General features: G+C 37.7%; 1 pseudogene across 1 annotated transcript; it reads left to right on the forward strand.

The window, feature by feature from the left end:
* The first annotated feature begins 25092 nt into the window (after positions 1-25092).
* Positions 25093-26846, forward strand: LOC128578324 (elongation factor 1-alpha 1-like; annotated as a pseudogene). The gene has a single exon (XR_008377709.1). The product of XR_008377709.1 is annotated as an elongation factor 1-alpha 1-like (transcript).
* Positions 26847-72089: the final 45243 nt, after the last annotated feature.

A 72089-nucleotide genomic window follows, 5' to 3' on the forward strand; every position in this document is an offset into this window, starting at 1 on the left:
TTACATTTGACTCAGAGGGCCCCCAGGACAAACAAAATAAAACAAGACAAAATAAAGAACCTAAATAACAAATAACCTTCCCCCCCAAAAAAAGACAAACAAACAAAAAAACAGAATAAAGGAATGGAAGAATTAATATAAAAAGAAAACAAAGAGCCTGGGAAAACTAGAGAAATGGCTATACTATATGATGCATTCCTTCAAAAGCATTTTTTTATATATTGGACTTTTCAAGTCAACTTTTGATAACTATTTCATTACATTTGCTTGTGGCTTCTCTGAAGAGAACTTAAAGAGCTAAACTTGTGAGTTTCTAATTAATGTAACACTACCCAAAGTACAGGAAGCAAATTTGTAATAGGGTGTGAAAATTTAGATTTATATTTTTCTCTTGAGGTAAGTCTTCTCATTTTCCCACAGAATGGAGTCAGTCCTTACAGTAAATGAGGTAACTATGTATTGAAAGAATTCTTTTTTTTTTAAAGAATTCTAATCAAATACCTATACAATATTTGGTTTTATGACATAAAACATAGAATAAATAATAACAGTATTTTTATTATAGGACTTGTGATACTGATTGGCTTTCTAATCATAAAAGTACTTCAGTAAAATGTTTAAGTTCTATTATTGAGTAGAACTACAACTGAATGATTTCATTGGTACAGAATAGACTCCAAACAGCTAAATGATTTTAACCATCACTTGGGATTATTTTGAATTTTCCTTGTAAGCAATTATATAATTTTAGTTTAATCACTAATAAATATTTATTGAATAAGTAAAGTAAAAGTAAAATAGTATGATTAGGGGCCACATTTAAAATATACTTTTAAGGGCGGCACTTGTGACTCAAAGGAGTAGGGCGCTGGCTCCATATTGAAGAGGTGGTGGGTTCAAACCCAACCTCAGCCAAAAAAACTGCAAAAAAAAAAAAAAAAAATATATATATATATATACTTTTAAAATTCTATAATTAACACATCTATTATAAACATTCAAATAATTCAAAGGTATATAAAGAAAATGTTATTAGTTTTCCCTTATACTTCTGACACCATCTCCCTGAAATAACAAATATTAACATTTGGTGCATATTCTTCCATGTTTTCCTAACATGAGTATGTGTGCATGGATATATACATGAATAACAAATACATATATATGTGAATCTAAAGACAACATGGAGGATTTTTTTCTTTCTATATATCATCATAATATTATGCACATTGCCCTATAACTTGTACTTTTTCCACTTAATAATATATTGTCTCAGATTTTCAGGTAAGTACAAAACTCTTAACTCCTTTTTAATAATCGTAGAATTGTCTGTTGTGTGGATAAACTTTACTATATATAACATTGCTTTATTGATAGCCACGTGAGTTGTCTCTAGTTGCTTTGGTATCACAAACAAAGCTATCACTGTTCTATGCTATCACTCTAGGTGTATGATTTTGTTTCCACAGGATAAATTTCTAGCAGTAGAATTGCTGACTCAAAGGTTATGCACATTTAATATTTTAACAGAAACCATCAGATATTTTCCAAAAGGAAGCAATTCAAACTTCCATCATCAGTATATGAGACTGCCTGGGTTCATATCACCTAGTCTTTTTAAATACTTGTAACAATAATGGGTTAAAAATGCTCTCTGCTTGTTTCACTTTGCATTTTTTCTTATTACTGTGAGGATGAGCATTTGTGTCTTGGTGGATTGCATTTCTTCTTCTCTAAATTGCCTTTTTTTTTTTTTTTGTAGGGACAGAGTCTCACTTTATGGCCCTCGGTAGAGTGCTGTGGCATCACAGCTCACAGCAACCTCCAACTCCTGGGCTTAGGCGATTCTCCTGCCTCAGCCTCCCGAGTAGCTGGGACTACAGGCGCCCGCCACAACGCCCGGCTATTTTTTGGTTGCAGTTTGGCCGGGGCCGGGTTTGAACCCGCCACCCTCGGTATATGGGGCTGGTGCCCTACTCACTGAGCCACAGGCGCCGCCCCTTTTTATTTTCTTTGACCACGTTTCTATGGCAGAATTTCCCAGTTTGCCTGTTAATCAACAGAAGCATTTTGTACCTTAAGAATATAACTATTTTTGTCGGTTATGAGTTTTGTGCAAACCTTCTTTCAAATTATAGTTTGATTCTTGACTTTATGGGTTTTATGCCAGGCAGAATTCTTTTTTTTTTTTTTGTAGAGACAGAGTCTCACTTTATGGCCCTTGGTAGAGTGCCGTGGCCTCACACAGTTCACAGCAACCTCCAACTCCTGGGCTTAAGCGATTCTCTTGCCTCAGCCTCCCGAGTAGCTGGGACTACAGGCGCCCGCCACAACACCTGGCTATTTTTTGGTTGCAGTTTGGCCGCGGCCGGGTTTGAACCCGCCACCCCTGGTATATGGGGCCGGCGCCTTACCGACTGAGCCACAGGCGCTGCCCAGAATTCTTTTTATTATTTAAAAAATTTTATTTATCTTCTTGTGATTTCTGTATTCCCTTTATAGCTTAAGAACTTGCCCATTTTGAGGTTTTATAGACAATCTCCTATTTTAAAAATATTTTATATAGTTTCATTTATAGTTTGTTATCATATATACCTGTGAATTTATTCTGGATTTTCTAATCTATTTTGTTTATCCACTGTCTATTCTTATGCCAATATTATGCTGATTTGATCAGTGTTATTGTATGTACAATTTTATTATACTCCCTTCCCCCCAACAATCTTTGCAGTGATCACATGTTGATTCTTCCATATAAAATATGATTTTCCCGATCTTCTGGAAGCTTATTTATGCCTTATCAGAAATGATTGCCATTTTTATGGTATAGTTCTGCCCCGTTTTTTCTTTCCTCAATCTTAGGAGCATAATTTGAAAAAAACTGAAAAATCCCTCAGGGATGGGTTCTTCTAATCTAAAATATAATATCCACAGAAGTTTTTGGCACTTCAACATTTAAGTGACAGAGCATGCTCAATTTTATGCAATTTAACTGTTAAGGCAAAGTAGCAAAAATGATAACAAAGACAAGGTGTAAAAACAATGCAAAAGACACACAATACCACCACTACTGTAAAACTAGCAAATCCTGAGTGCTTGGAGAGAAGAACAGGAGGATGGTCGGCCACTCCTTGCTGAGAAGGTGGCAGCCCTTTGGTGTTCATCAACAGGCACTTGGCTGCTGCCGAGGACAGAGTCCAAGGGAGTTTGCATCATTTCAAAAAGGTGTTTCATCAGCTGAACAGGTTGTTAGATAAAACAACACATTAAGTCACATCCTCGTAACTTGAATAAGCTTCCTGAGAACATAGGAAACCTCTGGAAGCTTTTTCACCTTTTGAGGTGCATCCTCATCCAGCATCCAGTGCAAACATTGTAGGTTGGTAAAGAAATGCTTACTAACATTGTAAATTGAGTCACCAGGAGAACAAATTAAATGAATTAATTCCAGAAATGTTTTTGCTTCCACAGTTTCCCTTGTACCAGCCATAGTATAGGGGAGAATGTTTTAGAACCCACTTTGACGTTTGGCACTGCCAGCTATCCTCCAAACTTCCCATTAAGATATGTTATAATTCCTATTTTGAAAGGTGATCTACTTTAGAGTGCAGATTTTTTTTTTTTTAGTGCATATTCATGGCTGTTCTTGAGTTCTATTTTTCACCATGATTTTCTGGTTTTAAAGCATGTTTTTTGCATAGCAACAACTTTAGGACTTGGGTAGCCGAGTGTGAAGTGCCCACCTAAGGGATGAACACATTTGGGAAGTGATGGGACTCAAGGTAGGTGTTCATTATGCACGTACTTTTAATGGCTTTCAGAGATACCATCCAAGTAGGCAGGGTTTTGATTGGAGGTCAGAATTAAAGATATAGAGAAATGTTCTCTTGTCAAAAATCTAGCAGTGAGGAAATAACAAATTCAGAGACAATTTTAATTCAAAGTCACTGAAAAGTAGGCACATAAAAATGTCATCCAACTAATTATTTTGTGAATTAAGACAGGATCGGGAGAATCAGCTAAATGTTGTGATCAGAGATGAGAGTGGTTTAAATAAGTCAAAAGAAACAGTTGGGAAATGGATTTCCAGAGAGTTTAAAGAGAAAATATATTCTAAAAGACTGTGACTACCCAGACTTTCAAAGATTACTTAGACTGCTTGCTCCTGCCTCTTTTTCTGCTTTGTTGGTACCAACTTTCCTTATGAAAGTCCAGCTGACCCCTCCTATCTGCTTAGCAGAGAAGCAGCAAACTGCTTCACTGGCTATGGGGAAGGGGGGCCAGTGAGGAGTGTAGGTATGGTAGGAATTGGTTAAAATTTGTCAACCTCACTGTTCATCTGGCCAGAGATGCTATCCATGATGCCACCTGCTAGAGTCCCATTCTTACCTGAATCACAGGTAACCCTGTGAACACATGGTGCCCCATTCTGATAAAGCATTTGCTTAAATCTGTTCTATGGAGAAGTAGTTTAGTGTCATGTTCTTGCTGCTACAACCAGCCCATCTTGAGAAATGACACCTTCACTCCATTCTGAACTTATTTATCTGTACAATAGTATAATACTGTAGTTCAGAATATGATTACTTTTTTTATTGTTGGGGATTCATTGAGGGTACAAAGAACCAGGTTACATTGATCGCATTTGTTAGGTAAAGTCCCTCTTATAATTGTGTCTCACCCCCAATAGGTGTGTCACACCATGATCCCCCACTCCTCTCCCTCTTTCCCCTTCTCTGCTCTTCCCTTCCCCCACCCTTCTCCCTCCTTCCCTCTCTCTTCTCTTCTCTTCCCCTTCTCTGCTCTTCCCTTCCCCCACCCTTCTCCCTCCTTCCCTCTCTCTGCTCTCCCCTTCTCCTGCCCCCCACTGTGTACTAGGTCATTAATTGTCCTTTTATCAGAATTGAGTACATGGAATTCTTGCTTCTCCATTCTTGTGATGCTTTATTAAGAATTCACATAATTCTTCCACCCAGGTTAATACAAAAGATGTAAAGTCTCCATCTCTTTTAATGGCTGAATAGTATTCCATGGCGTACATTTACCACAGCTTGTTAATCCATTCCTGGGTTGGTGGGCATTTAGGGTGTTTCCACATTGTGGCAATTATAAATTAAGCTGCAATAAACAGTCTAGTGCAAGTGTCCTTATGACAAAAGGATTTTTTTCCTTCTGGGTAGATGCCCATTAAGGGGATTGCAGGATCAAACGGGAGGTCGAGCTTGAGTTCTTGAGGATTCTCCATACTTCCTTCCAAAAAGGTTGTATTAGTTGGCAGTCCCACCAGCAGTGTAAAAGTGTTCCCTTCTCTCCACAACTAAGTCTATGATTACATTGACTGCAACATTCTTGAAAATCTGAGAACTCTGTAATTTATATTCAAACCAATAAAAATAAAAATTAACATCGTACAGCACTTTTACATTATATACATGCTATCATATTTAGTACTTTTAAGAAGTCCATGAAATTATTAATTTTTTAAAAAGTAGAATTGGGCATGGTGGCTCACGCCTGTAATCCTAGCACTCTGGGAGGCTGAGGTGGGTAGATTGCTTGAGATCACGAGTTTGAGACCAGCCTGAGCAAAAGCAAGACCCCTGTATTTGCTAAAAATAGAAACACTGAGGCAAGAAGAACACTCGAGCCCAAGCGTTGGAGGTTACTGTCAGCTATGATGCTATGGCACTCTAGCCAGGGCAACAGCTTGAGACGGTCTCAAAAAAAAAAAAAAAAGTACAGTGATATTATACAGAAGGGAAAAATAGCAAGAAAGGAGTTTAATTGATTATAATTTTTTTTTCTACACTGAATTTCACTTTCATGCTATTAATTTTTGAGAAGGGTAGTTTTGGGATCTTGTGGAAGTATTTTTTTTTTTTTTGTGTGTGTGTGTGTGTTTTTTGACCAGGGATGGGTTTGAACCTGCCACCTCCGGCATATGGGACCGGAGCCCTACTCCTTGAGCCACAGGCGCCGCCCCTTGTGGAAGTATTTATGTTGGGAATCCTGAAAATTTTTAGACACTCAGTCAAGCTTTGGGGCATGCTAGTGTGTGTGTGTATATATATATATATATATATATATATATATATATATATATATATATATATATGTATATATATATTATATATATTTGTTTGTTTTTTGCCAGTGTGTATTTTTTAGAAACAAATTTCACTGGTTAGCTGTGCATATGCATGACAAACTGGTTCTGTTGTGTAATCAACGTGCTAAAAGGTGTGTTTTTCTTATATCTCAGCGTGAAGATATCAGTTTTCTTGCTGTAATAAATGGAACAGCAGGCATGTTTGGACTGTGAGGCTCTTCCTATTCTTGTGCCTTGTGCTGGATGTGAGGGGGAGGCTAATGATCAGGCCAAGACAGGGATTGTTTCCTTTCTTCACCTGTTCAACATGGTTCCATTCAGGGAAGCCAGTGCGGCTGGCAGAGCTGTGGGAAGAACTGGTCTCTGGGTGGACGGCAGCCAAGAGTTTTATTATACTATTTTAGACGAATTGATAGTGAAGAGAACTACCTTATCCACAGCTTTGTTCTATGTTAAAGACAATGGACAGAAAAAATAGTATGGACTTAAAAAGAGCTCGTTTCCCCAGTCTTTGTGCTGAGACTACTTCGTTTCAAAGGTCATTTGACTTTAATGTTTAGGGCAAATCAAGTTTTTATAGTTTCAAATTTATAAGCCATCAATTTTTTTATTTCCTCAGAAAAGTTCTGAAGTCTTTTGGGAAAGTCTAGTTGGTCTCCCTTTCAAGTATTCTCTAATTTGTAGATTGCTATTATATATTGTATTTGCTGTAAAGGTGTCTTTTACCTAATTCTACCTGGTTTATTTTCTTAGCCAAGGCCTCTATTCTATACAGGGGTCTTTAGTTGACTAACTCATTTTCTCTGGTGATTTTTTTTTTTATAGTGTATTGTTTCTTTTTTAAAATAGCTTATTATTTTTACTTAAATTGGGTCAATTATTAGATGTTTTTCAGTATTTTTTAATGATAGAATTAGGAAAACTGTGAGCATTAACTTGTATCACTCTTATTGGAGGGTGTGGTGACTAAAGAATATATATATTTTTTCACATTGACAGTGGCTTAATTTCCATAGAGAAGTCTGCTTGTGAGCTGTCTTTTTTCCATGTAGCACTTTGCATTAATCTGATGACAAATGTTATAAGGACCTTAAAATGTTGCTTTAGAAGATGTATAAACTAAATAAATAACCCTTAGTGACATATTCACTGTATTCCGTCTGATGCAATAAAGATCTAAAGTTTGTCTTTTGTGCTGCACATTTTGCTAGATGTTAGGGTTATAAATAAATAAGATACTGTCTCTGGTATAAAGATGTTACAGTTCAGTAGGGGGAAAAGATGATACAAATTTTGATTTTGAGCATGCATTGCCTAGACTTCACATGTTAAGAATTCCCTGGAAATATAAAAACAGAGACATTCTTTTCTATTGGAAAAGGACACACCTTTTGTGTAATGTAGACTATTTTGATTTCTTTTAAGGTCTTTTATTCAAAGTTGAAATGTCTGTTCATATCTCTATGAATTTATTGAGTATTGATATATATTGTTTCTATATTGAATATTATTCTAAAGAATAAGGAGCTGTACAATTATTATGTTTTACATATATATTTTTATTTATTTTTTATTATTAAATCATAGCTGTGTACATTAATGCAATCATGGGGCACCATACACTGGTTTTATAGACCGTTTGACACATTTTCATCACACTGGTTAACATAGCCTTCCTGGCATTTTCTTAGTTATTGTGTTAAGACATTTAGGGGGGTGGGGCCTTGGTGTGTGTCACATTTTATGGGGGCAAGACATGATTGCAAGAGGGACTTTACCTAACAATTGCAATCAGTGTAACCTGGCTTATTGTACCCTCAATGAATCCCCAACAATAAAAAAAAAAAAAAGAGAAAAAAAAAGACATTTATATTCTACATTTACTAAGTTTCACATGTACCCTTGTAAGATGCACTGCAGGTATAATCTCACCAATCACCCTCCCTCCGCCCATCCTTCCCCCTCCCTCCCCTCCCTCTATTCTTAGGTTGTAACTGGGTTATAGCTTTCATGTGAAAGCCATAAATTAGTTTCATAGTAGGGCTGAGTACATTGGATTCTTTTTCTTCCATTCTGAGATACTTTACTAAGAAGAATATGTTCCAGCTCCATCCATGTAAACATGCTCTACTAGGTATATACCCAGTAACATTCTTAGCATTCACTATGCTTTGACATTGTAAACAGTCTAGGTGTTATTATCATAACGCTCAACGCTCAACTGGTGCACTTGCTTGTTCATGGCTGAGAAATACCTTGAGCTTTCCCTGAGGGCTATAAGAACAGTTTTACTTTTAGTTACACAACAGTCAAAGAGGGCTGGTTCCAGCAGTAACCACCTTTCAGACAGAAGCTAGTAAGTTTAAAAGCTTCCGAATTCCCCCAAACCCCCATTTCGAATGTTTTCTAGTGAAAATGCATTCCTGCCTGACTTCAGCTTTCTTATTATCCTCTATCATGCTCATTTACAAATGGAATTTCATTGTGTCCTGTCTGCTTTAAAGGACTTCTTCACAGAAAAAGATTTAAATTTATAGTAATTCAATATTCAATGCAGACCAATTCACCATTAATTCTTTGGATTGTTACACCAGTAATGACATTGATGATAAACTACTTTTCTATTTTCTTTAATAGTAGAAAAATGAGAAGGGCTATTTTCATGAGATTTCCTCTGAATTTGGCATTTTGCTAATGAAATTCTCATTTTAGTGTGACTTTTATTTCCAAATAAATTGCCAATAGATCTTTTATCTGTGATCTAATAACCACTGATAGTTATGAATAGTTTGATTTCACGCATATTTTTTTCTAATACGAGCACCTTTGGAAATCCCAGGACTTTTTCTAGGGCCTCTCTAGGGCGATAGTAACTATTTAGGTTTGGCTTTTCTTGTCATCGCAGTTTCCTGGAGGTGGCAGCAAAGTACGCAGAAGCAAGGGTACCAGCTGTAACGCATAAACAAGTGGCAGATTGATGGCACTGTGCAGCTCTGGGGATGCCTCTGACGAAATGCATCACCCTCTCCTCAAATGACAGGGCAGGTAAATAGAGAGTTGATATATGTATTAATTTTATTTTTAATTATGTTGGGTGGCTTCCAAAGACTCCTACACAAACTGCTGCTTTCGTTTTATTCCTCACCTGTAGTCAAGTCCAAGGCGTTCCCACTTCCCTGTTTATTTGTTGCTTTTGTTTCTTTTCTGGTGGAAGTATTGAGAGATCTCCAGAACAAAAATCTTTTGAAACCTTTATTTTATGGACCAATATACAACATTTGTTATCTTTACTTCATTTTCATATAGCTATTTCTGATCTTGTAGCACAGTGCATTTCAATCCCTCTGGGTTGTCAGATTTTTTGAATCTATAATGGGATGATTAACTGGCAAGGCAACGCACAGGCTAATAACAGATTGCAAAGGACATCATATTAGACATTGTAAAAGCCCTCTTTATTCCAAAGTATACATCTAATAATGCCCCAGCAGACATGAGTAATGAGCATTATACCCAGAATAACAGGGACCCTATCGCTTTGGAATTTGTGCAGAAATGTTATTAAAATGAAAAAGAGAGAACTTCTTTCTACTGAATTGCAACTGTTGGTTTCAATGCTAAACTTGTTTGTCAAAATGCTGTTGCCTGGGATCAGTGAAAGCTTATATAAGACCAAAATATTTCTCAAGTTTTTTGAGTACTATAAGAAATTTTGCTTTGGAAGAAGCCAAATGAAGGATTTTTTATGTAAAGATCTAGTGTTTTTCAGCTAAAATATCTAATGATCTTTTAAAAGTATTTTTGAAGTATACTTTTAAGATGAGAGAAAGAACATTCTTGATGATGGGTAAAGCTTTCTAACACCAGGTCTTGAAAATAAAGTAAAAACAAAAAAGGATGTTTACTTTTTTAGACAATAAATAAAATGCGTGGGTCACTACGAAAGTTTTGAGACAGACTGTTAAGATCCATTATTTTACTTCTGACAAACACTGTCCGCAGGGTTCTCTCTGATTCACCTGTGCAAGTTTCAACTTGCTCTGCTCATTGGTGCTGTGGGGAGAGTTTCACTTGTTTCCAGCTGCACGGATTTTACGTGTTTTGATTTTTGTGTATCTCAAACCTTTCCTATGACCCATGTTAAGAAGAATTGATCAAATTGGTGGTTTTGTTTGGATCATTTAGTTAGTGTAATACATTTTGTTGCAAATGCAAGCTCTCATTGTTGCATATGAGAGCTTGTTTTTTAGCTGGAAATATATGAGAAGCATTGTTCTGTACTTACAGGCTATAGAAAGTTCTAAAACACTGATTTGCATTTAAGCAATTGCTGGGTTAAATACAAATCGTTTCCACCTGTTCCTTCAGGAGAACACTTGGGATAAGGGAAAAGAGTACTGAGAGGAAGGCCTGGAGGCTTGGCTTCAAATTTGAGTGCCATGTTTCTTTGTGCAAAGATTAAACCGAAAGATACTTTGTTGTTGGGTTGGGGCTTGTCTACATACCATCTGAACCTCCTTGAACTTTGTTTATTCATCATGATATAATCAAGTAAAAGGACAGACTTGAATGGATCTATAGACCTGAACATAGAATGGCGAAGTAGAAGGAGCTATTGAAAGGTGTACATAGTTATTCTATAAAACATGGAATATTTCAAAGACATCAACTGGCATTAGTGTCTTTTTTGCTCATTCTTACCTTATAGGAAAGCATCTCGTGAAAGAACTTTTGAAGGGCACAAACTTCCCTTCTGCTCTAGAGATTTTTTTTTTTTTTGGCTTTAGAATCTCTGAGGAAGAGACAGGTAGTAGAGGATTTATAATGGAGAGTCTGAAGTGGCCAGTTTGGGGGATGACAGAGGTAGAAAATGTTAAACTCCTGAGAGATTTAGAGCAGGGTTGGGAGTTTGTGTCTCTCCTTGTACACCACATCCCGAGTGGGCACTCCTGCAGATTCTCTGTGACAGTAGTTATGAGAATGATGGCAATTACTAAGTACCAGGCACTCTTTGGGGTGCCTTATAAATATGGACAAATTTAATGCTCACAATAATTCTCTGTGGTAGATTCTGGTGCTGGTGTATTGTTACAATTGCAGAGATAAGAAGCACAGACAAGTTAAATAACTTACTGAAGTAAAATAGTAAGTGAACTTGAATATGGTAGTTTGAGCCTTTGCCCTTAAAGATTAAAAACTGCATTGTGTCCTGAATGCCACATGTGACTCTCTGTGGACATGTCTGAGACCTCTAAGGGCTGGACGACCAGTTCTTGATAGCAGCAGGAAGGAGAAGAAAAAGTAACATTTAGAATCAGCATGAATTAAGAACCTGGCCCTTTCCTACTTTTCTGTAATAATGTTATGCTAGTACTCTGTGGAGGGGAAAGTAACCCTCATAATGACTAAGCCTGGATTCCTGGCCAGCCAGGCAGGTGAGAGTCTGCAGCTGGATGTGTCTGAGCCATATTTCCAACTGTCTTCTGAACATCTTTAATAGGCCAACAGGCATTTCAAAGTAAACATGTCTCAAATGCCTGTTAGCCAATTAAATATGTCCAGTTTTTGAGTTCTTGAGTTTCCCCTCAAATCGGTTCTTTCTATAATCTTTACCACCTCAGTATTGGCCAGTTTTCCACTTATTCAGCCCCAAACCTCAGATTAATCCTTGACTCCTTCCTCTCTTTCTCTCTCTATAAGTAGATCTACAGCAAATCTTCTCAACTCTCCTGTATCAGAATTTGACCATTCCTCCCTGTCCCCTTTGACATCACCCCCGTCTGAGTCACCATCATTTGCGAATCATTACAGTAGCTTTCAGACTGGCTCCCCGCTTCTGCCTTTACTTTTCTTTAATCTATTCTCAGCACAGGTCAGACTATGTCACATTTTTGTCCAGAATGCTTCTGTGACTCCTCATCTCACTCAGAGATAAAGCCAGTGTCTTAACCATGATTTACAAACCCTGTGGCTTCTAGCTCCACTTTCCCCCTCATGTTACTACTACCACTCCCATCCTTTTCTTTCAGCCTTCAACAAATCAGTCTTTTTGCTTCTGCTTGCAGTCCCAGGCTTTTGAACTTGCTGTCTCTCAGACTGAAATGCTCCCCTTCCATTATTTGCATGGCTAATTAACCAAACTTCTTCCTTCCTTCCTTCCTTCCTTCCTTCCTTCCTTCCTTCCTTCCTTCCTTCCTTCCTTCCTTCCTTCCTTCCTTCCTTCCTTCCCTCCCTCCCTCCCTCCCTCCCTCCCTCCCTCCCTCCTTCTTTCCTCTCCCTCCCTCCCTTTCTTTCTTTCTTGCAGTTTATGACCGGGGCCAGGCTTGAACCTACCACCTCTGGCATATGGGGCCGGCACTCTCTCCTTTGAGCCACATGTGCTGCCCCCAAACTTCTTTCTTATCTAAAAGTCACCTTTTCATTTGAGGCCTTCCCTGGCCATGCTGTCCAAAATTTAATCTCCTCACATCTTTAACAGGGCACATCCTCTTTCCTTACTTTGTTTTTCTTCTTAGACTATACTACTATATAATATATATTTTATTCATTTATCATATGTATTATCCATTTTTCTCAGCAGAATATTAGCCTGTGATAAGGGCAAGAGTTATTATCTTTTTAATCACTGCTTTATCTCTAGCACAGTGCCTGCTACATAGCAGTTACTCAATAAATGCTTTCTGAATGACTGAATTTAGATAACTAAAAAATGCTATGAGATTTGCACCTTAGGGATGTGCACAAAATTTATTCTCACTATAGAAGTGTTTGGATTTTAATGCATGTTAGTTAAATTAACTTTATGCACAGAGTAATAAATGAATAAATAAGCAATATAGCCTAACAATTAAATTTCCAAGATATTTAAAATATGTAGTGTGAAAATAAAGATGATTTACTACTTGATCTTGCCTGATTGACTTAGGACACAGAGGGCACATAGGACATGTTCTGTGTATTATTATTTCCTTTTAATTGATTAATTAAAATTCACCTGGTTGGTGTCCAGTTAGTTGATAACCCCTTTGATTACTCATTTGTTAGTTACTTTGTCACTAAAACTATGTACTTAGTTTCCATATGGTCAATGGGTAGATGGAACCATGGCTAAGAGCCTGGATACATTGGTGAGGATCTAGCGAAGAATATTATTTAATATTTATCTCCCTGCTCAGGAACTCTTTCCCTATTGTGAAACTCTATATTCTTATTTCATTTCTGACACATACCAGGTCTGACAATCAAGTTCACAAACTCCCCTTGTCCATCTGGTGCCTGTAGTGATATTCAGCAATAAGGTATATTGCACTTTTTCTAGGATGAGTTTGCAAGCTTAATTGTCTGACCTTGTTCATGCATGCTTTTTAGGGTTAAGATATCCAGGCTACCCTGAGGTATCAAAAATAGATAAGATGTAATAATAGTGATTGCCCCCCAGAGGTCTGTATTTCTGGCTTAACTTTGCTTAGCTTATTATTAACTCTGTATCAATGAGAAAGAGAAAGACTTGGGATTGCAATGGACTTAAACCTTTCCTAGAAAGAAGGGAAGGATGGTATGTAAACAAATGAAAGGTACCCCCAAAGAAAGAGGTCTCAGTAAGAGATTACAAAAGGTACATTCCTGAAAGTAAAGGAGTCAAATGCTTAGACGGTCAGAAAATGTGGCCTAATGGTTATATCAGTGCATGGAGGCAGATGGGAGATACTAATTTAAATTGAATAATAGATTTTAGTTTGTTTAATTTAGAAACACACACCTGGGTATGTATTCTCTTGGTACTGATATTCATGATAGAAACATCTGTCCATTAACTAGGTAGAAATAGAAATTACAAGAGACACAGCTAGCTCTGTAACAGAACCTTAAACAAGCAATTACTAATGTTTTTAGCTCTATAAAAATTGTTACTGACGTTTTAATAAATGTAAGTTTATTTATTTATTTATTTATTTTTATTTTTTTGGCCGGGGCTGGGTTTGAACCCGCCACCTCTGGCATATGGGGCTGGCGCCCTACTCCTTGAGCCACAGGCGCCGCCCAATAAATGTAAGTTAAAATAATTGGAGATAAGCAACTACTTTCTTCTAAAATAGTTAAAAAGATGTACTATGATCCCTTAAATATGTCCACATTTTAATGTCTATAACCCATGAATGTGTACTTTGGAAATGGGGACTTTATAGATATGATGAAGTTAAGGTCATTGAGGGGGAAATTGTCCTGCATCATCTGCATGGGCCCGATATAAATACAATGGTCTTTAATAGTAGGAAGCCAGAAGGTCAGAGTAGACAGGATGATAGAAGCAGAGGTTAGAGTGAAGTCAAGAAAACAAGTTATCCCTAGAGCTCGTAGGACTAAACACAGCCCTCCTGACTTGTTCGAAGCTTCTGACCTCCAGAACCATAACATAACAAATTTCTAATTTTTTTTTTTTTTTTTAAGAGACAGAGTCTCACTTTGTCACCCTTGGTAGAGTGCTGTAGTGTCACAGCTCACAGCAACCTCCAACTCCTGGGCTTAGGTGATTCTCTTGCCTCAGCCACCCGAGTAGCTGCACCTGCCACAATGCCCAGCTATTTTTTTGTTGCAGTTTGGCCAGGGCCGGGTTCAAACTCGCTACTCTCAGTATATGGGGCCAGTGCCCTACTCACTGAGCCACAGGCATTGCCCATAAATTTCTAATGTTTTAAGCCAATAAGCTTATGATAATTTGTTAACAATAGCAACAGTAAATTATGGAACATAGTTCCTAAGATTTGTTGTGATTAAATGAAAATTTCCCCTATTTTATTTATCTTTATTTATTTTATATGATTTTTATAGACTAATAATGTAAATACTATATTTCTTTATTAGTGATGCCAAATGACCATGGTACCAGTAATTATCTGTATTTAAATGTACTTTTTACTCCCAGAAAAATATTAGATACATGTTTTGAATGACTTTATAGTCTTTGTTCAATGTTATCTATTTAACTCCATCCAGCGGGCTGATGAGTGAGTAAATAAATAGGATAGCCAGCCAATTAAGTTTTCAAAGCATTTAAATTATACGAAGTGGGGGGGTGAGGGGAGAGGAGGAGAGGGGAGAGAAAGGAAAAGAAAAGAAAAGACTACACGCAGACAACCTTTCAGAACTCTTTTAATTTTTAGTAATTTTAAAACACCAGTTTTAAAAACTTCACTCCTGTGATAAAAAGTGTAACAAAACTAGGAAAAATGGTATGCTGTATTTATTCATTTCTGAGCCAGAGACTAGAAGAAGAATGGACAAACAGTATGAAACCTTTGTACTATTTTTACAAGTCATTCTCATTAAAGTCTAAAGACTGTAAAGCTATTGGGTTCCTTCTAGGGTAATGTCCCCCCTACTGTTATGTTCCTTCCAATGAAACCCATCTGTGAGCTTTTGTAGGATGTTCATGACATGCATTTAAATTGCCTGTTGTGTTCCAGAAACCTCTTCTTCCTGCAAACAAGTGGTGACCTCTCTGCCCTGTGTTCATTCAAGGGGCAGAAACTGTACATCATCCCAGGCAGGCAGCCAAGTAATGGCCACATCCTGTTCAATGCAAAAATACACATTTTCGTAAACCAAGATAATTATAAAAAGTAGCATAGAGGAATATGAGTAATTCCATCAGTAATTACAGTAATTATGCCCTTAATTGCCATGCCACCTCCAGTGTCACATAATATGTATGCACTGGCATTTTATAGAGAAAACAGTCATATGTTTTATATTAAAGAAGTACTTGGTTATATCAGCTATCTGTAGTGGTTAAAAGATAACTGAAATAGTATTATTTCATTCTTGCAATAAGCAAAGCAAAATGCACTGTATTGTTTTAAACATTGTCATTATTGAGTGCTTTTTCAAGACAAGAATGTCTATGTATTCAAGAAATACAGAAATAAAAACCAGTATACTAGAAACCACCATGTTACACATTTTCTTTCTCAAATTGGTAACAAACAGTTTCTTTAATTTCCCAGTAAAAATGAAAAATACCTATCTCAATTCTGTTCCTGGAGTATATACTTTAGTTATCCTTATTGAACATTTAAGTATTTACCTCTGGATTTGACTTTCCAGCTTTCCATTTCTCTGCTGGTGTATATAAAAAAACCTTTACGTTCACTCAGCGTTCTTGGAGTAGGAAAGCTAAGAAAGGCTGTGTTTCTTTCATCTGCCTGAGCTGATACTTCTTCTTCAGTCTGCTGCCTAGTGTGAGTCGTAGACCTGAAATTCATCTGTCTTCTTGCTCAGCTAGTAGGAGTCATTTTGGGCTTGGGTCTTTTGTTGTTAAGCTTCCTGGTAAATATCAGCCCTCAGAAATGTGACAGAATTCATCCCAACAAAGCCTGAGGTGGTGGAGGAGCTGAGCTGGACAGGTGAAGATGACCTGTTTTGCATCCCCACGCAGGACAGATTTTCATAGCATTTACTTTCTTAATTCAAGATGTTGTTTTTTTATGTTAAAATTATATTTTTAACTTCTTTTAAAAAAATTTCAGAATATTAGGGGGTACATGTTTTGTTTACATACTTTGTTTTTGTACAGATTGAGTCAAAGTTATACACCTAGGGATGCCCTTCACCCAGATAGTGTGCACTGTACCCAGTAGGTGTGAATTTAGCCATCCCCTCCTCTTCCTTCCCTCCCAGCTTGATTTTCGTTGAGAATTACTTCCCTATAGGCACTTAAATGTTGATTGATTAGTTCCAATTTGGTATTGAGTGTGTGTGTTTGTTTCTCTATTCTTGTAACATTTCACTTAGAAGAATGGTTTCCAGTTCCCTCCCTACTAAAAAGATACTAGATTATCATTTTTTTTTCTTTTTTGGCTGAGTAGTACTCCATAGTATGCATAAATCACATTTTATTAATCCATTCATGTATGGTGGGCCTTTGGGTTGTTACCATGTCTTTGTGATTGTGAATTGTGCTGCTATAAACATTCACATATAGGTATCCTTTTTACAAAATGACCTTTTGTTTTGTTCTTTGGGTATATATCCAGCAGTGAGATTGCTGGATCAAATGGTAGGTCTACTTTAAATTCTTTGTGTTATCTCTATACAATTTTCCATAGAAGTTGTACTAATTTTCAGCCCCACCTGTGCATTAGAGCTCCTTTCTCTGTGCATCCATGCCAGCATCTGTTGTTTGGGGACTTTTTCACATGAGCCATTCTTATTGACTGGGATTATTTTGTAATTTCATGTTACAACACATTCTCATATTCTTATATGTTCCTTGTCTGTCTATCCTTACTCCACTGTGTGATCTCAAGATGCCCTGATGGCTGGCTATAAGGCTAGGTAGAGTGTCCCGGCACCAGTATGCCAAAATTGCCAGCCACCACATGGGGAAAATGTGCTTCTTACTGTTCTCTTATTACAGGGTTTCCCTTTATGCAGCAGTAGCCATTGATAGAACAAATGAAGTTATGTGAATTCACAAATATCTAGTTTATTTACATTAAAGCCTCAGACTATGTCAGTCTGAGCTACAATGGGTCCATGGGTTTATAGCACCCAAGAAGTTCTCTCAGAGAGAAGCAATCACAGTGTATGACTTGAGACCAGCTTCCTGTGAGAGCATTCCTCATCTGAAGCATGTGTCCCTCCCAGTGCCACCTGAGCCATCCAAGTTGGAAAAGAAAATGTCAAATTGTCCCTGTTTATAGATGACATGATCTTATATACAACCCCCCCCCCAACGGCATAAAAAACTGTTAGAACTATTAAGTTCAGTAAAGTAGCAGGATACAAAATCATCAACATACAAGAATAGTGCATTTCTATACACTAATAGTGAATTATCTGAGAAAAAATTAAAGAAAATTTCCATTTATAAAAGGTACAAAAAAAGAGATACCTAGCAATAAACTTAGCCAAGGAGAAGAAAGATCTCTACACTGAAGACTATAGAATTTATATAAAAGAAATTGAAGAGGACAAAAATAAATGGAAAGATATCTTGTATTCATGGATTAAAAGAATTAATGTTGTTAAAATCTATAGATTTTATCTATCAAAATGCCAAAGATAATCTTCACAGAAGTAGAAAAAAAATTCTAAAATTCATATGGAACTACAAAGATTCTAAGTAGGCCAAGCAATCCTTAGCAAAAAGAACAAAGCTGGAAGCATTACTCTACCTGACTTCAAAAACTATAGTAATCAAAACAGCATGGTACTAGCATAAAATCAGGTGCACAGATCAATGGAATGGAATAGAGATCTTAGAAGTAAATTCAAACAGCTACAGCCAACTAATTTTTGACAAAAGTGCCCAAGAACATACATTAGGTAAAAGACAATCTCTTCAGTAAATGTTGCCAGGAAATCGAATATCCAGATGCATAAGTGTGAGACAGACCCCTCTCACTGTATGCAAACAAATCAACTCAAATGGATTAAAACTTAAACGTAAACCCCCAAATTATAAAACCACTAGAAGAAAACCACCTAGTTCCAGGTGAAATGCTTTATATTATTTGACTAGGCACGGATTTTTAAAATAAGACCTCCAAAAGATCTGGAAGCAAAAGCAGAAAAAGACAAATGCTATTACATCAAACTAAAAAGCTTTTACACAGCACAGGAAAGTGTCAGTAAGGAGACAGTCTACAGAATGAGAGACAATACACATATTTGCAAACTATATCTCTGAGAAGGGGTTAGTATCCAGAATATGTAAGAACTTAGCTCAACAGCAAAAATACCCCCAAATAACCCAATTAAAAAAAGGGCAGAATACCTTATAGACATTTCTCAAAAGAAGTCATATAAATAGCCAACATATATATAAAACAATGCTCAACATCTTTAATCATCAAGGAAATGCAAATCAAAACCACAATGAGCTGTCACCTCTCTCTAGTTAGAATGGCTATTACCAAAAAGACAAAACAAATGTCAGTGAGGATGTGGCTCAAAGGAAATACTTACAAGATTCCCTGGGTGATTGTAAACTAGTATAGCCATTATGAAAAAAAGAGTGTGGAGGATACTCAAAAGATTAAAAACAGAACTACCAAAACAATCCAGCAATCCTACCATTGTGTATATATATTCAATGTAAACATTTATTGCAGCACTATTTACTATACAATAACGCACAGAATCATCCAAGTGTTCACAAATGGATGAATAAGGAAAATGTTGTATATATGCAATGAAATACTATTCAGCCATAAAAAGAAAGAAATCCTATCATTTGGGACAACATAGATGAACTTGAAGACATCTTGTTAAATGAAATAGGCCAGATGTGGAAAGACAAACACCATACAATCTCATTCGTTTGTGAAATCTAAAAAATGTTGATGTCATAGAAGCTGAGAGTCCCGATCACCAGAGTCTGAAGGGGATTGTGGAGAAGGTAGACTGGGGAGAGTTTGGATAATGGGTACATTACAATTAGAAGGAAAATTTGAGTGTTTTGTGGAATAGTAGAGTGACAATATTTAACAAAAAAGTATTTTATATTATAAAATAGCTACAAGAGAGGCTATTGAATGTTCTTACCACAAAGAAATTATAAATGTGTGAGGTGATGGATACACTATCTTGATTAGATCATTATACAACATAGATATGGATGGAAACACCAAATTGTAATTATAATTACAATGTTTCAATCAAAAATAAATGAATACCTTTTCTTCCATTCTTGAGATACTTTACTAAGAAGAATATGTTCCAGCTCCATCCATGTAAACATGAAAGAGGTAAAGTCTCCATCTTTCTTTAAGGCTGCATAATATTCCATGGTGTACATATACCACAATTTATTAATCCATTTGTGGATCGATGGGCACTTGGGCTTTTTCCATGAATTAGCAATTATGAATTGGGCTGCAATAAACATTTTGGTACAAATATCTTTGTTATAATGCAATTTTTGGTCTTCTTGGTATATACCTAGTAGGGGAATTATAGGATTGAATGGCAGGTCTATTTTTAGATCTCTAAGTGTTCTCCAAACATATGAAAGCTATAACCCAGTTATAACCTAAGAATATGGGGAAGGAGGAGAGGGAGGGGAGGGAGGGGGGAGGATAGGTGGAAGGAGGGTGATTGGTGGGATTACACCCGTGGTGCATCTTACAAGGGTACATGTGAAACTTAGTAAATGTAGAATATAAATGTCTTAACACAATAACTAAGAAAATGCCAGAAAGGCTACCTTAACCAGTGTGATGAAAGTATGTCAAAAGGTCTATAAAACCAGTGTATGGTGCCCCGTGATTGCATTAATGTACACAGCTATGATTTAATAATAAAAAGAAAGAAAAAAATAAATGAAAAGCTTTAAATGTTTTAATTGCCGATTTGTATAAAAAGCTAAACTTGCTTAAGAAAAAGAAATGATGACCATGTGATAATTTCTATTGCTTATCAATCTAAAAAGGATTTAAGGGGACATGCCAATTAGAATGTACTACAAAAATTATTTTCAGAAATGTTTTAATGAAAAATTCTTAAGGATGTGAGAATATGGAAAGAGGAGTTTCACTGATGCTGCTCTGGATTAGTAACCCAGGCTAAACATTTGTCCTGTGGATAGTTGGGGATAGAGATACACTGATTTCCAAGGTTAGGATTGTACATTACTACAAAACTTTGTTGAACTTCACAGCTTTTTATATCATTAGGCCTCATTGTCTTTCTACAGGTGTTATTAGCCTCATTTAATACTGAAGAAAATTTGGTAGAACATACTGAGATAAATGAGTAGCCCCGCAAAGAAAAAGATTTATAAGAGTTTCTATCCTAGACTGCTCTCGCTTTTACCAGACATTGTGAATTATCTAAATTAATCCAAATGATGACTCTCCCCCAACCCAGAAAAAGGAAATTAAAACTTTAAATCAACCCCTCATGTTTTCCGCATGTGTGCTTCAGCTCCAGTGGAGAAGCTTCCTCAGAAGCTCTTTCATTATCTTAGGCAAATAAGCAGCAGGGGCTTCTGTGTAAATATGCAAATGCATATGCCGAATTAAGGCGTATTGTTTGCTCAGTTAATATGTGCTTTGGAGGAGGCATTATTTGCTTATAAAGCTCTGAAATCCCTTTGTAGATACACCATCTTGGGCTGACAGCTCTGGGAGGTGGAAGTTTGATGGAGTATTTACTCCAGGAACCCTGCTTGAAGCGCTGTTGGCACCCTTGGTGGGAAGGGGGTTGCTGATGGGTGATGCTTCTTTCTGTCACCCCAGCAATGGCACAACCAGAAATAGCAGACAGCATGTGAAGAGACGATGATAGAGTATGAAGGATACACAGAATGAAAATTACCCAGAATATGGCAGTCCTTCTCCCTCAATAATTGAGAACTGGCTGAACAGTCATTTACAGAGGGGCACAAGGAGGACCTTTCTGAGTTGTGCTTGCAGGAGTTACTCCTCATATTCAGTGGGGAGGGAGTGGGGAAGGGATGATCTATGTTTATCTTCCCTCCCTGTCCAGCTCACAGATTCCAAAGGAATGATGGGGAAGGGAGAGCTGTTGGTTTTTGCTGAATTATGGCCATCTGGCTGTTACAAGTACAGGCAATTAGAGATAATCACAACTCCCTTTCTCTTCTCTTCCAAAAGTTGGCATGCTGAAATTTGGGCTCGTAGCCTTGAATCTGGAAGCCTAGCAGGTGTATTCAGAATCCTTCCACGTAAAGAAGTCTGACCTCAGAATAGCAATGCATATATTTGATCCAGATAAAATGATCTCTAAGTAATCAGAAACTTGGCCCAATCCTGTTAAATGTCATTTTGACCCAAGTTAGGAGCACTAGATTTTCAATTGATGACAGACGGGAGACTGTAAATCAAGAAGTGCTTGGAGAAAAGCTCCATTAGAGTTTGTCTCTTGTGGAAGTGTATCTCATGGCTGAAGGCCCCATTAAGTGAGCTGTGCAAACATATCTTTTGGTTTCAAGCGTCTTTTTACTTCTGGCTCTGATGAATGCAGAGGTTATCAGAACAATAGAGAGATGTTCGCATAAAAGTTGAGGGGAGGGGAATGGGATGAGATTGGGAAAGAGTGAGCTTATTCACTTAGATAAATTTTCTAAGAAAAATAGGTCTGACCTCTGCACATTTTTTTCCCTGGCCAATTTGTTTGAGAAGAAGTTACAGAATCAAAAGTTTTGAAAAATGTGACACATCAAGTGAATTCATAAGCCAACTTTCCTTACAAAACAAAGCTCAAAGGCACAAAAGCACAAAGCAAGGTTTCTGTGCCTGCCACAAACCCACTCCCTTGAAGTTATCCTATTGGTGTTAGAAGCTAAATTGCAGCATAGCCAATGGGCAGAGAGAGCAGGTGGGGTCCCGTGTGGACATATCCCCTCTGTAGACCATTAGGAGTTGGATCCAGCAGCCCTGTGTTGTTCTCATTAAACACTAATCAAAAGGCGGAGGCTCATCCTTTCGTAGTGCTCCTTATTTCTTTTCATGCATCTGCAAATAAAGTGAAATGGGCTTAATGGACTGAGGCTTTGACTGATTCTCATAGCTCTGCTGCCTGGTCACTAGTTGCTTCTCCTGGTAATTTACAAGGTTTCCTGCTGTATGATAAAACACAGGTGCTCAGGCTGCCATCCAGAGCAATGATTTATTAGCTTTAGTGGTACCACAGACCTCAGGCAGCAGGCACTAAATCAAGAGAATATATACTGAAATAATATGTTTTCCAATGATGACCCATGGAGACTCTTTAGCTGTTCATGCCCTTTACCCACAGCTGTTGGTTTTGCCGTTTCTCCTCATTATTCTAAAGCCCACGGGATTTATTTCCTGTCTTAATTTCTCACCTGCCAGGACAGCCTCGGCACCAGCTTTATTGCTATAGATTTCTAGTTGATCCCTCACACCACCAAAGAGTTCCAGCTAATGAGCAGGAGAAAGGGAACCTCAGGGGCCTTTTTAGGCCTCAGGGATGCTCAGAATCTGTATTCTGGGCTTCACTTTGATATGGTTGGCAGACAATAAAAGCTTGCATTGGCCTTTCAAATAATCCTGCTTTGAGGTTAAATATGTCTGGACATTCATTTGGAACATTTCATCTACTGAATTCTCCTTCAAGGAACTTTGTTAAGAGGTCCTGCCTTCCTATTTTTGTGACAGTGGTTATCAATCAAAGTGACTTCTTGTTGATTATAGGAGAACCCTATGAACACATTAGAGAAATCTTTAATTACTATTAAATACCTGCCAAACACGGGCACACACTAAAAATCACTCAGTCAGTCAAGGTAGGAGCCTGGTGTGGACTCTGAATTTTAATGAGAGGATACAGCAGAAATGTAAAGAGAGTCTTAATAGGGAAGACAGTGAATATAGGGAGAAAAACATCTAAAATCATAATGAAAACTGAAAAAAGCTGGACTAGAAAGGAAAAGTCAATGATGTAAAAAAATTAAAATAGCAAAAAGGAACATTAATTCTGCCCAGCGGATAAAGAAGTCTAGAACTTTGCTTTTCTCTTGTAATCGGTACACATGTCACAGGCAAGACCCACATCTTCCTTCATTTGCACACCTTCCCCACCCTGTACAGTCCATCTAAATTTTCCCCCTTGGTGCTAACACAGGTAGATTTGAAGCTTCGGCCAAAGCCACGGGGAGTCAGAGATCACTGTCTTGCGCATGTAACTGCAGAGTGACAAGGTGCGGAGCAGGCACAACACGCAGTGGAAGAGGGGAGGTGGGATGATATTCCTGTGATTTGCTAGCCCTAAAGTGAGGAAGCCAGTGGCAAAGGTGAGTTTCTGAGCCTCCTCAAAGTCAATGGCTGTCCAATAAGTTTCTTCCTTTTAGAAGAAACAAAAGTGTCCATGATTACCCAAGGTGATATTGAAAACATTCAGCAGGTGAGGCACAGCACTGACCCTTCAGAGTGATACCAGCCAGAGTCCTCAGCCCTTGCCTCCCTGGGCTGGGACAGGTATTCGGCCCTTGGTGGCTGCACCGGGGAGAGGTCTGGGAACCCTGGGAGAGGACTGGACAGCCAGAACCGTGAGGAGCACATGGGCGTGTCCTGGAAGTAACTTCCTGCCACCCGTGGAGAAAAAATTTCATTATGTTGACAACCTCTTTTAGGCTGAACGTCTTTCAGATGAACCAGTGCACACTAGGTGATCTTCAGTCTTGCCAAATTCCTCTTCTGAATGTTAATTCACAATGTGGTAAAAGATTTCTTTTTAATTTTTTCCTTTAAGTTATGTAATAAGAGAAAAAACTGCGTTTTAAAGAGCAACAAACGTTGTAAGGCAATACTTTTCTTCTTCTAACTCCCTGTATTCTTAGCAAGAAAACAAAATAAAAAACAATGCCCCCAAACCAATGTGAGTCTTGTAGTAACAGTAGTGCATTTCCTAACAACTCCATGATTAATCTTTCACAAGCAACTTGCAGCTGCCTTCCCTGTGTTGCTCCTTTCTGTTGGTTTTTAGACTAAAGATTAATTTTGCTGTTGTGTTAGATATGTCAACTTGTCAAGATTTCCTAAATACTAAAAAAATACCATCTTTGGTATTTGGGGAGGAAACTGATGAAAAGAGCTAGAAGGGAATTTGAAAAGCTATTTATACGATTTTCTGCTAATAGAGCCTTATACAGACTAGGTATTCAAAAATACTTGCTAAATAAATAAATGAGTAAATGAATGTACTGGAATTATACTTAAATTATATAATCAGAGAAATATATCTCTCATATATTTATCTATTATTTATCTATCAATCATCTACATCTTGTTAGTATTTTAAAATTAATACGAATTATAAAAAGTATAAACAATACAGAAATGTCTTTTTTCCTTTTTCTTTTTTTTAAATTTTTTTTATTACGTCATAGACACATAGATCGTATACATTAATGCATTTATGGGGTATAATGTGCTGATTTTATATACAATTTGGAATGCTTAGATCAAATTAATTAATGTAGGGTTTCAGGCTTTTTCGCAACGGGTTTGCTGCCAGAACACAGGTGTTGTGAAAACCGCCCATATGATCCAAAATGGGGAAGGAAAAGACTCATATCAACATCATTGTCATTGGACACGTAGATTCGGGCAAGTGCACCAATACTGGCAATCTGATCTACAAATGTGGTGGCATTGACAAGAGAACCATTGAAAAATTTGAGAAGGAGGCTGCTGAGATGGGAAAGGGCTCCTTTAAGTATGCGTGGGTCTTGGATAAACTGAAGGCTGAACGTGAGCATGGTATCACCATTGATATCTCCCTATGGAAATTTGAGACCAGCAAATACTATGTTACTATCATTGATGCCCCAGGACACAGAGACTTTATCAAAAACATGATTGCAGGCACATCTCAGGCTGACTGTGCTGTCCTGATTGTTGCTGCTGGTGTTGGTAAATTTGAAGCTGGTATCTCAAAGAATGGGCAGACCCGTGAGCATGCTCTTCAGGCTTACACACTAGGTGTGAAACAACTAATTGTTGGTGTTAACAAGATGGATTCCACTGAGCCGCCCTACAGCCAGAAGAGATATGAGGAAATCGTTAAAAAAGTCAGCACTTACATTTACAAAATTGGCTACAACCCTGACACAGTAGCATTTGTGCCAATTTCTGGTTGGAATGGTGTTAACATGTTGGAGCCAAGTGCAAACATGCCTTGGTTCAAGGGATGGAAAGTCACCCAGAAGGATGGCAATGCCAGTGGAACCATGCTGCTTGAAGCTCTGGATTGCATTCTGCCACCAACTCATCCAACTGACAAGCCCTTGCATCTGCCTCTGCAGGATATGTACAAAATTGGTGGTATTGGTACTGTCCCTGTGGGCCGAGTGGAGACTGGTGTTCTCAAACCTGGCCTGGTGGTCACCTTTGCTCCAGTTAATGTTACAACTGAAGTAAAGTCTGTTGAACCATGAAGCTTTGAGTGAAGCTCTTCCAGGAGACAACGTGGGCTTCAACATCAAGAATGTGTCTGTCAAAGATGTTCGTTGTGGCTGGTGATAGCAAAGATGTTGCAAAGATGTTGCTGGTGATAGCAAAAATGACCCACTGATGGAAGCAGCTGGCTTCACTGCTCAGGTGATTATCCTGAACCATCCAGGCCAAATTTGTGCTGGCTATGCTCCTGTACTGGATTGTCACACAGCTCACATTGCCTGCAAGTTTGCTGAGCTGAAGGAAAAGATTGACCACTGCTCTGGTAAGAAGCTGGAAGATGGCCCTAGATTCCTGAAATCTGGTGATGCCGCCATTGTCGATATGGTTCCTGGCAAACCCATGTGTGTTGAGAGCTTCTCAGATTCTGGGTCGTTTGGCTGTTCGTGACATGAGACAGATAGTTGCTGTTGGTGTCATCAAAGCAGTGGACAAGAAGGCTGCTGGAGCTGGCAAGGTCACCAAGTCGGCCCAGAAAGCTCAGAAGGCTAAATGAATATTATCTCTAATACCTGCCACCCCAGTCTTAATCAGTGGTGGAAGAACGGTCTCAGAACTGTTTGTTTCAATTGGCCATTTAAGTTTAATAGTAAAAGACTGGTTAATGATAACAGGGCATCGTAAAACCTTCAGAAGGAAAGGAAAATGTTTTGTGAACCATTTGTTTCTTTTTGTGTGGCAGTTTTAAGTTATTAGATTTTAAAATCAGTACTTTTTAGTGGAAACAACATGACCAAAAATCTGTCACAGAATTTTGAGACCCCTTAAAACAAAGTTTAATGAGAAAAAAATATATAGGGTTTCACCTCATTTACTTAATTTTTATGTTAAGACATTTATATTCTATACTTAGTAGATATGACATGTACCCTTGCAATATTCTCCACAGGTGTGGTCCCACCGTTTACCCTCCCTCCATCAAACCTTTTTTCCTTTTTCTTAACTGCATGATTTCCCAGTGAACAGAAGAAATATAATTTATATAACCTACTTCTTACTGGTAGATGGTTATTTATCTTCAATCTTCTTAACAAAGCTATAATGTTCACCTTTTTAAACTAGTTCAAGTATTTCTATACGGTAAATTCTAAGAGGAAAATCGAGGTATACACATTCAAAATAATAATTCATATCATCAGATCACTCTCAAGAAAGTTGTACCAATTCATACTATAATCAGAAGTGTAGGCATATATTTGTTTCTCCACAACAAATACTGCTGATACAGTTTTCAAGAATTGTCAGCCTGAGAAGTGAAGAGTTATACCTCATTATTGTTTCACTTAAGTATTTCTAACTGTTGCTGAAATTGAATATCTTTTCATGTTTAGTGATATTCACATTTCTTTCAAACATTTCTAGCTATGTCTCTGGACATTTTGCACATGTGATGCTTGCACATTTTTATTACTGATCCATAATCCCTTCATACATTAGGGGAATCAATCCTTTGTGATCTGTGTTGCATTTTTGCTTGTTTGTTTTTAATTTTGTTTATGCCATTTCATGTCATATTTTGTTGAACAGAAGTTTTTAATTTCCATGTTCTTACATTTGTCATTTTTTCATGGTTTTAATGTCATGTTTAGAAAAGCTTCCTCTCTCTAAATTAGGGTAAAGTAAGACTATGGACTTCTTCTAGTTCTTCTATGTTTTTATGATTATACATTTAATTCTTTGTTCCATCAGGAGTTTTCTAATTTATATTAAAGACTTCTAAAGAAAGAGATTTCAAGACCTTTCTGGTTAACACATTTTAATCATGAGCCCCTAGAATGATTAGAAGAGTCTAATCTAATCTGATTAATTTCTAAATTCTGATTGGGAACAGAATTTTAAAGACAAAGAAGTAATCTTTGTTATTTTCAAAATAAGGGAGCTGTGATCTTGAGAGGTTTAATAAACAGAGTGATTTACTAGCATAGCAGAAAGTAGTCCTAGGTCTCTGATTTCTGTTAAGAAACTTTCCCTGTCTCATGCTGACGTTTAAAATATTTAAATAATCTTCCAGATTAAAGTAGGAAAGTATTTTAGTTTTTGTACGTCCATGAAAAACATGACTATATTCATTTCTTTTTAACCATTCCTTCTTCACATTACATGAACAGGTACAGATAGTCTACATTTGACAACTGTGTATAAGTGTGAGGAAGGAGAGGGTGGTGGAAAAAATTTAGAATCTCAGATCACAATCAGTCATGTCTAAATTTGATCATTTGGTTTTGGGAAATATTGGTAAATCACTGGCCATTTGGGAAAGAAGAAAACAGACAATAAAGTATAATGTTTGCATGTACTACATGGCATATTCAATTATATGATAACAGAAAATGTTAAAATTTAGCATTAAATGGATTTTGTTGTCAGATCAGTATTCATTTTCTGCTACTTTTGTGCACATGCAGGTGCAAATAAATTTAAACATGTCTATAAATCTGTTTTCATGTGCACTTTTTCATTTCCCTTCACTCTTTGTGGAACTCCTGGACCTGCCCTGCCTGCCCAGGGTGTTGGCTGTCTGCTTCCCTTTGCTCTGTGATAGTCATACCTTCCTGCTTTTGGCCTGCCTGCTTGATTCCTGTCCTGTGTTTGCCTGACTCTCCTGCAGCTGTGAGGCTCTGCTTTCCATATGGCTGTCTGGTTTTTAACTCAACGCTGTAGCCTGCCTTTTTTACCTGCTGGCCTTTTAGACTCTTGCCTGCCTGCCTATGGCTGGCCCGCTGTTGACCTTTAGCATTTCAGCTTTGGTGAATTCCTGGCTCTCCCAGTTTCTGATTCTCACCACCCTAAGTCTTTGCATTTCTATTTTAGTCGACAATGTCTAGAATTCATGACCACTTCCTTTTTGCTTTTATTGATTATAGACAACTTATGTGTAACATAAATTCAATTTCACCAATCTCATTAAGGCAAGAGGACTTTTTTGGGGGAAGGAGAGGACAAGTTATATACAAGGTAGATAGTTCACAGAAACACTTTCCAGTTGTTTCTTCAAGTAGGCACAGACTTTAGAAGCATCAGTATGATTCTTCTGGGTTTCTTTTTTGTTTAATATTTCCCCTAATTCTTGTCTTTTAAAAAAATGTTCATCCTGATTTCTCTTGGTATTCCAGGAGATTTCTTTAGATCATTTTCCAAGTTCCTAGAGAAGTCACCTGGATATCAGGTCAGGACAATTCTTTTTGAATTCATTTGAGTAATGCCCACACAAAAATTGCTGAGAACTCTGTGGTTTCTCTACACGTAAGTGCAACCCAAAATGCTAGTCACACATCCTGGCCTTTCCTATTCTTTGCCCTCAGTTCTCATTTCACCTGTTTTTGAACTCACATGTTTCTAAGGGCCCTAGTTTTCTTTATAACTTTGTTCATATCATTATAAACTTCCTAATCAGTTGGAGTTTCAAGATCTCCAACTGATCTCCAACATTTTGATAAGGTAGAATGTTCTTTTGCTTCCACATGCCACATACTCTTTGTTACTTAATCTCTCTGAACCTTATTTTCTTCATTTAAAACGTGACAACAAAAGCAACAATAAGAACAGGAATCTCAAACGTGTACCAAGTGTTCACTAACAATAGTTTTTATTATTATGGTTGCTGTCTTAGTGATTGTTTATTTTTTAAGTAGATCTTGACTGGGCCAATTTGTTTTCATATAGCATGCTTACCATGCGTCTCTTCTTCTACTTAAAGAATTCATTCAAATGAATTCTATACACGACATAAAAAACTGCAGGGGAAAGGAAACTTAAAAATCATTACCATGGAATGAATTCAATAGTATTTAAAAATAAACATTGTAAATAGACAGTAATTGTATATTGCCCATTATTGTTAATTTTAGATGTGTAAAATACCATTGCCTATTTGTTTTATGTTGGTCTTTTTTGCTCTTAATGAATGGAAGATTTGTTTGTGGGTTCCCTCATAATGTCAGTTTTCATCCTAATTTCCTTTGAAGTTTAAGTTTTCAGTCCACAAAAAGGTCGGTACTTTTCACTCTTCCCTCTGGCCTTTGGTATCATTATTTTAGGATTCTGGCATCCTCCAAAAGCGAATTTTTTAGCTACCAGAGTTTTCAGAGCCATTCAGTTTAGTCCAGAAACCAGTCTTTGACTGAGGTGATATGAGAAGCAGAGACCAGTCTTGGGGTGCCGGGGAGTCAGGCCTGGTTGGGACTCAGGGGTATAGCTGCTGAGTTACTCATTCCATGGTCAATCTCACAGGAGTTAGAAGCCAAGGCAGAAGTCACGTCAGGCATATGTATCTAAACTCCCCACATAGTGAGACTGTGTGGAGGACTGCCGCCCAGCAGGTTTGATCCATTCCAGGCTGACTTATTCCTAGGAATGGGGCAACGGCCTGTCTCTAGACACTCACTAAGTGGGGCTGATGCTCTTAGACTGGAGCTTTCCAGTTACAAGTTTGTACAGAATGGGTTCTGCAAGAAGAAGAGCAGGAACAAAGTTCTTCAGAGCTGGATTTCACTCTTGCTTTATTTAGTATCTTTTTTTTTTTTCTAATTTTTTATTAAATCATAACTGTATACAATGATATGATTATGGGGCATCATACACTCACTTCATAAACCATTTGACACATTTTTATCACAGTGGTTAACATAGCCTTTCCGGTGTTATCTCAGTTACTGTGCCAAAACATTTACATTCTACATTTACCAAGTTTCGCAAATACCCCTGTAATATGCACCACAGGTGTGATCCCACCGATTCCCCTCCCTCTACCCACCCCCCCCTTTCCCACTTCCCCCTATTGTTAAGTTGTAGCTGGGTTATAGCTTTCATGTGAGAGTCCCAAATTAGTTTCATAGTAGGGCTGTGTACATTGGGTATTTTTTCTTCCATTCTTGGGATACTTTACTAAGAAGAATATGTTCCAGCTCCATCCATGTAAACATGAAAGAGGTAAAGTCTCCATCTTTCTTTAAGGCTGCATAGTATTCCATGGTATACATATACCACAATTTATTAATCCATTCATGGATCGATGGGCACTTGGGCTTTTTCCATGACTTAGCTATTATGAATTGGGCTGCAATAAACATTCTGGTACAAATATCTTTGTTATGTTGTGATTTTTGGTCTTCTGGGTATATGCCCAGCAGAGGAATTACAGGATTGAATGGCAGATCTATTTTTAGATCTCTGAGTGTTCTCCATATATCTTTCCAAAAGGAATGTATTAATTTGCATTCCCACCAGCAGTGCAGAAGTGTTCCCTTTTCTCCACATCCACGCCAACATCTCTGGTCTTGAGATTTTGTGATATAGGCTAGTCTCATTGGAGTTAGATGATATCTCAAAGTAGTTTTGATTTGCATTTCTCTGATGATTAAAGATGATGAGCATTTTTTCATATGTCTGAAGGCCGTGTGCCTGTCTTCTTCAGAGAAGTTTCTCTTCAAATCCCTTGCCCAGCCTGCGATGGGATCCCTTGTTTTTTTCTTGCTGATGCGTTTGAGTTCTCTGTGGATTCTGGTTATTAAACCTTTGTCAGAGTTATACCCTGCAAATATCTTCTCCCATTCTGAGGGCTGTCTGCTTGCTCTGCTTACTGTGTTCTTAGCTGTGCAGAAGCTTTTTAGTTTGATCAAGTCCCAGTAGTGTATTTTTGAAGCTGCTTCAATTGCCCGGGGGGTTCTCCTCATGAAATACTCACCCAGACCAATTTCTTCAAGGGTTTTCCCTGCATTCTCCTCTAGTATTTTTATAGTTTCATGTCTTAAGTTTAAATCTTTAATCCAATGAGAGTCTATCTTAGTTAATGGTGAAAGGTGTGGGTCCAATTTCAGTCTTCTGCAGGTTGCCAGCCAGTTCACCCAGCACCATTTGTTAAATAGGGAATCTTTTCCCCACTGAATGTTTTTAATTGGCTTGTCAAAAATCAAATAGCGGTAAGTAGCTGGATTCATCTCTTGGTTCTCTATTCTATTCCAGATATCTACTTCTCTGTTTTTGTGCCAATACCATGCTGTTTTGATCACTATCGATTTGTAGTAAAGTCTGAGGTCTGGTAGTGTGATTCCTCCTGTTTTGTTTTTATTTCTGAGTAATGTCTTGGCTATTCGAGGTTTTTTCTGATTCCATATAAAACGAAGTAATGTTTTTTCAAGATCTTTAAAATATGACAGTGGAGCTTTAATAGGGAGTGCGTTGAAATTATATATTGCTTTGGGTAGTATGGACATTTTGATAATGTTGATTCTTCCTAGCCATGAGCATGGTATGTTTTTCCATTTGTTAACATTTTCAGCTATTTCTTTTCTTAGAGTTTCATAGTTCTCTTTATAGGGATCTTTCACGTCTTTTGTTAGGTAAATTCCCAAATATTTCATCTTCTTTGGCACTACTGTGAATGGGATAGAGTCCTTAACTGCTTTTTCAATTTGACTGTTGTTGGTGTATATAAAGGCTACCGATTTATGAATGTTGATTTTGTAACCTGAGACGCTGCTGTATTCCTTGATCACTTCTAGGAGTTTTGTAGTAGAGTCCCTAGTGTTTTCCAGATACACAATCATATCATCTGCGAAGAGCGAGAGTTTGATCTCTTCTGACCCTATATGGATACCCTTGATCGCCTTTTCTTCCCTAATTGCGGTGGCTAAAACTTCCATTACAATGTTGAAAAGCAATGGAGACAATGGGCAGCCTTGTCTGGTTCCTGATCTGAGTGGAAATGATTCCAATTTAACTCCATTCAATATGATATTGGCTGTGGGTTTGCTGTAGATAGCCTCTATCAGTTTAAGAAAAGTCCCTTCTAGACCAATTTTCTTGAGTGTTCTGATCATGAAGGGATGCTGGATATTATCAAAAGCTTTTTCTGCATCAATTGAGAGAATCATATGGTCTTTGTTTTTTAATTTGTTTATGTGCTGAATTACATTTATAGATTTACGTATATTGAACCAGCCTTGAGACCCTGGGATAAAACCAACTTGGTCATGATGTATAATTTGTTTGATGTGTTGTTGGATTCTGTTTGTTAGGATCTTGTTGAATATTTTTGCATCTATATTCATTAGTGATATTGGTCTATAATTTTCTTTTCTTGTTGGGTCTTTTCCTGGTTTGGGGATCAGGGTGATGTTTGCTTCATAGAACGTGTTGGGTAGTCTTCCTTCTTTTTCTACATTTTGGAACAGGTTGAGTAATATAGGTACTAATTCCTCTTTAAAGGTTTGGTAGAATTCTGACGTGAAACCATCTGGTCCCGGGCTTTTCTTTTTAGGGAGGTTTTGTATAGTTGATGCTATTTCTGAACTTGATATGGGTCTGTTCAACATTTCCACTTGATTCTGGTTAAGTCTTGGAAGGTGGCGTGCTTCCAAGTATCGGTCTATTTCCTTCAGATTTTCATATTTCTGAGAATAAAGTTTCTTGTAATATTCATTAAGGATTTTTTGGATTTCTGATGAGTCTGTGGTTATTTCGTCTTTGTTGTTTCTGATTGATGATATTAGAGATTTTACTCTTTTTTTCCTGATTAGGTTGGCCAGAGGTTTATCTATTTCATTGACCTTTTCAAAAAACCAGCTTTTTGATTTATTGATCTGTTGTATTATTCTTTTGTTTTCAATTTCATTTAATTCTGCTCTAATTTTGGTTATTTCTTTTCTTCTACTGGGTTTGGGGTTGGAATGTTCTTCCTTTTCCAGTTGCGTGAGATGTCCCATTAAGTTGTTAACTTCCTCTCTTTCCGTTCTCTTGAGGAAGGCTTGCAGTGCTATAAATTTCCCTCTTAGAACTGCCTTTGCAGTGTCCCAGAGGTTCTGATAGCTTGTGTCTTCATTGTCATTTTGTTCCAAAAAATTGGTGATTTCTTTCTTAATCTCATCTCTGACCCAGCTATCATTCAGCATAAGGTTATTTAACTTCCATGTTTTTGTATGGGTATGCAGATTCCTGTTGTTACTCAATTCAAGTTTTATTCCATGATGGTCCGAGAAGATGCATGGAATAATTTCTATTCCTTTAAATTTACTGAGGTTAGACTTGTGACCTAAAATGTGATCAATTTTGGAGTAAGTTCCGTGGGCTGATGAGAAGTATGTGTATTCAGTTTTGTTGGGATGAAATGTTCTGTAGATGTCTGCTAAATCTAAATATTGGATGGTTAGGTTTAAATCTAAGATTTCTTTGCTCAGCTTCTTTCTGGAGGATCGATCCAACACTGCCAAGGGAGTGTTGAAATCTCCAACGATTATGGAGCTGGAGGAAATCAAGTTACTCATGTCTGTTAGAGTTTCTCTTATAAATTGAGGTGCATTCTGGTTGGGTGCATAGATATTAATAATTGAGATCTCGTCATATTGAGTATTACCCTTAACAAATATGAAGTGACCATTCTTGTCCTTCCTTACTTTTGATGGTTTAAAGCCTATTGTATCTGCAAATAAAATTGCAACACCTGCTTTTTTCTGATTACCATTTGCCTGAAATATGGATGACCATCCTTTCACCCTGAGTCTGTATTTGTCTTTTAAGTTGAGATGTGACTCTTGTATGCAACAAATATCTGGCTTGAGTTTTTGTATCCAGTCAGTTAACCTATGCCTCTTTAGAGGACAGTTTAAGCCATTCACATTGATGGAGAGTATTGATAAGTCTGGTGGAATTTTGGGTATCGAGTTTTTCAAAGGTCCAGTGGACATTTTTAATCCTTTCGCCAGTGTGGAAGTTGGAGTTTGATCTGAAGTTTCTGAGTGAGTTTACTTTTGTGGTATAGGATTGGGTTGGTCATTGTGGAGGATAGGTCTGAGAACATCCTGAAGAGCTGGTTTACTTATGGCAAATTTTTTCAACATATGAATGTCATTGAAGTATTTAATTTCTCCATCATAGGTGAAACTCAGTTTAGCTGGATACAAGATCCTGGGTTGAAAGTTTTTTTGCTTTAGGAGATTAAAAGTTGATGACCAGCCTCTTCTTGCTTGAAAAGTTTCAGCAGAGAGATCTGCAGTTATTCTAATATTCTTACCTTTGTACGTTATAGTTTTCTTTCGCCGGGCTGCTTTGAGAATCTTCTCTTTCATGTTAACTTTAGTGAAGCTAATTATGATATGTCTGGGAGATGGCTTATTGGGGTTGAATCGTGCTGGGGTTCTGAAGCTGTCTGCTATCTGAATTTCAGATTCTGTAGGCATGTCTGGAAAATTTTCTTTCATAATTTCATGTAGAAGGGCCTCTGTGTCCTTGGCAGCCACTTCATCATTCTCCAAAATTCCTATAACCCTTATGTTGTTTTTTTTCGAATTATCTGAGAGCTCTCTGAGTGAGTGATCCGTTTTTGCTCTCCATTTCTCTTCCTCTTTGAGAGATTGGGAGCGTTCGAAGACTTTATCTTCAATGTCAGAAATCCTTTCTTCTGCTTGCTCCATTCTGTTACTGAGGGATTTTACTGTATTTTTCATATCTTTGAGGGCTGTAAGTTCTTGTTTCAGTGTGTCTAAGTCTTTGGTGGTTTTGTCTTTAAATTCGTTAAATTCTTGAGACAATTTTTGAATTTCTCCTCGAATTCCTAATTCCATTTTATTAATCTTGTCTGCAAACCAAATTCTGAATTCGACTTCTGACATCTCAGCCAGTTGTTTATGAATGGGATCTTCAATCACATCTGCCGTATCTTTTCTTGGGGGGGTTGATCTATTCTGGTTATTCATGTTACCAGAGTTTTTCCGCTGATTCCGCCCCATGGTTTACTCCCTTTGGTTTTTCCCCTGGGGTTTTATCGAGGGCCCGTACAGTGTTGTGGCCTGAGAAACTGGGGCCCTGTCTGGTGTGGTGGAGCAAAGTGGTTCTGTCTTGTTTTCAGCTGGTTTCTGTTCGATCCTATTGCAACTTCTACTCTGGCTTGAAGTCTCAGCTGTGTGGAAAAATCAGCAATTAAGTCACCCCGCCTTCCCACCTCTGGCCCCAGTTGGAAAAGGAGAATCAAACCTTCCTACAATCGCACACCCAGGGCACCGCCTGAAGAGTCCTCGGTCTATTAGCCCAGTTCAAAAGGTCCGAATCAACTGTCTCAATCGGCACTTGTCTCGGGTGGAAGGGTTCAAGAGGTCTCTGGGAACTGGATCACAGGGGCCTGGTGACTCCTCTGAGACAGCTCACCCCAATGCAGCGTGGAGTCAGGAGGAGCCACCCTGCAAACAGAGCAGTCTGGGAAGGTTGACGTCTCCTTCCCCACTTTGCCCCTCCGTCGGACCCAGTCACTGGTATCTCTGCAGATGGCTAACCCAGTTGCCTGCAGTCAACAAACACTCCAGGGGTTTGCACCTGCCTGAATCGCGAGGAAGTCTGCCAGGCCCCCGCAGACTGCCGCTATCTAGCAGGAGGAGATGGGGCCTGACATCTTTGAGTGTTTGATGCAGGTGATGGGAAGGAGGTGTTCACTCAGGCTTAGCCCCGTCCCTGATAGATGCTGCTAACAGAACAGAACAGAACAGACAACTTTGTGAGGTTCTGTCTCTGTTCCTGTCGTCGCCTACAGGAGACGGGCTGTTTTGAGTTCAAACGTCTTTGCTGCTGGAGAATTGCGTCTGAACACCTCTCTGGGTCGGCCCCGCCCTGGAGGCTTCCGGGTTTGTGAGCCGTGTCACCGGTGGCCTCCTCTGGTTGCCCAGGGAGACAGGGGGTGTGGCCTCAGAATATCCAGAAGTGAGCGTTCTGCCGTTAAAGAAAAAACGGCTGTTGATCTACCTCCAGGGAACTGCTGCTCTGGTGTGGGCACTCAGGCGACCCTTTTCTCCTCTGTCCCGCGCCCCAGAGTCAGCACTGAGCGGCCGCAGTTTGTGCTGGGTCCACACCCCTTAAGAGATCCCCCAAGAATCAGAACTCTTGGGGGATGGGCCCCCAGACTCTGATTGGGAGTGGGGCGGGGGGAAGCTAGAGTTTCATTCAGTTTCACGCAATACTACGGTCCGGGGAGGGCTCCTGCACTGCACCGCAGGGAAGAGCCGCCAAGGCTTGATTTCCCCTCAGCAGAGTGCCCTCTCCTCGCTCACGTGTCTCAGAGTCAGCGCTGACCTGACGCAGCTCAGGCACTGTGCACTCCCCTCGAGAAATCACCCAAGGAGCCGAACTCCTGGGGGATAGGCACTCAGACCCCGAGTGAGAGTAGGGGTTCTCAGCTCTCAGCGGGGAGGCCAGAGTCTGATTCAGTCTTGGGCCCCGTATGCCCGGGGAGGGTTGCTGCACTGCACCGCAGGGAAGCGCCGCGAGGCGTGACTCCCCCTCAGCCCGGTGCCCTCTCCTCACTTGCGCGCCTCAGAGTCAATGCTGACCAGTCGCAACTCGGGGACTGTCCACTCCCCTTGAGAAATCACCCAAGGATCCGAAGTCCTGGGGGACAGGCCTCCAGACCTCAGTGGGCGGGAGGGGAGCGCCGGGGATTCAGGGTTGCCGGCAAAGGATTCCCAAAGTTTTATTCAGCCCTATGTCCGGCAGGAGAACACCACGGCACCCCAGTAGGGGAGGTAGGTCCAGTTTTTAGAAGGTCTCTCCCGTGGAGTGTAGTGGGAGGGCCTTTAATTTCTGCCCGCTTGTTAAATTGTGGGGCTCTAGAGCCGGTCTCATGGGGGAGGGGGACTCCCGTCCGCTTGGTGGTGGATTTTGTACCTTTTTGTTTGCGTCCTTGTGATCACAACTTGCCTCCGCGGTGTTGATGTGCGTTCTTCAGCCTTCTCTCTTGGTGACGCTCAAGTCCACCAGGATACTTACTAAATTCCTGTCCCTTAACTCTCCTTCTGGACGGGAGCCTTTGTTGAAAGCTGGCTTCAGTCCGCCATCTTCCATTGCCACTCTATTTAGTATCTTGGGCCAGTATTTTCTCCGTGCTTCAGTTTCCTCATATGGTAGTGGGAATAACCACCCCTATCTCACATGAAATTAAATTTGGTAATGTATCTAAAATACTTAGGAGAAAGATTGGTACATAGTAAGTAATCCATACATAAATGGTAGATATTATTATTGCTTGCATTGTTTTTATTGTTATTTAAAATTGAAGCTAGAGGGTCAGGCAGAGGCAAGCAAGGAATTGAACACAATGACGTTTAGGAGTGAAGTTTTGTCCTTCACACTCTATAGACTATAAATTATTTATAGTAGTATTTTAGTTTTTAAAAGTAGAAATTCCCTAAAATGGGGCAAGTATTGCCCTTGTCAATAATTTCCCAGGAATCTTCGTAAGCTTTTACATTAGATCTGCTTCTTAAAAGCTCAGTGGTGTTGGCAAAGAGCATTTAAGGTTAGGAGTGTTAGGTGCTTCTGGGCTTTTTAATCAATAACAAACAGTTAAATTCTGGATCATTTGGTGCTGGACCCAGATAGGAGGAATTCTGCCTGGGAGCTGTGAGGGCTGAGCATCACAGAGCAAGTGGGGAGGAAGACAAAGCTTGCGATTCCCTTAGTAACTGCTCCACAGATATAATTTTCTTCTCTTTTATTTAACATTAATTGAGAGAATGAAGTATGATATACAAGGTCCGTGAGAAGTTGAGTTGGCGCTCCTGGATCTTATATTTGTGAAGGAAGAGAAGATACATATAAATATATATAAAAAAATTACCTTTGTCCTCCACTCACCAGAATGGTTGCAGCTCAAGTGGTGGCTATTAAGAGATAAATAGAAGACTTTTACAAGAAATACAGAAGTTTAATGGAGTACTTTGTTAGACCATAAGTAAAGAACATTGGGACTGGCATTGTAATTATTTTTACTGTTATACGTATTGTTATTTAGGATGGACACAGGAGGTCCAGGCAGAGACAAGCAAGAAACTGACATACTATGATGTTCAAAGTCAGGATAGAGTCAGTGGTATTTCTCCTTTGGATAACAGATGGGGGGAAATAACCAAAGGTGACTATTGGGGTAATTATGTCAAAGCAGATTCCCTCTTAAGTCTGTCCCCTGCTTTAAAAGACTGGACAGAACATTAGTCACATAGAATCTGGGACATGGGATCTGTAGAGACAGTGCTAACCAGCTGGCTGGCACAGTTTGTGGAGGGCAGAGGCAGCAGGCTTTAGGAGAGATCTGGACAAGCCTGCTCTGTTTTGAGAAACACATGCTCTGTTTTGAGAAACACATGAGGTGAACCCTTTTCTTTTTCTTTCTGTGAATCCAGAAATAAAGCTGATATTACCTACTAGCAGTGTCTTTGGAGTTGGGTGTTTAGGGAAGCTGTAAGGGTAGGAAGGTTAAGAAGTAGTGAGTCCAGCCGCAGGTGAATGCAGGATGCAGGTAGAGGCTGCCAAAAGATGCTGGGGCCTATTTGGATTATAGATAAATATAATCCGTAGTAGAACTCAGTGTCTGTAGTAAAGTTTAAAATTGACAATGACATAAAAGAAGTACAGAGAAATGCCAGCAGAGGTCTCCATAGTGAAAATGTATTTCCATCTAGGGGTGGAAAGAGGAAGGAAAAAGGCGGAGGAAAGCTTTGCAAAGATGTAAATTGGATTGGGCTTTGGGAGATGGTGCGGTGGCGGTGGGCAGGATGGCTAATTCCCTAGGATCCACTCTACCTTAAATTATTTGTGTAAGCTGATTGTGATGATGTCACCATTTGTCAGGGATTGATTCAGAAATGGATAAACCCATAAAAATTTGGATAGATAAGCTAGGTAAAGTGGCTGTGGCTCCTGGGAAGAAGAGGCAACTCTTTCTCGTATTGGATAGGAAGGAAGCATTTCACCCTCATTGCTGCTGGCAGTTCTCCTGCAACTCTAAGGAAAGCCAATTTTCCCATGAAGCTTTAATTGAGGAGAGCAGGCTTCAGGGATAGAAAGAGCCCACCTCCCTACAGACAGTAACCCGGAAGGGTAGGATTTCGATGTATGGAGTCATAGAAGTTCCATAGATCTCTGAGCTAAGGAATGAAGGTGAGATAGTTTGAGGTACGTGTGGAGAGCAGCCAGACAATCTCTGCCAATAACCCTCTCTGTGCTCACTGGCCCTGTCTATGTAGCATCTAAAAATAGTGTACAATAAAACATTTCTTTTTATCATTTTGAAAATAAAGATTTTGGTTATTTTAATTTCCAGAGTGCATTTATGACTCTGCTTTCCAAGTTTGAACATGATAGTTTGTTTTTGGATCACTTTCCTTAATGGTTACTTAATTTTGATGCATTTTAAGAAATGGGCATTCAGTCATTGTATTTGAACTTCCAACATTTTCGTAGTCTACTACTTTCTGTCACAACCAGGTGCCATGGAAAGAGCTCTGGGGAGAGTTCTCTATGGCTTTGAATTCCGACTTTGGGTCATGTGATTGTTATAATAACTTTTGAGTGTCAGTTTCTTCTATTATACCTTAATAGTCCTCTTTGTTAAATAAAACAAAATCTTGCCCATGCTCTAATGTTATTGAAGTCTCTGAAATCTTGGCCTACTATTCTAAGTCTCTACTGAAACAATGGTCTCTCTTCCAAAATTGTACTGGGAGATGACTCTGAGAAAAGTCTGTGATGTCGCTGGACAAAGAGTCATTACTTTAGTGTTCTGGCCAAATTCCACTTGCAATATTTGCATTCTACCTTATTAAAATGTATACTCATTTTTCAAATTAATCATGTTCTGGTGTTTTTGTAATTCTTCCTTCCTTCCAACTTCCCTTCCTTCTTTCCTCCCTTTTTTTTGAGAGAGTCTCAAGCTATCATCCTGGGTAGAGTGCTGTGCTGTCATAGCTCACAGCAACCTCAAACTCTTGAGCTCAAGTGATTCTCTTGCCTTAGCCTCCCAAGTAGCTGGGATTACAGGTGCCCACCAAAATGCCTGGCTATTTTTTTGTTGCAGTTGTCGTTGTTGTTTTAGCTGGCCCGGTCCGGGTTCAAACCCACCAGCCTCAGTGTATGTGGCTGGCGCCCTACCCACTGAGCTACAGGTACTGCCCTTTTCTTTATTTCTTATTCCTTGCTTTACAAAATGATATTCAGTTGGCTGGAATGTAAGTTCAATCAAGAGAGCTTGAAGTATAGTTGGCTTTCAAAAAATGCTTGTCATAAAAATGAATGAGTACTCAACGTTGTTGCATACCTATATGAGACCTAGAGTGATATTTTTTCATGTTGAGAAAGATTAATTCTTCACTATGTTTTATTAATTTTGTTAGTTGGATTTAAATGTTCATTGGATATTAATTTTCTTGATAATAAACAGTTATATGAAGTCTAAATATTTCAAATTAAACTACCTGAGTTTTTTGTTTACTAAATTTTAAAATAAATTTAGACTTTGAAAACAATGCTATCATGTACACATACAGGATATCTCCTTTGTTAAGAAGAGGCCAATGAATAGTTTGGTTTAAGTAATACTGTCCATTTTGATGGGCTTATTTTTTGATGTTTTAGCATAGAACAAAATAAAAAGTAGAAAAATTATTTAATTCTGCTTTTCATCTTTAATCTGGATATACTTAATCTGATTGGCTGCTGTTGTCACCCTGATAGTAAAATTCGAAAGAGAGAGTCTCGTTTGCTAAATTGACTCTCCTTTACTTATCTCACTAAATGAACAACAACAACAACAAAAAAAAACCCAGAGTCCCCAATGGCAAGTTGACTGAAATGAAGTAAAAATATTTGAAATAATAAATGTCTCTAGATGTCTCAATTTATATTCTGTTTGCTTTGCTGTAAATAAATGGCTGTTGTAAGGAAGAGCAGGTATAAATGACTGTGACCGCACTGTACGCTGGTGAAGACATGTGTCTTGCTGGGAAACAAGGGACAAGGAACATAATGAGATTCAATTGAAAGGAATTTGGGACTTCAGTCCTCTTCACATTGGAGTTAAACCAAATTCATAGCAGTAGAAGGACTCCATAAACATAATTCACTGAAATGAGAGGGTGATAAAAGGCCTTTTTCCTTGCCTTTTGCAGGGATAAATTACACCCAAAGCTACAGAAATGTTCCTTTTCTGCTTCAGATTAAGTGTGCTTGTATAATAAACATTTCTGTAACATTCTGCTTCTTTAACCTAGACAGCTCAATTAGGGCTCTGCTGTAAAATACAACGTCTATGCACTTTGTGAACACTTAATGTGACTGAGGGCCTGTTAGCAAGAAATCGCTCAGAAAATAGTTCTTGTCTAGTGCTTAAGGAAATTGAATTGGCATTGTGTTTAACGAATATATGTATATATACTTATACATACACACATACATATAGATATGTATACATATGTCTATTCTTTCATATTCTGGGTAATCTAATTATATTGATGTATGTTAGTCCTCTTTCTATGTAAAAATGTCTTAGTCATTGTCTTTGCTATTTGCTGGAAAAGTATGAAGAAACTTGGGGAAATTGTTATATGTAGGCACAGGTGTTTAAAGACATCAGGATCTCCGAAGACTTACAGAATATGGAATTAATTCTAATCTCTAAATCGCCATGAAGTGAGGCTGAAACCAGTGAGCCCCCTGACTCGGAGTTGTAATGCCTAATACAGTTGCACGTTTATTTTCTGAAGGGAAATAAATATCAGGGCTCTTGCAGGATTGATTGAGGAAAAGAACTCAGAGAGATGAGTGGTCTGTACACAATAATGTACTCAGGAGACTTTTGACGATCTCTTTGAGTCACTATCCAAACTGCATTTCTAGCCTTTGTATGACACCATTGTAGTGTCATATATATTGTTGTGATTATCTACCAAATAAGGCTTCAGTTTCTTAGACTAGCTTTCAAGGACCTCTGAAACTAGCCCTAATTTGATTAACTTCCTTTTATATTTGGATTTCCATTTTGCTTAAAGTGTGTAGAAGTCCCAGTTCCAGCCCAGGGGCTTTTGAGTGATTCATCTGTCAAATTGGAGCTTACCTCCTCCTATTCTTTTGTCATTTCCTTTCTACCCTCTACCAGGCTCTGCTTCTTTGGCTGTGTAAAGCCTTGGGAGTAGACTCCCCCTAGGAAGCCTTATCTGATTTCCCAACCAGGAGGAGTTTCCCTCTGTACTTATTTATTGCTTCATTTTTAGTTCTTTTATGACACATCAATTTCTGCTTATATTATTGTTATTTATGCACCTGTCTCCTTTCCCTTGGGGGCAGAGTGGGCAACTGATTCTTTGTCATGCTTGGGACTGGTGTTGTGTATTCAACTCTTATTTTTTCATTTTTATTGAGCATATTTATAAATAGGCCCTGTTTTCTGAGGACACAGATAGTTTTTTTTTTTACTCTACATAAATGCCATGTATATAGATAATTGAAATATCTATAATAATGTTGTAAGGAGGACCCGAACCGTGATGAATAGAAAACAAAAAGTTTCACTGTAGGAGAGGAAAAGGCTTATAGCATCTTCCTCCCTAAAATTTATTATTTCTAGCTTAAAAGGGAAATCTTTATGACTAAACACAGAAAGTTCAAGGAACATCAAAAGGTGAAAACATTAATTTTTAATGTTACATGATGTCTCTGGAAGGGGATGATTCAGATGTCAGTTGCACTTTTTATTTACGAGATTGGTTTGTCCTGGTGGTGAGGAGATTAAGAGAAAGTGCCTGAGCTTTTCAAAGGGCTTGTTTATCGAGATCAGCGCCACTCCAGGGAATTCTTTATTTGCACTTCTAATTGTTTCCTTAAATGTGACCATAAAAATCCTTTCAGAAAACTGCAGCAGATTTAAGGAGATAAAACAAGACCTCAGATGGCTGTTAGTAATACAAATAACTTCCAGTGTTTTTTGCAAATTGCTTGTCTGCCACAATTAACACTATGATGTTTATTTTGGTGCGGATGGATACCCTCAGTGAGCAGTCTCTCTCCGTATATCAATGGTTCCTTTTATAATGTCAAGGGAATTGAAACATTTTGTCTTGCATAAGACAGATGGGTGCGCAGCAAGTGTTCACCACACCACCGTTCCCTCGGATAGACAGAGCTTGCAGGCACCAGCTCCACCTTGGCCTGCGCGCCTTGGCCCTCGTGGAGGGGACCAAGGCAGACATTCAGGCTTGGATCACAATCGCCCCGCACTCACGTTTTGCCAGATTGCAGCAATTTTGGCATTGTCCAATTCATATGCAGCGCGATTGTGGGGAGGTTTTTAAATAAATATTGATTTGTGGGAAGCGGCTGAGTGTCATGATTCCCATTTTTAGGATTCTCTTTTCTCACTCAGTGCAAAAATTGTCTACCCTCTTGGGAAGAAGTAAATAAGGTTTGGAAATGTTGCTCCGCTGCGTGAGAAAGCTAGACAAATATTTTCTTCTCTACCGCAGGATCTTTTCTGCGGCTTGTCAAATTTCTCGTATGCTCTGCGCTTCCACACTAGTACGCCGCAGCAGCGCCTGCTTCGTGACAGCATTGAGTTTGCACTAGCTATCAATAAAAGCAATATTTGGAGACTTATTGAATTGGATTCAAAAGCCAATTAGTCCAGTAATTAATCGGCCGCCCTTCTCCTCCAGTTCTGCCATTGCAGTACTAACCATAAACTATAATTGACCCAGCAACATCCCTTTTCTGATGAGGCATGGCTTAATGGTAATGATTTTATCTCTTCTAGGGGTGATTTTTGTGCCCACACTCAATCACCTCGATAGCTTTGTTTTTACCATAAACATCAAATGGTATTATATTGGGAACGCTATGTAATAATTAACCACACTTTAATTTGTCTGACAGTTACAGAGACATACTGCTGTCAGAAAATGGACTGCCTTATTGCCATGTTAAAGATTCTGAGTGGAGTATCTTTTTGGTGTAAGACTTATAAACAGAGATGCCGCTTCTATCAGTTAAGTGTTTTGGCTGCAAAGAATAGAAAACACTAGTTGGGTGTGTGAACATGCTTTCTCATTCTTAGCACATAGAATCACAGAAATGTTGGTTGGAAGCTGGTTGCTGCGCCCCCAGGATCTTGTACAGGTCCCAGGCAAGGAAAAGGAAGGGAAAAACAGAGGACTAGAGCCTGGGTGAGGAAATCATCTCTTTCCAGAATTCTCACTTTATACCTTATTAACAATTAGGATACTCCTAGCTGCAGAGGTATCTAGGGAATGCTGTGCCAAGTCAAGTCTTGATTCCACATCACATGAAGAGGGGCTAATGAGATTTAGAGTTAATTAATGACATGTCAAACTGCTTAAATATGATTTTAAAATACAAAGGTTGAATGCTTGCTGGCAGTTGCTTTTCCATGTTGTAGAATTCACTCTGTTGGGCTGAATATTCCCAGGGTGGGGGCGGGGACTGGGTTAGGAGAGTTGGACTGAACTGGAAAACTAGAACAGACTGATATTTTTAGTTCCCAGGTCAGTTAGCTTAGAAGTCAGGGAAACAGAAGAGTAAAGTCCTCTGGTGACTGAAATATGACTCCTTGCTTATTTTCATCTTTTTTCCCCTTTTATGTACTCCAGCCTTATCCTTGATACGGGGAAGCTTATAAAAATTGCTCCTCCATTGCTCATGGACCTGCCCTATGAAGACAAATGTTTTGGGAAAATAGATAGCATTCAGGTAAGAAAAGCCTAGACTAACGTCACCTGTATGATGAAGGAAAGGAAAGGAGAATATACGAGAAAAATCCATGAAGTGCTGGCAAATATGATCTTCCAGGGAATGGATGTTTGTAAACCTTTGCCTGGTTTTATTTTCAATATTTATGATTTCTCTAAGATTACAGAATCCTTGACATAAAGTTAGTGTCTCCCCTAGTAGTTTCTAAGGGAAAGCAGGTAAGTGATCAATTGCTTTAGGTAAAAGTTACTCATTGGTGTCAGAGCAGCTTTTCACAGTCAATTTTATATTCTGACAATTATACAAATTAATTCAGTAAATCCAACAAAGCCTACAAAGATCTGTCTGGATTTGTCATGAATGTTAAAATGTCATCAGCATACATGGTAATTTATACTGCCTATGATTAGCAGTAATCCTTCCCATCACCCGGGAGGATCTAATAACCACAGCTAATGGCTTTAATGCTAAAATAAACAGCAGAGGATCTGAGCAACACCTCTGCTCTGTACTCTGACTTTTGGAAGTGGCCTGGTTTGTGTGCGTAGAGTATTTTCATGATAGTTTTTAAGAAAAAAATATCAATTGCTATTGCTTATTCTAAATCAAGGTGTTTCATTCGGTGAGTTTTATCTTGTGTTTAATACAATGGTAATTAGAGTTAGAAAGATAAATATTTAGAATGTCCACAGCTCCTCAAATAAATCCATGACTGCAATCTTGACACATAATGTTTTAGGCTACTATTAACTAAATTACTAGTTTTGTCATTATAACATGGAGATTACAATAGTGATGGGGCTGCCACCAGCTCTTACAAGCCTATGAGTGAAAAAAAAAAAGCCTCTGGGGTAGATGGAGCTGGCAGTATGTAGTCTGGCACTACCTTTTGGTCCTTGACTTGCCTCCTCCTCAACTAGGTATCCTTGTGCAGAGCACAAATGACACACAGTATGAATATTACCCTGAATGGTAAAATTCTTCTTAAAGAAAACAAAGGGTGTACCTTTAGAAGACTTTCTAATAGGTGGATACATCTGGGTAACCACACTGAATAGATAATAGTGTGTGTGAGACTGAATTAATTATCTGTTTATTTGCTATATAAAACCGTATGGATAATTTGATGCTGGAAAAGCTATAAAGGTTCTTTTTCTTTTTTTGAACTATCCCAAATAAATGCATAAATATTAATTCCTTATTGATCATATGCTAGGTACTTTCTCTACATACAATCTCATTTATTATTTATAACAAGCCTTATGTTCGAGATAAAGCCTAAGATCAGACACTTGTGTAGGAAAGCGTTAAACAACAGGCCTAGGCGCCTCAAGCCCTGCACATCCCCAAAGATTTTAGGATTGACCTTGGATGGCTTAATGGAGATGACCTCCCAACCCTTGGAGCATCCTCCCTGATAAGAGTGTTCTTGTATGACTGTGGCCTTGGGCCATTCCAGATAGTTTATGCTAATTGTGTGATCTGGGGTGAATACCTGTTTTCACATGCTTGAAGACTTGGGCCCCGTATTAATTTTGTCCTCTAGGAGGCTGTGTGCATCCCCATGTGGCTAACTCCCCCCAGAATCCCTGGACACCAAGGGTTGGGGGAGTTTCCATGGGTAGCACTTCACGTATGTTGTCACATGTACCTTCTGGGAAAGTTTGCACTGTCTTTGTAACTCCAACAGGAAGAGGACAAATGGGAGTTTGTACCTGATTTCTCCTGGACTGTTTCCTATGCACTTTTCCACTTTGCTGATTTTAATCTGTGGCATTTTACTGTTATAAGTCATACTGTGGATAGAAAAACTCTTCTGTTTTATTAGCAAATGCTTCCAGTAAATCACTGAAGCTAATGAGGGTCTTGGGGCTCCCTGACACCAGCGGTTAAGTGATTTGCTTTGGGTATGCAAGTAATTGTGGCAGATCAAGGATTGGACCAGAGACTTCTGGCTCTGCATCAAGTGAATGTTTGTTGTTGTTAATTATCTATTGTAAACGCAACACCAGCCCTTTTCTGTGCTCTTTCCTCTATCTTCCAGTCAGGAGCATTTCTATAAGATATAGAAGGTAGATGAGAAAAAAGATACCATCTTTGTGTCTCTGGAATGTCAGGGAAATGCATGGGCTTCAGCAGACATGAAATTTTGCAGTGACTTTTAGGCTTTTGTTCTATAAATCACCAATCTTTATGGTGGAGGTGCATAACCTTATTATTGCTGGTAGCTGCCTACAGTTTCTGCTACTTCTTGACTTTCTCAAAGCTAAGAGCAAAGCTTAGATCTAATAGTGGCCGTTTTTGACATTCATTCTTTCAGCATTCCCAATAGTTTAGTAGTCATCTATTTCCCTGTATGAAATCCATTCCTATTTGAAATACTTAGATAAATGTACGTATCTGTTTTATATCTGCTTTCCTGAATGAACACTGATTGAGAGAGTATTTGGTACCAGAAGTGGTTCCAGGGAGCAAAATGCAAGCTAGAGTTGTAATCATTGATTATCCTAAGTTTCTGCTTGAGACAAATTATCGGTTATTTGCAGGGAGATGAAACCTAAGCAGAGTACAGCAGTTTAACTGGGAGCAGTTTAACTGGGTTGAACAGACAAAAATTGGGAGTTTGGTAGGCTAAGGCAGTTAGAATTTGTGAGGTATTATTCCAGAGAGGCAGGAAGTATATAGAGAAAGAGCCCCAGAATTCTGCACAGAAATTTTCTTGAGTCTTTGCTTAAATATTAAGCTTTACATTTATAGAGAGAGGTTCCATGATGCTGGGCAATAAAAAACTTCTAGGCAGCTCTAAGCTGAATAATTCTCAGAGCTCATATAGAGCCTAAAAGAATGTATGTTTTGGGTGGTGCCTGTGGCTCAAAGGAGTAGGGCGCCAGCCTCATATACTGGAGGTGGCAGGTTCAAACCCAGCCCCAGCCAAAAAAAAAAAACACTGCCAAAAAAAAAAAAATAATGCTTTAAAAAAAAAAAAGAATTTATGTTTCTACAAATGATAGTGGAACAACTGTGTTAAATACCCAGAGTATTCCATTTTTTAAAAAGGCTGAAAGAATTCAGCTCATGTAATAATAACCTGCCTTGCTGACAAAATAAAACTCAATATTATGTAAAGGGAGTCAAAATTCAGACTCTGTGCTGTGTAACAGTCATGATGTCAGCATCCAGTAAGGACCACCATATATATGCAGAAGGAGGAAAATGGAGAAAAACAAGTCAGTAGAAATAGACCTTGAAATGATAAAATTAGCAATCAAGAATTTAAAAACAGTTATTATAAATATGTTCAAGTATTTAAAGAGAAACATAAATAATCATTAGGAGAAAAACAGAAGATATAAAAAAAAAACAAATGAAATGTTTAAGTCTAAATATAAGAAATAAATTTTAAAAGTTCCTCAGTAGGCTAAGAGGAGACTAGATCTACAGAAGAAAAGATCAGTAAGTTTGAAATGACAGCAACAGAAGTGATCCAGACTGAGGCACAGAAAATATAGAGTTGAAAAAAATGAACAAAGCCTTAGTGGCTTTTGAAATAACATAAAGTAGAATGAAATATTGATTCGGATTTCAGGGGCCAAGGGCCAAAAACATATTTGAAGCTATAGCCAAAATTTTTATATATTTGATGAAACTATACATTTATATATCCAAGCAACTCAATAAACATAAAACGAGGTTAATAAAAAGATAAAAGAAAAGAAAATTACCCTAAGGCACATCATAATTAAATTTCTGAGGGACTTTACCTAACAAATGTAATCAATGTAACCTGGTTCTTTGTACCCTCAATGAATCCCCAACAATAAAAAGAAATAATAATAATTAAATTTCTGGAATCTTACAGAAAGAAATCTTATTAGCACCTAGAAAATAAAGAACTTATACACAAGGTAGCAAATATAGCAAAGACCTGTCATTTAGAAACAAGATATGCCAGAAAATTATGGAATGATATCTTCAAACTGTTGGGGAAAACACCCCAAATAACTGTGTAAATGTAGAATTTTCTAATACAAAGTATTTTTCAAAATGTAGAAAAATTCAGTCCATTTTCAGAGAAACAAGCTGAGAGATCTTGTTATAGCAGATCAGTAATAGAAGAAAAGGAAGTTCTTTATGAAATATATAGCAATTTTTGTTGTTTTCTAATTTTCCCAGAAGAGAATGACTTAGGAAAATATATAATAACAATTGAGGCATTTGAGTAGAAGGTATTTAGAAATGAAGTATAATTAAAATAGCTCAAAAATAATTAGTAGAAGGGGGATGAACTTTATATTCTGTATGACATGGAATAATCTTATTTGTTGGCAGAATAAGATATATTAAATATGGGTATTGTAAATTTTAGAGCAACTATAAGACGAAGAAAAATTGCTATTTGGCAATACAGGGGTAAATAAAAAAATTTAAAAACTACCCAACTAATCCAAAAGAATGAAGGAAAAGAATAGCAAAATAAAAACTCAAAAATCGTATGGGATAAATAGAAAACACATAGCAGGATGACAGATTCAAACTTAATTATAACGATATAAATCTTACAGAAATTGGTTTAAACTCTCCATTTTAAAGCAGAAATTGTCAGAAGTGGGTGGAATCAAGATAAAAACAGCTTAAAACTAAAAGAAAAAAAGATATGCAAACACTAATACTACAAAGCAGAGGTGTCAATATTAATATGAGAAAAGAATAGGCTTCAGGGATAGGAATACATACAGAGTTAAGTGGGATAGTTCAAAAATGAAAAAAAACCAATTTATCAATAAGATAAAATCCTTTATGTTTTTGTCAATTGCAGAGCTTCAAAACAGTGAAACTGACAGAATTGAAAGGAAAAACTGACAAATTATAACTTGCGATTTCAATGTCCACCCTCAGTAATTGATGTACTAGTAAATTAATATGAACATTCAACAGTACCAACTAATTCTACCTAATTGATATTTATTGAACATTATTCCCCCAAATGGTAGATTCTATATTCTTTTCAAATACAAATGGAACATACATTAATATACACCATATGGTGGGAAGTAAATAACTCTCAATAAATATAAAATACTCAGATTCAGCTATTAAAAAAAATGGAGACTTTACATCCTTCGTATTAACCTGGATGGAAGTGGAAGACATTATTCTTAGTAAAGCATCACAAGAATGGAGAAGCATGAATCCTATGTACTCAATTTTGATATGAGGACAATTAATGACAGTTAAGGTCATGGGGGGAGGAAGGAAAAGCAGAGAGAGGGAAGGGGGGGGCCTTGGTGTGTGCCACACCTTCTGGGGGCAAGACATGACGGCAAGAGGGACTTTACCTAACAAATGCAATCAGTGTAACCTGGCTTATTTTACCTTCAATGAATCCCCAACAATAAAAAAAAGAGGAAAAAAAAAAAAGGTCAACAACAAAAAGATATCTTTAATGTGCTGGGTGCGGTAGCTCATACCTGTAAATCTTGCACTGTAGGAGGTGAAGCAGGTAGATTGCTGGAGTTTAAGAGTTCGAGACTAGCCTGAGCAAGAGCGAGACCCCTGTTGCAACTAAACATAGAAAAACTAGGTGGGCATCATGATGGGTGTCTTTAGTCCCAGCTACTAGGGAGGCTAAGGCAGGAGGACTGCTTGAGCCCAACAGTTTGAGATTGCTATGAGTTATGATGATGCCACAGCACTACTCAGGGCAACAGAGTGAGACTCTGTTTCAAAAAAAAAATAATAATAATAACTTTAATGTTTCAAAATATTTGGAAATTAAAGAGCACATCTTTTTTTTCAATAAACCATGGGCCAAATAGAATTCATGGGAAGAATTACAATGTATTTTCAATGGAATGAAAATTAAAACATAAAAATTAGTGGTATACAGCTAAATCAAAGATGGAAATTTATAGCTTAAAATGCTTATAGTAGAAAATAAGAAATGTTAAAACTAATGATTTAAAATTCTTACCCAAATTAGGTAGAAGAAAGTAAGTAATAAGCAAAAATCAAGAGACAAAAAATAGAGAAAATGAATGGAGCTAAACACGAGTTCTTTGGAAAGATCTATAAAATTAGACTTATCAAGAAAAAAATAGAAAATACAAATTATTGATAAGAGAATTAAAAGTGAAAGTGTGGGAACTACTACAGATCCTACATAATATAAATTACAATATGAAATGTTATGAATACCTTTATGCCAATAAATTAAACAATCCAACAAGTTCTGTGAAAAAAAAAACACGAGCGCCAAACTGTCTCAGAAGTAGAAGAAATAAAGTCTAAATAGCCCTATATATATTAAAAATTTAATTCATAGTTAAAATAATTTCTGCAAAGAAAACTTAAGACTTATATGTAAAAGAAATTCTATCAAACATCTGACAAATAAGTAAAAAAAATTAATCTTAAACTAACTTACTAAGGAATCAGAAGAGGAAACACTTTCTGGGTCACTTTAGGATGATAGTAGTATTACCCTGGTACAAAAGCTAGACAAATGCATTCTAGGAAAATACAGCTAAGGATCAATATTCTTCATGAACATAGATATAAAAATTCCCAGCAAAATAATAGCAAATGAAATCCAGAAATATAGAAACCATGACCAAGTGAGTTTTATTCCAGGAATGCAAGACTGATTCATAATTACAAACCCCCCCCTGCACCCCCCCAAAAAAACCCGTGTAATTCATCATATTAGAGTAAAGGAGAAAATACACATGATCATTTTGAGAGATGCAGAAAAATAGTTTGACATGCTTCAGCCACCATACATGATAAAACTCTCAGCAAGACAGGAACTAAAGGATTATAAGAAAACCTACAGAAAACCTCACATACAGTTTATACATAGTAAAAGGCTGAATGCTTTCCCACTAAAAAATAGGAACATGCCAAAGATGTGTGCTCTGACTACAACTTTATGTAACATTGCAATAGAAGATGTAGAATCTGTATTAAGTTTAGAAAACATAATCTAAATAACATAGATTGGAATGGAACAAGTAAAAGTATGTGTAGTCTTAGATACTATAACAGTGAATTAGGAAATTCTAAGATATTTGTAGGAAAGCTGCCAGAATGAATAAGGTCTGAGGATATAATATAGAAAAGTCAGTTGTATTTTTATATATTAGTAACAAGGTTAAAATTGATTTATAATAGCATCAAAATATGAAATATCTAGGGATAACTTTAATAAAATAAGGGCAAAACATGTACATTGAAAACTAAAAGTCAAGGGTGCCAACTTTATCACTGCTATTCAACATTGTACTGGACATTGTATTGTAGATTGTACTCAATATTCAACATGAACTGCAGGGAAATTAGGGAAGAGAAAGAAAGGCAACCAAATTGTAAAGAAATTAAGCAAAATCCTTATATTAAGAAATAACACAATCTTATACATAGAAAATTCTAAAGAACTCACGAAAAACTATTAGAGCTAATCAGAACATTTCAACAAAGTTGCAAGGTGCAACGGTCACCCAAGAAAACAGTTGTATTTCCATTCCTTTTGGAAAGATGTTGGGAGAACACTTAGAGATCTAAAAATAAATCTGCCATTCCATCCTATAATTTCTCTACTAGGTATATACCCAGAAGACCAAAAATCACATCATAACAAAGATATTTGTACCAGAATGTTTATTGCAGCCCAATTCATAATTGCTAAGTCATGGAAAAAGCCCAAGTGCCCATTGATCCACGAGTGGATTAATAAATTGTGGTATATGTACACCATGAAATATTATGCAGCCTTAAAGAAAGATGGAGACTTTACCTCTTTCATGTTTACATGGATGGAGCTGGAACATATTCTTCTTAGTAAAGTATCTCAAGAATGGAAGAAAAAGTATCCAATGTACTCAGCCCTACTATGAAACTAATTTATGGCTTTCACATGAAAGCTATAACCCAGTTACAACCTAAGAATAGGGGGAAGGGGGAGAGGGAAGAGGGGAGGGGGAAGGATGGGCGGAGGGAGGGTGATTGGTGGGACTACACCTGTGGTGCATCTTACAAGGGTACATGTGAAACTTAGTGAATGTAGAATATAAATGTCTTAACACAATAACTAAGAAAATGCCAGGAAGGTTATGTTAACCAGTGTGATGAAAATGTGTCAAATGGTCTATAAAACCAGTGTATGGTGCACCCCCCACCCCAAAAAAGATGTCAGATATTTTGGCAAGGTTTTTGTTTAATAAAATAACCGTTTTTACCTGGTAGAAAGAAGTACAGTAGAACCTTGATAGCTGACCACCTCCCTACATTGACCACCTCCTTAAGTTGACCTAATTTTCATAGACCAGACATTTAATCCTGGTTCCTTATGTTGACGACCTCTGCATGTTGACCAATTCATTTTAGGCCATCGTGTGGTCAACTTAAAGAGGTTTTGAAATACATTCATTGGTAAGCAAACATAATTGTAGTATACTTTTGAAAATATTTAGGAAAAATTTGTGCAGTTTTACCTTAAGAATTTTCAGCATACTAGGGCATATGTGTAAACTTTTTTTTTAAACATGACATTTGTCTGCTTAAAAAAAAAAAGAGTTGTATTTCTATACACGAGCAAAAAAACAACACAAAAAAGAATTTAGGGAAATTCCATCTACAATAACATCAAAAATAATGAATACTTAAGAGTAAATATAACCAAGAAGGTGCAAGATTTAGAAACCAAAAACTAAAAAAAAATACTGAAATAAAGAAGACCTTAATACATGGAAAGACATCCACTTTTTCCTCATGGGTTGGAAAAACCATGTTGAAATTGCAGTACCCCCCAAAATGATCTACCTATTCAATTCAATCCCTGTAAGAGTGTTAATGTCAAGAGAAATGGGAAAGCTGATCCTAAAATTTGTGTGGAACTGCAAGGGACCCTGAAGAGATTTCTCTGATAATCTGATCCCAAGATACCTTGGTCTTCCTATTGTACAGAATAGCATGGTTGTTGGCTACATGGATGACATCATGCTGATTAGACCTGGGAAATAGTAAGTAGGGCATACCTTAAAATGCTCATAAAGTTTCAAGGTGCCTGCAGATTGAGTTTTAGTTGTCCCAGAATGTTGAGGCATTCTATTTGAAGTGAAAGGGAAATGATTGCATCTTGTATCCCTCAATACTAAGAAAAGAATAGATTCTTTTAGACTAGGCAGACAATACACAACCACATCTGAGTAGTTGATTTTTGAATTACTCATAAAGATATCAATTTTGAATAGGGCCAATAGTCAAAGAAGGTTTTAGAGATGATGCAAACTGCTCTACCATGTTAGCTTTGTGACCTACGAGATCCAATCAGGTTGAAGGGTCTGCAGAAGTTCCATGTGCTCTTTGGGAGCCTCTGCAATCTCCAACAGGAGAATTTGCATGACAAAATCCTTAAGGTTTCAAAGCAAAGCTATCACCTTTTACACAAATATTCTCTTTTTAAGAAAAGTCTTCATTTGATATTTGGCTCTAACTGTGGTATAATGAGTAACATGTGACCTAAGCTGCTGTCATGAACTGGGTATTGCCTGAAACACCAAGCAATAACATACGGATACACAAAATGCCACAACATATCATAATCAGGTGAGATTTTACTTATACGGTATCAGTCTCCAGAAGGCTCTAAAGACATACAAGTTGCATGCGTTGTTATTTATACTATCCATGGCACATACTCCTGCTGTCTTAACATATTCCCCTCAAACCCTACCTATGCTTCATGGGGAGTAACCTACGATGATCTGATTAGGAATAAAACTCAGGCCTGGTTTACAGATGAGTCTGCATGGAATCCAGGCACCAGCCAGCATTCAATGCTGTAGCATTACAATTTAACTTAGGAGTGGTTTGGAAGGGCAGTAGGAATGAAAAATTCTGCCAGAGGGTAGAACATTAAGCAGTAAAAGTTGTTATCCTATTTGTCTGGGAAGAGATATGGACAGAAGAAAGATCTGCATGGATTCAAGGGAAATAGCTAAGATTTTAGACAAATAGTCAAGAATCTGTGAACAAGAGGATGAGAAAATCAATGACAAGGAGTTGTAGGGAAGAAATATGTGGTTGAACTTTGGAAGAGACTCAGAGTGGGAGGATGTTTGTGCCCTGTATGAATACTTACTGCAAAGGAGTTTGGTAATCAGGTACATGAGATGAAATGGTCTGTGGATCAGCAAGCTTTGCCCCCCCCCCCAGCAACTCCAATGTTCTCTCTATAAAAATTATGAACAAGGTGAACATAATGGCATGGAGGACGACTATACATCCTCAAAAGGGATTTTTTTTCTCACCGAGACTATTCTAGCCATTTGCTGCTAAATGCACAAGATGCCAATAGCAGAAACGAGTGTTATGCCCCAGATATGCCACCATTTCTCCTGGGGACCAGCTATCCACACTGTGGCGTGTTGTTTACCCAGGCCTTCTTATGCCTGAAGGCCTTGAAGAATAGGTGATTTATCCTCACTGAAATTCTTATTTAACACTTCTTCTGTAACACTTTTGGTATTATCCCATGTGGAGATGGGGTATGTTGGACTAATGGCTAATGGCTAATATGTCCACCTAATGGCTAATACGTCCAACTAATGGCTAATATGTTCTTTCTCCATAGTCAGAAACACAGGGATATGACAAGTAAGCTCTAGAGGCAAGAGTGGTTCCATTCACTATTACTTCTTATAAGTCACATGCAAAATTTGTCTTCCTATCCCACATATGTGGGCTGTACTTATTGAGAAGCCTTCATTTCCAAGGGAGAAATATTTCCTGGGTAGAGTTCATTAATTTCATTGACTTGGAATTTGAGATTGCCCTAGCCACTTTGGGATCATCATCCCAATCAACTAACAGGCAAGTAAGACGGTCATTACATTGACTGGATAACAGATCCCGAGTAAAGAGAAGTGTGGTGAAATTTACTGACTGAACACTCCCACTGTTTGGGTCCTTAAGCTCATGGACCAGAGTTTTTCAACTTTTTTTTTAATCTCATAGCACACTTGAACCTATAGTTAAACTTCCACGGCACACTTAAATTACATTGATCAGAAAAGAGTAAAAAAAGAATATACTTGCTGTGCTTTGAACTTCTTTTGAAAATAATTTAATTAATGGTCTTTAAAAATATTTATGGCACATGTACGATCCTCTCATAGCACATTAGTGTGCTGGAGCACAGCGGTTCAAAATCACTGTTGCAGAGTGACCTAAACCTTTACTCCAGAAGCTATGAGCCATTAATGGTCTTATCTGAATTGAGATACTTTAATCTTTCAGTGAACTTTACTACTGGCTGTTCTGTTAGGGAAGAGTAAAGATTATACAAGAACAGCATAAAGATATGATTACAAAATATGTTAAGTGCGATAAAAGGAACATAATAGGGAGATCAAATGTAGATAAAGGGATCAGGGAAGGACTCTGAAAAAATGCAATCTAAGATGAGATCTTGATTGATCTGTATGGGCTAGCATGAGGAAGAGTGGTGGAGGAAAGAGCATTCCAGGCAGAATGAAATGCCATATAAAGTTTTTCTTGTTGTACGATTGTATAGATGAATGTAGCTACGACATATGTGCCAGAGCAACAGTGACAGGAACACAGGCTGGAGAAGGAGGCAAGGGTCAGGTCACACAGAGCCTTGTACTTGGTGGTAAAGAGTTTGAAACTGTTTTATTGGCTATGGGAAGACATTGATAAACTTAGAAGGATGACAAGAAGCAATTTATTGTTTATAAAGATATGCTGAGGAGGGAGATTGGATTAAAAATTTTATCTCACAGATAAAAGGAGATTGCTTATGAGATTATTACAATAATCAAACTAAGAAATAATGATGATTATTATCTTCCATTTTTGTCTCTGTCCCCTTTGGTATTACGTTAGAAATGTAATACCAACTAATGTAATACCAAAGGAGATGGAGAAAAAAAGGACAAATCAATGAATCAGAAATATGTTTATAGATAGAATAAATAAGACTTGGTGATGGACTATGTGTTGGGAGCTTCCAGATTTATGAAATGAAAACCTGGGGGAATGGAAGGATCATTTACTGACATGTGATGAGAGGAAGGCAGCAGTTTTATGGGAAGGATTGGGTTAACTTCTCTACATGCTATTTTTTATATATGTGGTGAAATAATCAAGTAGAGATACCCAGTAGACATTTGACTGTGTGGATTCTAATCTACTTTATTGATTGTGGGTCAAATTGATGTGACAAAAATGATTTTAGGATCCCTGACAGTAAAAGAGGTCAGCTAGAGTGACCTAAATGAGAAAGGAGGTAAGCGGACACAGAACAGAGCTTCGCGGGACTCCAAAACCGCGAGAAGAAGCGAGAAAAGACAACTGGAGTGAACACTTTTGCTGACTGAATAGTAAATTTGTAGTTATGTAATTCAACTTATGTTGGTAAATTATAATTATAGAGTATATTATCAGCATGGTCATAGTTTTATAGTCTATTATTACATATAGACTATAAAATGTTTGTATTATAGATATACAAATAATTCATCTAAGGATTCAAAGAGTTAATGTCAAATATCCATAAATCACATGGATGAGTATATAGCAAATTACAAATGGTTTAACTATTATTATTATCTTGTTATTGTTGTTGTTACTGTTGTAGGACTATAGCGGTTGCTTTAGTTTCGCTTCTACACTCAGGGACTCACTATATTCTTGTCTACTTCTCTCTACTGACACCTTTCATCTGGACTTCAGCAATAGGTGGTTGTCCACATATCTGCTTCCGCCTCCTTTTTATTCTTTGTGCAACAATCTTCTTAAAACACACATTGAATTACTTTAGTCCTCTGTTTAAAATTGTCAGTGGCTTCCATTTTTACTTTGAATAAAGTCCAAACTCCTTCCTCTGGCCCAGAAGGCCTCCCATTATGCAGTCCTGCTCAACGCCCACCACACCTTACTGCACTTCCCAGCTCGCTCAGTGCTCCTCAGCCACACTACCTGTTGGACGTGGCACTGGGGCCTTTGATCTTGTCCTTCTCTGTGTCTGGAATATAGTCACCCCACCCCCACTTTTTTTTTGTAATGGCAGATGAGACTCATTTTAATCCATCATTCTTAGCTTGGAAAACTTCCCTGTTCACTCCATGACCACCCTGAGTTACTCATCTTAATTACTGTTTCAGCTCTTAAATGTGACCACCATCAGGTCAGGAATTGTCCGAGGCTTGTATAACAAAATATCATAGACAAATATCAACAACAGAAACTTATTTTTCACAAGGATTAAGGCACTGGCAGATTCAGTGTTGGGTGGGGTTCCACTTCCTGGTTGATAGAACGGGCCTTCCAGCTGTGTCCCCCAAAAGTTCGCTGGGGCCTCTTTTATAAGGGTAATCACATTTATGGGAGCTCTGTTACCTCCCAAAGGCCCCACCTCTTAATACTATCACTTTGAAGGCTAGGGTTTCAGCATATCAATTTGGGGGGAATGTAAACATTCCAATCATAGCAGTGATCTTCTTTGTCATGTTCACTGCTGTATCTCCAAGTTTAGCATAATGCCTGGCACATATTAGGAGCTTAATAAGTACTTGCTAGAGTTCACGAATGATTATTGCCACCTCTTGGAATCCCTGGGACAAGAACTCTGTTTTGTTAACTGGATTGCTAGCATCTCACACATTGACCAGCCCATAGTAACTATTCAAAACACATCTGCTGAACAAAACAATGCATGAATAAAGGAATGAACCAACGAATCAGAAGCAATTCTCTGACATCTCCAGTACCCAAGACTGTATCCTTAAATTCCAAAATATGAATATGTCAGTAATTCAGAAAATAAAAAGCAAAGCTAGAAGTACTTAAAATCATTGTGTCAAAGGTGTAAAATATGAAATCTGTCCTGGACAGAGAAAGCTTTTGTCCTTTCTATCACTGTATCTCAGCTCCTGGTACACAATTATATATAGAATTTTCCTCTTCAGCTCTAAGTGAAGAAGAAACATAACTATTATCACAGCACAACTTTAGAAGCATTTCCTCCAAAAGTGCCTTCATAACATTTGCTTTGGAGCAATAAGGAAATATATTGATCCACATTTCTGGACAGTTTATTTTCTTCCTTCTCACCTGTGACTGTCATTCAAATAAAGTGGTCCTTCCATAGATTGGACAAATTGAAAAGGAAGGTTAATCAAATTCTCAGCTGCAACATTTGACTTGTTACACACATTCCCACACCTGATGGGGATTAGGTCATTTTAAAAGTGACTACTTTGTGAGTCACTATTGTGAAAGAAACAGTTCAAATTAAAAACACACACACGTGTATATAGATCTAGACAAAGTCCTTTGCCAATTTGTGCTTTCTGACTTCTGTTGGGACTATTGTAACCCATGTTTTTTGTTTGATTTAATAGAAGGACAAACTCTCATGTGTGAGAATTTCTATTATACCTCTCTCAGGTGAACAGCTTTTTTCTTCTCCAAGCTAAGTTCAGGTGTATACTAGTATTTCTTTGACTTAAAAGGCTTGGATGTATTGACACTTTTGTGCTGAAATTTTAGGATTTTCTAAGATTTAAGTCTCTGATTCTAGACTGTGTGTCTAAGGATTTTTTTCCTTGTTAGAAGAGCACCTAGTCCCAGACCTCCTTGCAGTGACAGGCGTGTTCTGAGGATTAATGATAATGCTTAAAAAGCACAGAGTTCTGTAGATGAAATATGCTTCTTTGGTTCAAAACATTAGTGATCCAGTGGAGTCTTTTTGGTTATAAAAATTGAATCAAATGTGTTTACCAGAACAGCGCTTCCAGTGCAAATGCTACACATATATTTTTATATATCTAGCATATGCATAACTTATTAAAATATCATACAGAAGCAGTTGGATGAAAATAATTCACTTGAAATTCAATAACATTTAATTTACCAAGTACTTCATCACAGTCCTGGCATAAAAGACCTCAAATTCTGTTTGGTAGATTTAGCAATGGAACTAGAGTAATAGAACTGAATCTTCTAGATAATTTAGTCCTCTCATATCAGTCCATCCTCCTGGTGGAAATTGCATCCTTCCTTGCCAATTTTTTTACTTGACTTCAAGACCAATCTATATGATAATAACTGCCTGAAGTCTTCACCTGGACACACCCTTTCTGGTTACCTGTGCTCTTTTAATTTATAACTGCTGGTGTTTCTTACAATGCTTTATTCAATACTTTATTTAATTCACTGCTTTATTTCACATATACCACAGAGGACTGCGTTTCTTTAGAATCTGAAAACCGAGTGTTTTTTTTTTTTTTTTTTCAGTTTAGCTAAGCATCATGTATGCAAACAGGGAAATTATTAGCATCTTTCAAATTATGAATTAGGCACAGCTGGAGGCTGTATCAATTTCCTTGGGCTAATTTATATAGAGAAGCAGCAATTTACTAATGACGCTGGGCTTTGTCCACTGTTGAATAGTCTTAGAGTAAAAATTGTAGAACTATTTGTTTATATTCCATATACTGCCTTCAGGAAGGAGTAGAATATTTTTCTGGTCTGAAAAACTGAAGTATCTTTTAAAGTTTGGAATATTTGGGGGAATATTATGCTCCAGAAGAATTAGGCTGTGTAAGTGCTATTTTAATGAATACTTCAGGTCATTTGATAAAAACATATGCAAATAAATATTAAAGAATGCAAATAGACACAACCAAGGAAATAAATACTTGACAAAAGATGTCATCATTCATGTATTAAGCTAAAGAAGAAGTAAAGCTCTCATTTCAATTCTTTGAAAAATACAACAGTTAATTTGTCTTAGATTTTGATTTAGCAAGTCTTCTCTGGTTAGCTTTTAATAATATGTTTGTAGTGTACCTGTAAAGTTAGTTTATATCATTGAATATTATTATACTTAATAATATCAAATATTTGTTGAGTTTCTTGCATAATTCTTGGCAGTAGTGAGAATTAAACGACTCTTAAATTCATTAAATTATATTGAATAAAATTAATTTTTAATATAGAAAGATAACAGTAAGATGTATTTGGAGCTAACTGCAAACAATACATATGAAATTGAAATCCAGCTAGTGTATTTATTCTAGACCATATCCTATTCAGAACAGCTGTATTTTGGATGCAACTAACATCCATTTTTTTTCTATTTAGCTTTATAGGTCAACCTAACACATGTGTAGAGAATGAATTTAAGAGCCTGAGTTAGGGACTCCTGGATGCATGTCCACAGTGCCATCCTAATAGCCAGAGGAGTACATAAAATCTCAGAGTGGAAAAATCCTCAGAAATCTAACGTATTTCTCCTCCCTGGGACTCCTCAGAGTGTCTTCCATGGACCTCAATGTCCTCCTGAGTTTGTTCCATGGGGAAACAAAATCCCAAATAAGTTTGGGAAATGGAATCTGCCATAGCAGTTTCCTGGTGAGTCACCATGCATATTGGCATACAAAAACTCCAAGTGCCGAAAATAATGTTTACCCCAATATTTCTTGAAATGTATTTGACCATGGACACCTTTTTAAAAATAAGTCCCATTAATATACCAAAGATGTAATGTTCTCTTCAGTATATTTTGGGCAATGCTATCTTAAGGTGATATCAGTAGTTCATGTTTGTTGTGAAAACAAGATGTAGAAAAAGAAAACATGATAATTTTGGACATTTGAAGTTGGAGAGAGTTGAAGAAAGGGAAAAAAGAAGTAAAACAAGAAGCCCTGGGGGTGACAGACCAGCTTCGTAATTTTATCAAGTGGTAGTTTGCTACTTCTTAGCTATTGTCAAGCACTATATGTAAATACTAGAATTGTCTTTTGATGCAGGGACTGTTGTCCCTAGTGATTCAGAAATAAAATTCATCTGAACCAAAGAAGCAAAAAAGGGTTAGGATAATTTAATTTGTAACACAATTAATTCCACAAATGGAGTCTAAATGGAGATTAAAATAGTGAAGAAAAAGTACAAATTGCAACACAGGGAAAAGACTTGAAAGATTGTATTCCATCTTTATTCCACCTCAGAAGTTCTCCATTTAAAATAAAACACATTCAATTACTTTGTTGATAAGTTTTTCCCATTTTCATAACTGTTATGTCATGAAATTCTAATAGCTAATCCAAATCACTTCACTTAAAAATTGAGCCTGTTTCCTCATGTCTTACATTTTATGCATACCCCTCTCCTGTCACTTACTGGAATTTTGTCATCTTTCATCTGAATTCTTTAAGCTCTTTTTTTCCTTAGGGAGATTTAAAAAGTATTCTGAAGCCCGACTTTGGCCACAGAGAAAATGACAGCAGTATTGCCTGCATTTCTGACTGGAGGGTTTTTAGAGACTCCCACACAGAACAAGAGAAAACTGTACATAAGTGCCTATTTGCAGGGAAGAAAACAAGTTTTCTGTCATGTATTTAAGAAAAAGTTGGGATTTCTCTGCATATAGCACCTGGATCACAAAAATAGTTATGTGAGAATAAGTTACTGACTTAATAACTGCCTTGGTAAATAAAGTTAGGCAGCATATAGATTTTTCACTTCTTTTTTAAGTCAAGTCTCTGGTTTAAACAGAAGGACTTTGTTGGTGTTGGTTGGTGCTTCGAGGACAGTAAAAGTGCCTTAGAAAGCAGGTGCAGGTGCTCAGAGGGATTCTGGATTGTGACTCTGCTCCCAGAGTGCTTTTGAACACCATGAAGAATGTATTCATCTACCTTCAGTTCAATAATTAATGTCACTATTCCTGCAGCTACTATTAGAATAACAAATACAGCAACTCAAGACTTGAAAGGGATTTCAGTTAAGATGTTTCGTTCTATGGCATAGTCTGGCTTTGATGGGTGGATTGCTAGAAGTCTTACAGAGGGACAAAAAGGGGAAATACTTCTAAAATTTTTGCTGGGAAATTTTTGTGACCCCCACAAAAGAAGTGATAGTGGATTATTTGGCGGGACATTTTCTTAAATTTTTATTTGTCATAAAAAAGAGAGCAGAGCATTTAGTGTTTCTGCACTTAACACCCTGGAACAGAGCTCTAAGTGGAAGCTGGGTGATTCTTTGTGCTTGACATGGAATACAACTTTTGTCTTCAGAAATCTAGAGTTGTTTCATGCACAGCTTGGTGACCTGGAAAGAAATTTAAATCCAGAATATTACCTGAATTCTATGGGAATTCCAAAATTGAAGCAGTTTCATAGAGAAAAGAACAGTCTGCCATCCCTGCCACACTCACATACACATCCTATCTGTCTCATTTTCCTGTCGTGACTGCTGTCATGGAGGGGAGAGCTGCCCTTTAGTATTTTACTCTTGACTTTACTTTTGTGAGTCTGGCTCAGTCGTGGCTATTACCAGATTCTCAAATGCATTCCTTTGTACACAAAAGATATTTTACTTTATATACAAAAGATATAGTCATTGGCAAGTGTTGGGCATGATTTTCTACCACTTGTCAAATTTCCTACTGCATTATTAATTTTTTTCACATTTTTATATATGGAAATTAACTTTAGCACTGTAATTACACTTGTCAACTTGATTTTTAATTTATTCATTCTCATTCATTGATGTGCAGATGTTAGTACTGGAAAAGACCTTTGGATATCCAGTATACTCACCTTCATTTGTTGCCACCGTGGTAAGGTTATTTATTGATATTTGCCTTAGGTCACATGATAGGTTATGGAAAGAGTAGCAATTAGAACTCAGATAACCTAAAAACCACACTCTGTTGGAATTCCTATTCTGAACTCAAGAAAGAATTTATTTGTAGACTTGAATAAATAAATAATAGATGTTGAATAATAGCTGACTTAAATCATGATTTTTTGTGAACTTGTTTGTTCTATTTAATATTATAAATTGGAGGGGGGGAGCACATTTGGCAAAAAGAGGGAGGGCATGAGGCGGGATCTCACCTAAGGTGCACATTGTGAGGGTGTACAACACGCTCCCTGGGGGAGGGGCTCTTCTACAAATGGAACTTTACCCTGGAAGTGAGCACAATGTAACCTAAAAGTTCTACCCTCATATTAATTTGGAAAAATAAAAACATACTCGAAAAATACTCCAAAAATATTAAAATGCCAAGAGAATAAAACTTATGAGTAAAAAAAAAATATATTATAAATTGTTCTCTACCCATTTATTCTTTTGGCATAAATTAATAAACTTGCTTTTTTCTGCATAGATTCATAAACTTAACCTCTTTCGCATGAAGACAAAGGAGTTAATCGTAGTCTTCTCTATAATTCATGTAAACCATTTCTCAAGTATCCATTACACCTGTGCTGGCCCTTTTGGCAAGACATATACATTTATAAATACAGAAAATAGCCCTCCCTGAGTTGGGAGATAATATCCTTTACACATTTTTTTTGGGTGGTTTATTTGCAAATGAAAAGCTGAAAAGTTACCCAAATGTTTGCTAGTTCTTCTTTGATACCTAACATTTTGTATATCCTTGTGTTATGCTTTATATTCATTTGTCAAATGAAGGGATAATAAAACCCATTTTAACCAGAAGTTTATATTTTTGGTTCAAAAAGTTTATAAAAGCATTTTTTCTTCTTGTTACGCAATTAGAATCTGACACTGGTACGGTAAAATCAACAGGAGAAGAATGACATTTAGGAATTAGGTAAACCTCTTTTGTCATTAACGAGCATTTGTTACAAAGAATGGAAAGGTTTATTTTATTTGTCTATTTGCATGGCAGTCCTGTATATACATCATTTATTATTTAAATAAAATGTAGCTGAATCGATACAAGTAGCAGAGTGTAATCATCTATCCTTGTTAGTGTCTTTATGAGGACATTTATACACGCAGTAATAGAGAGGGATACTTAAGGTGTATGGATTTCAATAATATTTGAATGGAATATGATCTGTCTTTCAAAGTTTGTATCATGCCTGATTCTTTTTTATTATTTTCATTGATGCATGATAATTATACTCATTTATGGGATACAGTGTGCAATTTCCATACACGTATATAATGTGTAATGATCAAATCAGGGCAATTAGCATGTCAATCACCTCAAACCTTTATCATTTCTTTGTTCAGGGAACATTTCAAATCTTCTCTTCCAGCTATTTAAAAACACAATAAATTGTTGTTTATTACAGTGCTATATTACACTAGAGTGTATTCCTCCTATCTAGCTGGTTTCTGTTGTATCATTAACCAACCTCTCCCTATTCTCTCCTTCCCCCCTATTCTGATTCCTAAAATCTTGGTGCTAAGTATCAAGATTTTTCATTAAAGAACCCACTCTATTCCTCTTTGATTTTAAATCTCAAAGATGCTATAATTAACTTCTCTCTGAAACCTGCATTTATTGTCTCTCAGACCCTTCTCTATGACATCTTCAGCATCATCAGTTTCACAGCTGAGACGCACCATCTCGTGTTTCATTTACTATTACTCAGTTGGTATGAATACTATTACCACTTTTAAGTCCTTTATACCTTATTCTGCAGTTCTCTCTCATTTTCACATAAACTGATGTTCAAGCTCTGAAATAGATCCTGTTATGTGGAAAGAGTCAATTAATTCACACTTTGATCTAATAAGATAGGCTTTCTCCTTGGACAGGATTTGTGGGCATGACAGTAAAGTTTCTCACTCTATCCCAGTAGAATCCTCCCAGTTCAATAAGCTGTTAGGCATTTGGAAATCTTTTCTGGTTTTCTGTATATGGCTTTTCAACTTAGTTTTCTGCACTTTCATGGTGTAAATTGTCCTTTTAAAAATCTAAAATGTACTTGAGATATTTCTGAAGATTATTCTAACTATAGATAGGGTTTAATTGGAGTTGTAGTTGAAATGCATTCTCCTGAATTGTCATCAGGTGCCTAAAACAGCAGGCAGTAAACTATCTTCTTTTCAGCTAGGCACCTATTAAAGCTCCTGCTGTATCTAGTGTAATACCAGCCAGTTGGAATGAAGCCATTCCTGACCGACTTTTCAATCATATATACTGCAATTTTGACTTACTCTTTCCATGTACTAATCTCATTGCAGATTCCTTTTTAAAAGTAGCCAACACATCTATTTGTAACCCTTGTGTTCCTTAAGCCCCTCTGATGTACGTAGTGGACAAAGGTACACAACAACACACTCCCTAATTTACAGAGAAATTATATTCTGAAAGGTGACCTATAAGCAAGTTGTTTGAGATTCTCCCCAAATAATGCTGTCCTTAAGGCTGAGGTTCCTTCCGCAGTCCTTCCGGTCTCCACCCTTCTCCCTTATCTTAATTCAGTGCCTGGTGCGGAGTAAGTACTAACGAAAATTCATGAAATGACTGATTGATTGTAATGCTCAGACTAAAATTAGTCACAATGTAGGAAAACCATTGCTTTGAGGAAATGCTGTCAGAGCTCCATGTGGGAGTGACACCAGCTGCAAACTGAGCCACAGTAATATACCAGAGTAAGAACTCTACCAATTTCCCCCATTCACAAACAGAAACTTCTGTGAATCAAGTAGGTGTGTCTTCCTGGGAGGGCTGCGGGCTTCCTCCCTTTTTTTGTCTTCTTTTGATTCTGTGAATTGGTTTCTTGATTCCCTGGTCCTCTATGTAGTTTCAGATGCTTTTATTTAAACTAACACTCTTGAAATAAGGAGGAAAAATTCTGTTTCTCAAAGGTATTGTTTTTCTTCCTTTTTCCTCTTTTTTGGGTGCTAATAACAAGAACTTATGCCAAATATTTAAAAACAAAGAATACAATGCATAAAGTCCCCCAAACTCCCTTCTGTATTTCCTCTTTATATTTTATTATCTAGTTATTCACAAGAAGAAAGTAGAGGTTTATATAAATCCTAAAAGACAGAGGTCTTTTTAGTCCAAAAAAGCAAAAATGAAAAGGCTTTTCTGTTTAGAATATTTGTGGGCTTTCCCGGGCACTTTATCAGATCTGGGCTAGATGCAGTGGTTCTCAACCTTCCTAATGCCGCAACCCTTTAATACAGTTCCTCATGTTGTGGTGACCCCCAGTAGCAATGAAAATAATTTTATGGTTGGGGGTCACCACAACATGAGGAACTGTATTAAAGGGTCGTGGCATTAGGAAGGTTGAGAACCACTGGGCTAGGGTCTGAGAGTAGAAGACTGGAACTTAGACTTTATGGGTCTTGTGCAGAATGTATCAGTTAATTTTAGCTGAATTGATGCTGATTAAAAACTACTGTGAAATCTAGTCACAGGTGACAATAAATAATTCTCTTTTGCTCTTGCATCTGCGATTTGGCTGGGGCTCAGCTGATCCAGATGGGTCTTGGCAAAAGACTGGAGGTGAGGGTTAAGTCTGGTCTGGGTGTCTCTCATTCTTCTGGGATCAGTGGGCAACTCAGGGCATGTTCTTTGCAGGCCCCAGGCAGAGTATAAACCCAACTGTCTAAACACATCTCAAGCTTTGCTTGTTAATATCTCATTGGCAAAAGCAAGTCACATGACCTAGCCCCAAATAAAAGCCTGGGAACTAAACTTCCCATCTGGCAGGAGGAACTGCAAAGTCACACGGCAAAGGGTAGGTCCAAGGAGAAGTGGAGAATTGAGAACAATGCTGTCTGCACCCAAGACTAGATGCACAGCATATGCACGCCTCGGGGTTGCTAATAATTTGGCACTTTTAAAAACCAGTGTTCTTTAAGTCATTGTTTAGCATTTATTTAGTGGACACGGAGAGACATTGAACATCTGTTGGAACAAATCATGCAAAGAAACAGTTTCTCAGAAATGTACTTTTGCTTGCCAAATCAGCATCAATATTTTGAAAAAAAAAAATTTAAAAATAGTGCAATAATTAAGAACGCAGATTCTGATCCAGGTTGCCTGGGTTTAAATACCAGCTCTGTCTCTTATCAACGTAACATAGGGCAAGTCATTTAATTTCAAATTAGATATAATTATTATTAATAAGACTTCTATTCTCTCTTTATCTTTCCTCTTACTCATATGCCAAGCCAGGTGACTTTTTAGGGAGTGAAGAATTTAAAATTGAGGCAATAAAAGAAACTGCATTCCAATAACTCGGTAACCGCATTACTCAGTTTTGAATCTCAGCTGATTGTAATGGACTTTTATCTGCCTACCACTGCAAATGTTCTTTAACGAAATACTCAGTAGAGCTCTGCAGGAGAGAGGGGTGTTTACTTGAGGGCATTGTAAGTCTGTGATAGAGGATGAATTTAAAATTTGAACATTTGTTCCAGTTAAGTTTTAGTATTCATGCAACTGTTGGCATGATTTTCCCCTCAATCCTGTTCTGGTTCTGCAGGTCTCAGACAAAGGGACTGAGCTAGATCCGTTGAAGAAATTGACCAGTCAGGGGCGGTGCCTGTGGCTCAAGGAGTAGGGCACTGGCCCCATATACCAGAGGTGGTGAGTTCAAACTCGGGCCTGGCCAAAAACTCCAAAAAAGAAAAAAGAAATTGACCAGTCAGGAAGGATCCTGAATGCTGATCTGTGAGAGGTTCTGAAACATTACTGACAGATAAGGACATTCACTCTCTTGGGTTGGAAAGAAGACTTTTATAAGCTGCTTAGAGTGGGAAGTGACATTGCAAAATAAGTATTTAAATAATGAAGCTTTCCTCAGGAAAAGAGGGTTCACTTAACATAAGGACCTAAAATTTTTGTGTAAGATATGACAATTTGGGAGCAAGTTTGAATTACTACAGATAATAGAAGCTGACCAACTTTGCAACAGAAAGCAGAGGAAGTGGCTGCCATGTCCTCTCCTCTAAAAGTGGTTACATATTTAAATAGCTTTTGTCAAAAACCTCACCAAATTTTTAAGCCTTTCTGAAGCATCTGTGTGTCTTGATTTGTCCCTAATGTGTGATTTACTTCCCTGTTGTTCTTGCGGGTCCTGATGAATTGATCTTGGGCCAAGAGAAAATAAGGATATGGCAGCTATTGGGGGAGGGCTGTCTCAGCAAGCTTTTATCAAATGGTTACTATGTACTAGACATTATTCTTGGCATTAAAGAGAAAAAGGTAAAAAGAATAGATCGTATTTTCAGAAAGTTAGTAGTTTTAATAGTAGACTTTATCATGTAAACCAGTTATTAAATGGAATATAACAAGTTGATCATTTGTTGAAGTCTTCGTATTTGGCTAAATACTCATCTCTACTACAATTCCTGATATCAATTTAATGATTACCAATCACCTCATATCCTCGTCATTCAGTGCTCCCATTGAGTGAGAGAACTCCACTTCACCTGTTCTTCATTTTCTCATTTCCAATGATCTTGTCCTTCTCCTCACCCATTTCCAGGGTCCTACCTTGTGACTGAAAGAAAATACTCAATTATACTTAACTGGTTTGATTAGATTTATTGCCACAAATCTCAGGTGAGCAGTTAATCCTGCTAATGAATCCAACCATATTTCTCTAGTAAATTCATTTTCCTTCTCTCTTAGGTGACTATTTGATACTTTATTATTTTTTACTTTAAACATCTAATACTCTGTACCTCATTCCTAGCTGAAGGCTGAGTGCTCAAGGAAAACTGCTTTCACTTCCCATCACCAGATATGCCTACACCTTTGCTCCTGTGTTCTGCTTTCCCTCCGGTTTCCAAACGGGAACTGTCCTTCCTTCTGCCCACAGCCAGCCACTTCGCTGGCCCTGGATCCTTCATTCCTGCTTACTTACTGGCATTCTGTGCCGCTGCAGTATCCCATGTCTCAGCCATGCCGTCAACTTTTCCTTTGCTATGGATCCTTCCCAGCAGCTTATACACACAGAGTAACGGTTTTCATCCTTTAAAGAAAACTCTTCCTTGACTTTATTTCACCCTCCTGCAACCACTCCATTTCTCTGCTCCTCTCCATGGTAAAATTCCTGGAAAATGTTGTCATGAATTGAGGAGAATAAATGACAACATTTCTCTTTAAAAAGTGTCCTTTACTCCCTGCTTTCTCCCCGAATCTTTACTGAAACTGTTCTCATCGCAGTCACCCTCCCTCCAGCTTGCTAAAGTATTTGTGTTCAGCTCATTCAGCTTCTCAGCAGCACCGAAACTCTTCACTGCCTTCTGGAACACTGAAACATCCGAGCTTTCCTTCTGTCTCAAAGACAAAGCTCAACTTAGCTATCTTTACTGACTTCTCTATTTTCTAGTTCTTATTCTCCCTCTGGATGATGTCATCCATCCGCTTGTCATTAAATAAAAATCTACACACTAAAGACTCATAAATTTATAAGTCCAGCTGCAATTTCTCCACTGGGTTTCAGACTTTATATTCAATTGTCCATTTGATTCCACGTTGATATCTCATAGGTACCGCAAATATGAATATGGCATGTCAAAAGAGCTTGGGATTTTGCCTTTCTGCCTGATCTCTAGTTTTTTCTTTAGTTAATGTTTCTATATTTCCCCAGGAGCCCAAGCCTAGGAGTCACTTCTCCTCCTATATTTAATGATTTCCAAGTCCTGAGGTCACGTCCTCCCTCTAACAGTCTGTCTCTTCCTGGCTTCTCCTCTCCACCTGCACTGCTAACACCCCTGTCCAGGCCTCCTCCTTGTCATTCTTGGCTTATCAGAATCTTTTCTATATCGTTTCTCTGCCCTCACTCTTGCCCTGTGTAGAGGGATATTTTAAAATTGTGAACAGGACCTTATCATTCTCCTGCTTATAATTCTTGAGCATTGTGGTCACGGTTTTTGAAGATGATGCAGGACTCTAAATGGTCTTGGTTTACGTCTAAGATTTGGCGAAAGAATACACATTTTATACATTTATGTTTTAAGTTATATGTTTAATGTGTATACACCGTTTTTATGAATCTGCTCTTAACAATTGTTTTTATTTACTAATAAATATAGATTAACTTAAAGAAGAGGATATTTACTATATGTTATATATATCCAACTGGATTGAGAGAAGACCATTTCTCTATCATTTGATCAATTTCTTTGAAAGTGGCCACCTAAGATTTCATTGTATATATGTGTGTGACATGATTGAGCCTTTTTCTATTATTGGATATTTTGGCAATTTCTATATTTTACTGTGAAAAATAGGGAGATTATGAAAATCTTTGCTTGTAAGTTGTTGCCAGTATATACAATTAGTAAGTAAAATATCATATAGATGTTAAAGTCTTCTAATGTGTTTTTTGTTTGATTGTTTTGTTTTTTACCATCTTCCTGGATTCTATCTACTCTCATGCCAAGTGCTCTTTGGAAAGAAGGCAATGATGTGATGAACAACTCTATTTTAAAGACTTATGTAGGATCCTGGGAGCAAAAAGAGGACTGTGACTTATAGCCTCATTACGTTGGTGAATGTGGTAAATGATAAAGTGTGGGACAGAGAGTGTGGGTCCATGCACCAAATCAGGAGCATCATCAGTGTAGTTTAGTGTTACCACTTGGGATCCAGGGAGACACATGTATGTGGCTGGGCAATGTGGGGAAAGTGATTGGTGTCTGTTGCCCATCAGGAAGATTATACAGAAATGAGTCAGATCTCTGGTCTTCCTTCACTGTATAGAACT

This window comes from Nycticebus coucang, chromosome 1, assembly GCF_027406575.1.
Source record: "Nycticebus coucang isolate mNycCou1 chromosome 1, mNycCou1.pri, whole genome shotgun sequence".
Classification (NCBI taxonomy): Eukaryota; Metazoa; Chordata; class Mammalia; order Primates; family Lorisidae; genus Nycticebus; species Nycticebus coucang.